Source organism: Mesitornis unicolor, unplaced genomic scaffold, assembly GCF_000695765.1.
Source record: "Mesitornis unicolor isolate BGI_N332 unplaced genomic scaffold, ASM69576v1 scaffold5391, whole genome shotgun sequence".
Classification (NCBI taxonomy): domain Eukaryota; kingdom Metazoa; phylum Chordata; class Aves; order Mesitornithiformes; family Mesitornithidae; genus Mesitornis; species Mesitornis unicolor.
In genome coordinates this window covers 1-65,974 of record NW_010165720.1, presented here as the reverse complement: position 1 = coordinate 65,974, position 65,974 = coordinate 1, and the positions used below count along the sequence as shown (strand labels likewise).

Genomic DNA, 65,974 nt, shown 5'->3' with positions numbered 1-65,974 from the left:
TGGCAGCGCCCGTCCCGTCCCTCGAGCGCCCGCCGGGGTCGTCCCGGACGACTTCTCTCCGCCGAGGAGATTGTCGAAACCAGCCCCGGGGCAGCAAGGTGCCCCAGAGGGGCGGCCTGTGCCTCTGCAGCCTTGGCAGGGCTGCGCCTACCTGGTGCAGGAGAAGAACCAACAGTCTTAGGAGAAACATGACTTTTTTTAAAGCGAGATAGGAATTTGCACTTCAGTGCCAGCAAGCACGAAGAGAGCAAAACTGTGGAAATCCTTGCAAAATGTTTTAGTGTGAGAAATTTCAGGCAGCCCAGCTGCTGTCAGTTTTCGCTGTCCAGGACTGGCAATTGCAGAGCTGAAAGCATTTAATTGAAAGGACAGCATTGTGCCCGATGTACCTCACTTATACAGTTTGCTCTTTTAACCTGAAAATAGATATTTAAAGCAGATCTTCCCCAGACGCACTGGATAATCAGACCTGTTTCATGTAGCGATACAGTACTTTCTTGCTTTTGCAAGTATTACTTCGCCTCTCACATGCAAGCTGCATGTACTGTAAATCCAAATCCAGCCCGAGCACCGTCGACACAAATTGTTTACTCAGATTTAATCCATTACAGCTGTGCAAATCCACGACCTTCAGGGGAGGCTTTGAATGCATCAGCCAGGGCGAGCAGCTTGTGCAGGTGTTTTGGGGAGCATCGTGCAGCCTGTCCCACCTTTGCTTGGGGCACTGTGGTGGTTTGAGTTGTGCGAGTACAGGTCAGGGTCAGCAAGAACATAAAATAAATTTTCTTTCAACGAGGCAGCTGAAACAAAGTTCTGTCTGAAGAAATGGGTGGTTTATGTATTTGGTTGCACACGGGTGTTCATACCCTAAATTCTAGGGGGTATTTTTGTAGGCAACAAAAGGGAAAGATTGTGTGGGAAAGTTTTCAGTATTTTTAAGTCTTGTTTAATGTAACAAGAAAAACACAAGGTTTTGTTCTGTCTGTCAAGTATTTCAAAATATACATTTTGATGTTGGTATATTTTGCTTATTGTGCGAAGTAAAAATAAAAATCAACATTTTATCCCAGAGTGATCATTTCCTTCATTATATTCCTTCCCAAATGAACTCTAGCACGGTGGACCTGATTTCACAAAGTATTTTCATTTTGCGCATATAAAGTGCAAAAGTTTATTGAGCAGCTGGACCACTAAGAAATAATATTTTAATTGCAGGGCTAAAAGAAGGTTAAAAATAGATGAAAAATGGTTTGGAAAAAAGCAACACGAAGATCTTTGCCATTCTGCCTACATGATTTGATCTTTGTGTGCACACAATGTTTTGCTTTGCTTTTTGGAAATAAGTTGAATCTTTATACAGTTGCTCGGTTTTTTCCTCTTACATTTCCTGGAATTAAATCCCAAGCCTTCACTCCAACTTCCTTCAATTAAATAGCCAGCTTTCACTCTTCCAGTACTCCAAAATCTTTACTGCTGTCTGCTGAACCTCATGTTTACATTAGAAATGTTTTCCTGTCCAGAGAGAGAATAATGCTTTCTTTCATAATAGGCATTATCACTACTAGACTTGTTAAGATCAGCCTGAGTAACTTAATGAGTCATTTCAATTGTCTAATAATGCCTTTGCTGTTACAGCTGAAACCTAGGGAAGTGTGGTGGTCATCTCACAGTGAGTTACTGGAGTCGTGTTTTACTGTGCCAGGAAGAGTTCTGTGGCTGATCTGAGTTTTCAAAAGAAATTGAGCTCAATCATTAATTCTGATTAGATTATTTGCTTGACTTGGGAGGGTATTTTGGCCCGGGATCCAGCAGCCTGCAGAGACCAGCAGCAGCTTTTGGAAGGACTTCACCAGCAGGCTCGTACCCAGAGCTCCTGACGTGCCCTTGTGGGTGGTGGCACAAGAAAGGTGCTGGAGGTGGCAAGGAGAGTGGCTGTACACGGTGTATACCATCTTACCCGATGGCCACTTGGGCTTTTACAGAGGCTGGCAGCCTTGACGCAGCAGGAAGAAATCAAAGGTGCAAATCAGAAAGAAATAAGAGCACAAAGTTCACTAGGCAAAGGTCCCTTCCCCCACACCCTGCTTTTTGAATGGCCCTAAAATCCTCATGGCAATTTCTGTTTAACAACAACATTATCTCAAAATTACATGATGCCTTATCAGGCCAGCACATCTTAGTGCACCAGCAATAACAACTGTTTAACTACAACTCTGGGAACTCTGTTAGGAGAGAGCTGGAGCTCACCAAGTGCTCACCTCCGTCTCCTTGCACAGGGGCAAGGGGAGGAAACGCAGATGCTTTGGAGCAGCCAGCGCAAAGCCCCAGCCTCGCCCTGTTTGACCAGAGGGGCTGTTCCTTCACAGAATCACGGAATCCCAGAACGTTAGGGATTGGAAGGGACCTCCAAAGCTCATCCAGTCCAATCCCCCTGCCGGAGCAGGAACACCCAGATGAGGTTACACAGGAAGGCGTCCAGGCGGGTTTTGAATGTCTGCAGAGAAGGAGACTCCACAACCTCTCTGGGCAGCCTGGTCCAGTGCTCTGTCACCCTCACTGAGAAGAAGTTTCTTCTCCAATTTCAGTGGAACCTCCTGTGTTCCAGCTTGTGTCCGTTACCCCTTGTCCTATCATTGTTTGTCACCGAGAAGAGCCTGGCTCCATCCTCGTGACACTCACCCTTTAAATATTTATAAACATGAATGAGGTCTCCCCTCAGTCTCCTCTTCTGCAAACTGAAGAGCCCCAGCTCCCTCAGCCGCTCCTCATAAGGGAGAATTCAGAGAGAATCCAGCTCCTACACTTGCTCTTTTGAAGAGGAGAGTGGAAGAGAGGACCTCATTTTGCATGGCCGGGGTAGTTTGGCATTGATTTAAATGGTAGCATTTAAATGGAGCCTGATGTCTTGTTGCCCTGACTTTCTAGCCCCTGTTTGAAGAGGAGAGTGGAAGAGAGGACCTCATTTTGCATGGCCGGGGTAGTTTGGCATTGATTTAAATGGCAGCAAGGATGAGCCTGATGTCTTGTTCCCCTGACTCTTTAGCCCCTGAAAAGCCTTCCTTTTCAAAACTGGTTTGCTAGCATCACATTCTGTAGAAAAAGCATTCTTTTACTTGCCACCTGGTAGGTGTACTTTCAGAATAAAGTCTCCAGAAGATAGATATATATGTGATGTGCTATTTTCTGGCCTGTTCATTGTCCTTCAGTTAGCTTCTTGCCTCATCTTCCAAGCCTCAAAGCTCTTTAAATAATGCAGCCAGTTGTTACTGATTCATTCTTCAAGTAAAATTTCATTACTGGGATTTGAGGTTGTTTTATAGTGTGTAGGGTTTGGCTTTTTTTAAAAATTTTGGCCTCTCTCCTTTTGCCACCTTGCTGTTGGTGCTGAGCACTGGGGGAGCAATGGTCCATTTTCCACAGCGGCCTTTCTCTGATCCATCACCTTGTCTGAGGGTCTGGTACAAAATTGCTCCTAATTACCTGACATTTATTCTTCAAACCTTAACTAATGCACTAATCTTTTTGTGATAAATGAGATCTTAAAATTAATCACTGACATTTAAAAAAAATTATGCACAACTGTAAAGAAAGAGTCCCAGCTAGTAAATATAATGTTATGTGAAGGAAAAAACCAGCACAAATTAAAGCCACCCTGTATTAATGGAAAACAGTAAGAGCAAAGACACAGTGAGATGTCACCTGATGAATAGGTTAATGTCTTCCTACAAGACATCCCCTTGACAGCAGGAAAACAGCACCGTAGGAGCCGTGTCACGTGCAGAATTTAATTTATCTTCTAATGTGTAATTGCTGGGAGTTCATGGGGCAGCAGAGGGTGGCCGGGGGCTGCCTTACTGAGCAGGTTCAGAGTTCACGGGGTTTGCCACAGAACGTTTACTCCTTGGAAAAAAGGAAGGCAGATTTCTACCGCTTGTTCAGTAAGCTAAGTTCACTTGTTCTGTCTAATGTAAAAGTCATCGTTAAGAAGTTGAAGACAGACTACCAAGCTTGCTAGTTAAAATTAATGTTTATATGGATGGCAGCTATTTGAACATAACATCAAGCCTATCACCAAACCCAGAATTACCAGCATTTTAGATAATCTTTCGCCCTTTGATGAGAGAATTGTCATTTGCGCTTGTCTTGTACACTGTTGTTGTTCATTATGACTGGTAAAGTCATTTTAAACACAACGCTGTACAAGCATAGAGGGAGACAGAATCCCTGCATCAAGTACAGCAGCTGCGAGCAACCTTTGTAAACCAGACATAACCAGTGTTTTACTGGGATCTGTGCTAGTCTGAAGATTGTGGTGGTAATTAATTTTCTTTTTCTTTCATCTACGAGTAAGCCAAGTAAGAGTTACTGGGAAGAATTGGTGTGTTGAATTTGATGGTCACTGCCAAAGAATGTGAGGTATGTGTAAGATATCCACCATACCTTCTGTTTTAAATCACAGCTACCACATTATAAACTCACGCTTGGCATCCTATCCTGATCAATAGGAACTGTGCTATATCCCATAATAACTTAGAGCAGTTTAGTACACAGTAGGTGATGCACATCAATGAAGTGAAAAATGGGCTTAACGTGGCTGCTTTTGGCTCTCTGGGTCATGAAAAAATATTTAACAGACATAGGTGCCATTGACAGCCTTTAGAGTTAGATTTTTTCCCTGGTTACACTCAAAGCAGATGCCACAAGATCTAAGGGGAAGCAGCGCAGGCGCACAATCTTAATTTCAAAACTCAACTAAAGCTGCTTGCTTAACATCTAAATGATTTGCTGTGTTTAGACTGATGATATGAAACGTTATGCCATTTTTTTAATGAAACTGGATTAAAGGAAAAAAAGCTCACTCTTGCCTATGCTTCCTGAGCAAAGTCCTTTCCAAAATAGTTCTTAAGGACTTTTGCATTATGATTCCCACTTTGTTGAATTTCAAAGACTTGTCCATGAATGCAATGAGAATTACATCAACAGCTACCATGGATAGGATATAGTGTATGTTATCTGTGGCTCTTGGCAAAATCTCGGATGTAATTGCCGTTAAAAAGAAAACCTGCACGTGACTCACTCTTCACAGGTAGCTTTTCCCATGCAGCAGATAAAAGCAGCAGCGCTTTCCCAGAACATTCACCTTTGCACCTCTCAGTAACTTCTCTGACGCTGCTGATGTGAGCGGTCTGGAGAGAGGAAAAGGCTGGGCTGGGCACCCCTGACGTACACCCCCTTTTCCTCTGAATTAGGTGGCTACTTTCAGCTTCTCTGACAGATATCCTGCTCTGTCTCTCATGTCAGAAACTACCTCTTTCTTATTTTCTTCCAAGCTTTCACCTTTACCTTATTATTTGTTTAATAAACATTGATGAGCTCCTCTAATACTTTCAGATTCAAATGTACAGGTACTTCCAGCACTACAGTTGTGGTGAGGAAGGACTGGTCTTCCTGACTCACGCATGTCTAAGGACGGAGGCTGGAAAAGCATTAGCAAATGACGTGTGCAATATGGAAAACGAAAATCCAGAGCTACCCAAATGTCTTTTATCATCACTATCACATAAATGGCAAGACTTGACTAAAACTAAGTGAGCCTTACCTTCTGTTGTGGTCAGAGCTTCCTGAGGCTGTGACCACGCCAACAAAGCACCCATCACCCGAATGCACACAGTGGATGGTGGTTGCTCAGTGTTTTGGGGGTTATGCTGACCCTCAGAGCTTTCCTCTCCCAACAGGTTCCAGGTGACATTTAGAGCGAGCAATATAAAAAAAGGTGAGTGACTAAACCATTTAAAACTGCAAAAGGGCACTTTTATTTGCAGCTGGTCTGAATATATTGTAACGCCAGACTTTTTATGAGCTTTCTTATTGCTCTTGTGCACGCTTACCAGCATATCCCATCAGCACAGACTTCTAATGCAGGACTGGGTGGTAATAAAATTATTAAAATATTAGGAAATTTCAGAATGGCTTGCACTTTTGCTCAGATGTAAGAGCTACATAGTCTAAGTCTCAATTTTAAGAGTTCTGCGTCTGAAACACAATATGGTTTTGATTGCTTGTTTTATTAAGTGAAATGAACAGGCTAATTAAAGAAATTCCAGGAAGTTTCTGCTTTCTGTCTCCTAGGGACAAGCCTCAAGTGTCAAAGGAGATAATACTGATGGCTATAAAACACCCAAGCGTGTTTATACTGGCTGTAAAATGCAGCTTAGAGCCTCTATTTAACTTTCATAGTATTTCCTTTTTATACCATGCTTAGAAATATATATTAAGGCATTAGTTGAAGTCGGGCTGGTATGTATTTGAAAAAAAAAATTAGTAATTGGATGTTAAAAAACAGCAGGCAAGCCATTGGCAAAATAGTCCTAGGAATAAACTGTTATGAGTATAATTTCATCTAGAAACACTAAAAACTAAGAGCAAGCCAGCCATCAAAAAAAAAAGAAATCTGCAAGATAGTTCGGGTCCTTACTTTCAAAGTGTCTCTAACCCTGAGCAGAGGATCTCCTGCTTGAGGCTGTAAGCTAAGCCACAGAATTGGCGGTGGTTCTTCATGCTCCCAGTTGAGACTTCGGGATCCACTGGATGGCTTTGAGGAATTGCTACAGCAATTAAACCATCTCATAAGCAACCCACACCTGCAATCCTGAAGTGCTACACAGAACCTCCTCGAAAGAGGTTGTTTTGTACTAGCTCTTTCATTTGCAGGTTGGATTTCCAATAGAAGCTGAAAAGTTGTGTTTACTCTTTAACTGCTTTAAGGCAACATTCTCAAGCTGCACGTTCTTCGTGCAATTATTTTATTTTCTAATACCAGAGTCAGATACTATACTCAGAGTGATTTATTCATTTTTAGAGAAGCCAAAGTGCATGTTACTGAAGCCATTCAAAAAGATTGTTTTTAATGAGGGTATTGGTTATCTTGTGCAATTTCTCAGGCACAGCTGCATCTTCTGGGATACTGAGGGTTCTTTGACAGAGAGTCCAAGTTTTAGAGCACATGAAACATCTAAGTGTACCTTAAAGCTCAGTAATGTGCTTTATATGAACATGAGTGTATTGGCCCTGGTAAGGCAAACTGCATCGAATCTGAAGCTGAATTTTATGTGACAGTTTAGAAAATAAACTATATGAATAAGAAGTGAACATTGGAAATGTTCTGAGAATTTCCTGCTGTATAGACATTTGCAATCTAGTTATCAAGTGCCTTTGTAGAATTAACTTTAATGAGCTGAAGATGCTTCTAAATCCAAGCCTGCAAGTGCTGAGATAGCAGAAGCACTGGATAACTAATTTGCAGTCCACCAGGAAGACTTTTGATGAGGAATATGAAACCTTCCAAACCAAGCAAACAAGCACATGCAGTAGTGGTACCTTTCTGTTTTACTGTACTTACCACAGCTAACTCCACAAGCAGGCAAGAAACGGCAGCAGGACATGAAAAGCAGCACAGAATAACATTGGAAATATCTTTCCAGACCAGCATTTGCTCTTCAGGATTGCAGAGAAGTGACATTACCAAAGCAACTTCAAAAAGCTGAAGGAGATTGAAGTTTTTCCTCTTAATGATTCTAAAGTGTTATTGAAGGGATCAATAGCTTTTCCTGTTAAACAAGCTGTTCAGATCAAGTATTCCTGGAGAGGAGATAAACCAATCCTGGAAGTAACAGTGGCATTTAATTAGGATTTGAGGTTTTCACCATTCATTATTTGATCTGCCAGTCTCACAACAGTTTCAGTGAACTGTAGGTGTACAATAAGATTCCGTATGAAAGGACAAAGCTGTCTGATCCCTTCTGAGCCCTTTTATCTGTGCCAAAAAGCATCATTTATTATATGGTCCCCACAGTGAGAAATTTCTCTTCTCTCTACCTGATGTCATTGTTTTTTCTGGGGGAGGAGAGGGGAAAGAGAGAGAAAAAAAAGTGTTATTTTCCCGTTCTTTAATAATAAAATAACCACATCCCATGGTTGTGCACATTTTGCTTATTGCTAACCAAGACACGTGGAAAGCCCCTCAACAAAGCAAAACTAAATTAGCAGATATCCAGGCCCTAAATTGGCAATGCCAGAAACAATTACCAAGACTTGGCAACTTTTCAGCTGTGCATGCAGCAGTTTTATTTTAAACAAAACCAGAGATCACGCAACTGCTCTTGCAGTCTGACTTGTACATCACTGCACCAACCTCAGCTCTGGAATCCAGCTTCACATGCTCAACTGTGAACTCATGCGATCCCAAATCAAACAGGAATATATAGGGAACTAAGTCCTGGTTTAGTCCTGCCAAGTCCCTAGTGGTTTTCTATGCATGGTAGAGACATCATGCCAATGCTTTCAGCCTGTGTAAATACAATGACTTAATTCAGAATTTATCTGCGGCAACAAGTCACTGACAAGGGGAGCGCTTTCCAAAGAGGTTTTGGTTGGTTTTTTGTTTTGTTTTGGTTTTCTTCCTTAAGCCCCAGCAAATCAAGGAAATATGTGTTGAAAAAGGTGCAACCAAGCACTACAGTAGTGCATGAGCAGGGGGACCCAGGCCCTCACCATTATGGTGTGGGTTGCAGCAAGGTTTTTTTCAGCCTGTATTAAAAACAGTGTGACCAGCGCGTCCAGGGAGGTGATCATCCCCCTGTACTCGGCACTGGTGAGGCCGCACCTCGAGTGCTGTGTTCAGTTCTGGGCCCCTCACTAGAAGAAGGATGTTGAGATTCTGGAGCGTGTTCAGAGAAGAGCCACAAGGATGGGGAGGGCTCTGGAGAACAAGCCTGGTGAGGAGCGGCTGAGGGAACTGGGCTTGTTTAGCCTGGAGAAGAGAAGGCTGAGGGGAGACCTCATCACCACCTAAACTGCCTCAAGGGAGGTTGTGGAGAGGTGGGTGCTGGTCTCTTCTCCCAGGTGATGGGGGATAGGACAAGGGGAAACGGCACCAAGCTGTGCCAAGGGAGGTTCAGGTTAGAGATAAGGAGGAAGTTCTTTACTGAGAGGGTCGTCAGAAGCTGGAACAGGCTGCCCAGAGAGGTGGTGGAGTCACCATCCCTGGATGTGTTTAAAGAGCGGGTAGACGAGGTACTTAGGGATATGGTTTAGGGGGTAGACAGGAGCGGTTGGACATGATGATCTCAGAGGGCTTTTCCAACCGAGCGATTCTGTGATTCTGTGAAGGTTTCAACTGCCAATTTGCTGCTTGTTCTTAGGAAACAGCTTCTTTGGGCTACCAAGGGAAAACTCTTAAATGGACATATTTTTAAGAAGACCCTGTCTTAAACTGTTTTAAGGGAACACAGGACAAAGAAATCCAATGAGTTTATTCTCTGAGAGTGCCAAAATTAAAAGCATTAATCCAGATTATCCTGTTATACAGCATTAAAATTAATTTAATCTTTATAGTATATAATCATTGCCCCTATAAGGACAAGAGAACAGTAAAAGTAACATTGCCTGTGCTGTGTCCTGTTCTTGCAAGGAATGGAAAACATTCTGTAGGCACTGTATACTGAGCCACTACCATTTGTATTTAGCTTGATAGCTTCAGAAGACATATATGCAAAGTTCAGATGCATCATTACTAATCAGATTGTTTTCATCATTCTTTCCCCTTTATTTCAAGGTTTAATTGCATGGCCATTTGCTCCTAAGATTTATTTTCTCTCCCATGTGCAGAGCAGAGCACCTTCCTTCTGCCTGTGAAGAATCATATCCTTTTCAAAGCATCCTGCTGCTCTGAAAACTGGAGAGTGAAGGGCAGATGCAGCCACCACGCCTGCAAGACCACAGGTGCTACTCAAAGAAAGCCACTATTCTAGCATTTAGAAATTGTCTCAGATCCAGTGATTTCCTTATGTATTTTGAGTTAGGATAAACAAGACAGATTTCTTGACACTTTTCAGGCTGCATTTGCCAGCACTCCCCAAACTCTTCCTGTCCTGCCTGCCTAAAGATGCTTCCATGACAATTGCCTCCCACCTAAACCAGTGCTGCTTTGGTCCCGGTCCTGCTCCCTCCTCTTTCTGCACAGCTGCACTGGCCATTGCCCAGCATCGTGGTCTGGGGAGGCAACCAGCAGCTTCCCAGAGGGCCAGATGGGTGCACGAGTGCCAGTGCTGGCACCACAGCAAGGGCAGGGAGCCCGCAGCAGCGTGGACTCTCAGCTGACCCCTTGGTGAGCTGTGCTGTGAGTGTCCTTGCTGATCAGACTCTTCAGTCTGCTGCAGTTCACTTCAAATACCATCGAAAACAGGAATAAAATTGAAGGATTTCTTTATCTGCCCACAAACCAATGTCACACCATCTTCATCGACTTCTACAATAACCCCGGCAAGACTGGTTAGATTTCTGCAGCAGCCTTCAGAACACCTTTCAGAGACCCTCAGTGATTACAGCCCCGACAACCGCTGCTGCCAGCATCTCGCCAGGGAACAGGGCAACAAGGACCAGTAGGTGGAGAAACTCAAATATTTCACTCATAAAGCAAACCCATCAACACCAACAACATAAACCCCCTGTCACAGTGGAGTGCAGAACCACAGAACGATGAAACACTGCAGAGCTCTCTCCAGTCAGCTTTGTTAATAAAGCCAGAGTATCTCCACCAGTGGGCTGAATTCACATGCAGGGTGTGACTGCTGCCTCCTATCCCCAGTTTACATTGATGAATGCATTTAAACATAGTTTCAGTGGGTTTTTTTGTGTTTTTTTTAAATCTTTGGTTTTGCTGTACCAGAAAAGTCTGTTATTCTGCCCTGGTGAGACCACATCTGGAATATTGCATCCAGTTCTGGGCCCCTCAGTTCAAGAAGGACAGGAACTGCTGGAGAGAGTCCAGCGTAGGGCTACAAAGATGATCAAGGGAGTGGAGCATCTCCCTTCTGAGGAGCGGCTGAGGGAGCTGGGGCTCTTTAGTTTGCAGAAGAGGAGACTGAGGGGAGACCTCATTCATGTTTATAAATATATAAAGGGTGAGTGTCACGAGGATGGAGCCAGGCTCTTCTCGGTGACAAACAATGATAGGACAAGGGGTAACGGACACAAACTGGAACACAGGAGGTTCCACTGAAATTGGAGAAGAAACTTCTTCTCAGTGAGGGTGACAGAGCCCTGGACCAGGCTGCCCAGAGAGGTTGTGGAGTCTCCTTCTCTGCAGACATTCAAAACCCGCCTGGACGCCTTCCTGTGCAACCTCATCTGGGTGTTCCTGCTCCGGCAGGGGGATTGGACTGGATGAGCTTTTGAGGTCCCTTCCAATCCCTAACGTTCTGGGATTCTGTGATTCAACTCTAGTAGCCAGTGTATGGCAGTTACTTTTTCCAAGAGTCTATTCTAGGGCCAACTTTTAATTTTGATATTTTTTAAAAGCTTATATTCTCCTCTAAGGAGTTGAGCAGGCAGATCGTGCTGTGAACAGGCTTACACCATTTCCTGATGGTTCATTAGAAGAGCAGAGGGAATGGCTTCCCCTTATGTCCTTGGAGAATGGCGAACCAGAGGGAGAAGCCTGCTAACAGAAGGGAGATGGATGAACAGCCAGTGAAGCAGAGGTGGCTTTCAGCTTTCCATACAGCACTGGCCAAATCCCCGGTTTTGTATTTTATTGTCAAGTAACGGTGAGGTGCAGCCTACCAGTGATGTCTGGGGACTACAGCTGGGAACTGGCAGTGGGAAACTGCTCCGTGCCCAAGGCTGGCAGCAGGGGCAGGGAGGGAGCTCCCAGGCGCTCGGCAGCGCGGCATCCCAGCCACGACAGGCACAGAGCTGGGACGCTGTGCCTGCCCCCAGCCTCTCTGTCTGCTTCTCTTGAGAGCTTAATGTGCTGTAAAATGTAGAATATCTGGGAAAAATACATGAAAACTTTATGTCGCTATAAAAACAAAAGAAGTATTTGCTCAAAATACTTAGCAGTTACCGCTAGATGGCATTTTGTTCCTGAGAAATTAGAAACTCCCAGCTTTTGAATTACTTGTTACAGACAGCAGGAAACAGTAGGAAATGGAATACTTAGACCTCATTCAGTTAATTTATTATTCATTGTCTTGTATAAGCAAGACATTGCTAACACAAGACGCTTTTAATTGCAAGTGTTTAAAATCTCCTTTATTTCACTATAGCTTGTGGCTCTTCAACCCTCTGCTCAGTAGGTAGGGGTTTGAGCTGTAGTCAGCACTCAGCAAAAGTCTTTTCCACATTTTAAAATGAAAGACAAATGTAGACCAGTTCACAGACTGTGTGTGCCATGGAAATCTGCCAGAAATGCTTTGCTCCAGTAACTGTACGCAGTATTTCCTGTGTTATTTTTGGACAAACCCTTAACACAGATTGCAGTACAGAAAATTATTCCTGATCAGGAATAGAGCCGTTACAATTTGATTATTATGACAAAATAGTTTCATAATATTCACTTAGGAATATTACACTCTGTGCTAGTTCATTTTAATTTGAACTTGTACAAGCTGTGCTGTACGAGATGACATTTCCATTCCTAATCTTTGCAGGGGACAATGTGTCGTACCCAGAGGTGCAGTGAAGTTCTGCTGGGCACATCTAGGGCGACGCATACATTAAATGCTCGTTTAATGTCCATAAACCTCTCAATGCCAGATTAAAACCAAGCAAGAAGACTTCCCTTACTCTGCAGCAGAAGGGAAGACTGAGAAGTGAACTATTAACCTTTTCCTTAAAAGTGCTTAGAGTACAGTTCTACTTACAGAAAGTCAAAATACCTTCAATCCATGTACCTAATTTATCAACTCCGCATGTATGCAAATATACATAACATTATGAGGATTTATTTTTCCCGTCAGATCATCATAAGTACAGCTGCTCTGGGCATAGAGCAGCTTGTTTAACAGTTCAACACGGCAAAACACAGCAACCGGAATATTTGCATAACTTCATTTCCTACTGAAATTCTGAAAGGAAAACCACAGAAAAGAACCCAGTAGCTATTCCAGATATGCTCTTTGAAAAAACAACCAAGTTTTTTGCGTAGTATAAAACTGCATACCAACATGCTTCAGCAATGAATCACTTTCAAGTATTTGTAAGTATACACTCAATGTACGTTGAGTAGAGGTCTCCCACCAAGGTCTCTCGCTGTTACCAGCTCTTCAGCTCCACGGGCAATGGCAGTGGTACCTGCTGCTGGGTGCAGACAAGGGGCTGAATGGCTGTCGGTAGCTCAGACAAATTACTAAAATCTTTCAGGGCGGAGGCTTCTGTCAGCATTCAGATAACCCACAAACACTGCTACTAGACATTTCTGAGCACTTGAGTAAAATTGAGGAGATACTCAGGAAAAAAAATATTCCCTGCTTAGACCAAGCTACTGTAAGGCTCTAGATATGACAGTGACTTCTCAGGAGTAACTTTGGGACTTGGAAAGAAATGCAATATGGAGTTAGAAGGAAAACAAAGAGATAATTGCTGGATTACAATGTACAGAAAGTCTGTGTATCGCTCAAATTTCCTCTGTCTAAATGATGTTTACTGCCAGAAGCATTGCCGGTGATCAGCAGCTGGCTAAATCAGATCCTGCTCTCATAACTGCTTGGGAGAGCCTCATTACTGAAGGCATCTAACTTCACTAGGGTGAAATTCCTCATCACCTCTTCGTAAGACAGGCACAAGTTGCTCTGAAATTGTCATTGTAGGAAAGCTGCTTTGGTTTAAGTAAAATATTTTTTTTTAAATGGTGTACTGCAAAATTTTATGTGGCTTTGTATTGGTTTAGCAAGTATACACGTGCACTTTTTTTGTTTAAAATGTAGCCTAGTACTGTTCTCCAGCAACACAAGCTGGGCTGAAATAAATCAACAGACAGATGAGAACAAAACTTCGCACTCTCTACAAGTTTGTGTTTGTAAGAATCCAACTCTGCCAAAGGGGTAACATTTTTTCAGGTAGACAAGATCCACGGATTTTATGCACCCTCACGAACACGTCTGTGTGCCTGGCACTTAACTTATGTTAAATGGGGGTGCGGGCCCTTATAGGTGAAAAGAACAACGAAAATGTAAACTAGATGTGAAATTACAACAGCAGGTGAAGATCAGACATTTTTTTTTCCCTTGAAACAAAATGACTTTGCCAGACCTTTGGATCAAGCAAAAGGCCAGAGTTCATAAAAAAGCTGGTACTTACGACTTCAAGAGACCGTAAAGGGAAGCATCCAAATCATGTGTTTCCATCCTGAGGAAGCCAACGCTGTGCCGCATGATGTGCAGAAATGACAAACACAACTATGCTGACAACTCAGAGACAGGATTCCAGTTGTGTATTGACTGAAAACAGCACTCAAAGATCTATGGCCAGCAACCTTCTCACACAGCGTGCAACAAAGAGCTGCGTACTCTATAGAAGGAAATGAGAGCTATGTCCTATAAGAGCTCTGAAATCATTGTGTAAACTGTTAAGAGACGGCATAAAGAAATCTTTTATATATTCACACATATGTATAAGTCATAAATTGTAAACTTACTAGCTTAAGATTCATTGAATATTCCAAATTATCAAGTGTTCAAAATGTTCCTCTCACCCAGTGAAATACACAGCATCTGTTCGTCGTTTACCAAGGATTATCTATTTTTTCAGCAAAAATCATTAGCCCTTTAAAGCAACTCTGCTGAAAGGGAGGACAGAAAACAAGCAAACTGAAATATTAGCCTTTTACTTATCTAGAAATCATAACCATGCTGACTATAAAGTTCGTTGGCATTTTATAGACACCTGGAATGACTGTACTGTACATTGTATCGCCTTTAAGAGTATCTTCCTCAACACACGGTCATGAATAACAGGATGCTTATACCACTTACCTCGAGTGAGATCAAAACATTTCTAACATCACTGTAAACAATCTGAAGAAATAGATCACCACAGAATGCATCTCCGTGTCGGAGACAGCGCCAGAGAGAAAGGCTGGCGTCACCGAGACACGACCCAAAGCACCGTCCTGTTCAGAGGGAAGGGTGGGTGAATAGCATGGAGGTTTTCTTTAATCTCCATTTCATTTTCTCAGTTTATTCAGAAAGGCAATTGATTTTGCTTGCTACGAAAGCAGAGGGCTTGTTCTCTCTTTGCTTGTCTCCCTATCCTCTGATTAGTAACCTAGATACAGGACATGGATGTAATTTGCCGTTTTATTTTTAAACGGAAACAAATTAGTAGACTTTTTGAAACAATTCAGTTTCTAAAATGTATCATTCCAGTGATGTATTAAGGACAGTACTCTTGCCTTCTGTAATGGTCCAGAACAAGTGATTCAGCTAAAGGGAGGGAAACACTATTTATGTACCATGCCAGTAGTAGCTCACGGCAAAAAACCAGCAGAGACTTTTTAGGCAGCGGAGGAAAAAAAAAAAGCAAGATATTAACTTTTGTCTTACGGGTAGCTCAACACTCTCATCAGACTTGCATGCATTGCATTCAGTGCACCTGGGGACAGACAGCATTAAATGGAATTGTAATGGCTCATGTTTGTACTTTGATGTATTAAGGCAGCTGTAGGCGGGAGTTAGGCGAGGAAAACCTGGTTACCTGCAGATCCGTTCCTCCGAAGGCATCCGTCTGACAGCGCACTCGTTCCTGGAGCTCATCTTCTGTCTAGCACCGACAGATCTCCCTACACCAGAGTGCTCTCCTTTAAGCTCATTAATTGTAAGCTGGAGTATCACCAGGCCCTGCTGTCCAAAGTGGTTACAATTTCTGCCCACTCGCTGCTCCGTGTCTGCTAGCGGTATTAAAACCAAACCACGTTCCTAGAAGCACGAAGCCTTTTTCTCTGCTGCAAGCTGCTTGGTACTTGTATGCTTGTTACAATTTCCATTCCATTTATGCAGCTCAAGATACCATTTCTTTAACTAGGGATTAAAAATAATCAATGTACCTGCATAGTCTGCAAAGTGGTGTGAAGTGATCAAGTACTCATTCCCACATTAAGTTCTGTTATAGGTTGTTCATTTAAAAATTTAAGAACCTTCTCTCCCCTCCCTCCTCTTCCCCAACAACAAATAGGAAAAAAGTGGTTGGAACAGCTTACATCATCATTATAAAAATGGTAATAGAAGAGGGATAGATACTTTAAGCAAGGCTTAAAATAAAATAACACCACAAATTGGATTGTTTGTGTCGTGTTCTTGTATGGACAGCCATGTAATTAGATGATAAATCCACACCTAGGAAGTCAGAAGCTCTTTTTGAAGACAGTTGCGTTTTGCAGAACTACGAAGCCGTGAGCATTCACCCTGCGCCCAGCAGTTGTGCAGAGCATCTGTAATTTTGTTTGCAACACCGACAGTTCCATATACACACGAGATTCAGGACACCCTTCTAGCCCTAAATATGTATTTTGTAATATATCTTGTTCTAGGGAGATGTCAATGTCAAGGTTTCATGAGCTTCTCATTCTATTTTAGCTGAAGAAAACAAGATATACAGTGTGCAGAAATTCCTTTCCTGACTACTGACTTCCTGAAATGGAAGTTTGCTATAGAGACCTAAAACAACCAAGAAGGAAGCAATATGCAGAAAGAAGAGATTCCACACTAAATACGTGAACACTGCCAGGGGCTCATCACACACAGGTTTTGAAGAGGAAGAAAGTGAAGGATAAGAATGGTCATGATCTTAAGTTCCAGTAAAAACCAAACCAAACCCCAAAGTTGTATTAAAACATAACATTAGAAGGCCAGGATACTTACTATTAAAGAATAGTGACTGAAGAATAGAAATTTAAAAAGCCAGATTACTTTAGGGTCGTGTCATCTGGACCTACCCTCCACAATGTTATGTGAGACTTAGGTTAAATAACCGATCCCTGTATGACTGTTGATACAATGGTTAAAAATGAACGCAGAGGAAAGCACTACTGTAAGCCCATCTTACACTCGCTGCTCTGCAATGTAAATGAGCGCAGTTCCAATTATTTCTCTACTGAGGGAAGCAACAGGCAGCACATAAACGCAAACAACCTTCATTAGCCGCATTGTCATGAGTAGATTAATCATGTCAAGAAGCATTGCTGAAGTTTCCTTCAGTGTAATTTAACATACCTTACTTTATTAGGATGCACTTAATTTCACTGTGTTGTCTCCTCATTATCATTTATGATGACCAATTAAAGTGTTTGTGTCTGACTCTAAGCAAATTGCTTCTGTAGTTGTGGTAGCTGAAATCACCACTCATCCAACACTTGTCATCTCCTTCCATCTTTCTCTGCTCAGCCCCTATTAGCATTTTAAAGAGAAAAAGCTCACTTGGATGGGATAGTTAGGTATAAAACCAGGTCTTTTTACAGTGCTGGCAATAAGAAGTGGGTTGGTGTGCCCCCCCTGCCCAGTTGCCCTATTACATAGCCTTCATGTTTTTTTCCCCTTCAAGTGACAAGCATAATTCACATAGTCAGAAAAAAGAACATAATGAAACAAGAGAGGCCTTGGGCATTATTCTCATATTGGACCCAAAGTTGCGTGCAGTTTAAATTTCATTTCCTTTGGCCAACATAGGCAATAAATGCAAGTACACTGCAACTCTGCCTTTTCTTTCTTCCCCTCCAGAGCCTCCATCAAGAGATCTCTCAAGAGCTTTTCAAATGATGATACATGGAGTCACACATCATGCTTCCAACATTCATAAATAAGTCCAAACCACTTTTAACCTTTTAAAAACCAAATGTGAGGGCATGCTGTTTTCTCAGCCTTTCACAACAGAATTGTGTTCATCTGACTACATCGGTTATTTCTTAGCTTCACGTGTATTAAGGTAAGATAAAGACACCTGGAAGTTGGCTGGAAATTCTGATTACACACAATACTTCTGCTGTGCAACTCAAGAATGACCAGAAATGGCTGAGCAACCTCTGCTATCACCAAGCAATGCTTGTGAGCTCTGCGATCTGCACATTACCTCGGGCTGCTGGAACGCAGGACGCAAGGCTGATTCCTCAGAAGCTGCTGGAACTCAACTGCAGAGCAATGGAATCTGGCTTCTTTTCCAAGGAAACAGATGTGTCCTTGTTTAGGTAACAGCATTTTGACATTACAGTAACAACTTCCAGAAAAATGCTGGTAATTGCAAGGATGAAAAAAATAAGTCTGAAGACAGCGCTGCCGTTTAGAACAATTATAATTTCATTAAAATAAGAACATAACTTAAAGATAGATTTTATTCTCTTTGATGATTTACTCATGCAAACTGCACATAAAAGAAAACAGTACAGTTTGTGAAACATGTCAAATGTAAAGACCCAAAATGCTAAGTACAGAAGTAGTGTGACATACGTCTCAAAACGGAATCCATGGTAGTACAACTAATAACTTTTCTCTATTTGCTGAACACAGATTTTAATGGTTCTTTTTCCAGCCTCACTGTGAAATTCATTAACTGTTTACACATCTCCTATACATGTATGTAGACTTATTTTACAAGCGCGACAGTTTGGTTATAAAAAAAAAACCTCCACTGATATAAATATGATTTAAAAGCCTTTGTGTTTAGGAGAGCAAATTATAGTATAATCAATGAGGCCTCATCTAGTCCACCAAAACGACAACGAAAAGTGACTGTATAGCTTTCTTGCAGAATTCACATTTTGTGCCTTTGCAATTAATTTCCTTCTCGTAAGAGGTCCATTGTATTTCACCATCCTGGAAACGGTCAATAGCTGTAACAGCTTTTTCTCTTGAAACTGGGAAAGTAAGACTTTTAAACACATGAGGTTACCAACTCAGCTTTCTTAGCTTTAAAATACAAAATATTTAGAATCCCTATTATTTTCATGCTTAAAGCCCTGCAATGATACACATATGACTTAGGTACTTCTTTGTCCAGTTTTCATTATAGCATGGTTGTATATATATTGTAGAAATCATGATTTTCCTCTGGATCAATTACATCTTTAGATTTAAAACTGAATCAAATAGAAACTTGATGGCACTTACACTTAAAAACACACAGCATAGTGTGGAGAAGGAAGAGCAAATGAACTACACAACCCATTATAAATGCATTAAATCTTTGTTATATACATAATGGAATCCTGCTTTACTGCCAGTTGCTACTATGCATCTGTTTTTGCTATTATACAAAGGTTTCCGACCTGAAAGCACACATCTACTTTTTTTAAACAACTTAATCTATTGTAAAATATTGTACTGTATTTTGAACATGAATACAGAATCAAAATAGATAATGGCACATTTAAAAAAACTCAATATCCTACAGATGACTGGATAATGAGAGAAAAAGTGTACCTACAATCATCTCATCAGAAACAAACTACATCATGGAATGTTAGTTATCCAAGTTCGCACAGTAAATAACATTTTAAAACTGCAATCACCTATCAGCCAGCATCACATTGAAGGCATCTTTAAACATTCAAGCAAAAGACTGCTGGCATTAACTACTGAACCATTCTCACGCACACACCACACACACCACATTATAATTACATTGTTTCCAAGATACGGTAGATACTGATTATTATTTTTTTTTTTCCACAAGAAAGGTATCAAAATTTTTGCTACTAAAAGATGACAGTGCTTACACAAGAGTTAAGTACAAGTTAGCTTGCAAATACAAGACAATGACAAAAAAAAGTCTTGAGTTGTCTGAAGAAGGATTTTAGGCTTTTCTGGCATCCAAAAACCATGGTAAACTCCTTAGTCTGTGACTCAAAAATCCACAAAATATCCACCTACTTTGGAATACTAAGTATTCCATATTTGATAACCCTGTATTTTACAATATGCTTACTGGTTTCAGCCTAGCAACAAAGGGTAGTTATAGACACCTATTCTGACTGGAGAAATAAAGCTCTCCTCCCCCCAGAATGGAAGTATTGGAGGGAGGGAAAAAAACCACCTGACATCAATTGGAAATTAAAAAAAAGTCAAATCTCTTTAGTACTGATCCTCATCTGGATAGGTATGTGCATAAGAGTACTGTATCTCATATACTGTACTGGCCCTATTGAACAAATTAAAAACCCCAACAGTTAAAAAGCCAACCAAAATGCAATACATAAAACAACCCAAACGTTTTCCTCCCAATGTTCTTCCTCTCATTATGTGCAAAACAACAAAAAGGCAAAAAGACTAAAAGCAAATTGACTGTTACTGTCTTTCTCTTGCCTAGTGCTTTATGACCTTGCTAATGTTACAAAGTCAATAGGGACTATGCAGAACTTTGGTATAAAAATGTCACATAATATTACTATCACAGTCTTGGGGATGACCTTTAGTAATTCACCCCAATGTTTGCTGAAATCATACCAAATTAAAAATGAAATAAACCACATTGTACTGTACACACACTTTACACATTAAGCACAAAAAAAAAAATAACTAGTAAAACTAATACTTAAAAAGAAAGAAGTCTTTTGCAGAGAAACTAGAACTGGTGTTCTGTCTCATCTTTACCTGCCAATCATTAAAGCCAAATTTAAGTTGGATTTTTAAAAATGAATAATTTTAAGCTACAATTTCTCCTAGATGGAGACTGGTCTGTTGTCGATTTCCCTTTAAAGTCACAAATGTGTATCTAAAACGGATGCAACGCAAGTTTTTAATCAACTTCCTGAAGGCTGGGACTGGGAGGGAGGCGCCATGACGATCTGGGAAAGCACAGGCTCTGTGCTCTGGTCTGCCATCTGGGTCAGAACTGAGGTGGCCACCGCTTCTGCCTTGGAGGTGGAGCTTACACCGTTGGATGTGCTGACAGAACTGTGCTGGATGGCCTCCGTGTGTGGACTGCTTGGCACTGATATGTCCTCTGAACTGTCATCTTTATCTGCAGCTGAAGAAAAAGCATTCATTTATTTTCTCCCCAGAACGCACACCATCACGTCCCAGGTAACAGCAATCATCCCCTAAATAATTAAAAGTCAGTTTAACACAGCACAGATTGCAAAACAAGCTTGTTTTCATGTTTTGAAGAAAATACTACTTTGTAAACAAAAAATACAGACGGCAAACAGATTAAAGAATAATAATTCTCATTGTGCAAAACTTTAATTTACAAAATGAGCATGATCTAGAATGTCTTTCTTGCTCAGACATCCTCGTCATGCTGAAATCATTCTTTTTTTCCAGAGTTGCAAAAGTTAGCCAAGGCATTACGGAAACACTGTCACGTGAAAGGCTGAGTTAAAGACCAAAAAACAAACCAAAAAGGCAAATAAGCCTACTCAAAATTAAAGCATGAACACCACATTTTTCCTACTGCTCTGTGCTACTCAGTATTTTCAAGTATTTTTCCCACAAAAGTTTTATACACTGACTTAAACCCAGCATGCACATGGAACACTGGAAGTTCCTTTTAAAACACTACTGCCTATTGTAAAACATAACAATACAGAAAGACACACACAAATAGCCAGAAGCGGCATGAACTACTGCTTGTGACATAGCAATGGAACAAAGTCTGATTTTCTCTAGCCTTGCCTTTGCAATCCCTTTCACATTTGCTTGAGACTGGCCTACAGTTGCAAAAGTTACCCAGGGGAAGAGAAGGAATGGGAAGGGATGGCACTGACACTAAAGGACTGTGATTATCATAGGCTCATTTCCACAGAAAACCAGGCTAAGAGCAGCAACTAAATGGAGTATTAAGCATGAACGAGCAATGATGAAATGAAGCTTATGATCTACTGAGATGTACATGACGTACTAGCTACGGGTAAGAAAATCCACTAAATTAGCAAGTCAAGTCTCCAACATAAAAGATCTTTGAAGCTACCCCATGCATACTAAGAACACACTCCTCTGAAGAGCCTGAAAATAGTTCCACTATCGACAGTTTCTAGAAAAGAACAGTAAGGTCAAAAGTTATGGGTAAACAAGTAAAACTGCTGAATTTCTAAGAAATACTGCCTATGAGAGCAAAGCAACCATTTCTCTTATATCTCTACAAGAACATGGTCATAATTGTTTGAAAGTATCATAGTGTTCTTATCCACAAGGCCAACTATTTTACAGATACTACATTTTTTTTTCAATAAAGGATCTTTCAAGCATTAAAGGAGACGGAGACAGATGGTATTGGCCGAGGTATGCTGACAATTACCACATATGCTAGGGCTACATGGTAACTGTGTACAGCAAGAGGAAGAAAACTAAAATACTTCTGAAAGATGCTTGTGATCCTTAGTGGGATTCACCCATTCAGGAACAGAAAGGACATGAACAAGTGCCAACTCAGTTAACACCAGTCAACAGTATTTTATCTTTGCTACACCTCTGTCAAGACCTACAAGGTCTTGTGTGAAAACAAGGAAGGAACATATGCAAAGTTTGTTAAAAAAAAAAATCTATACTTACTAATTACTAACTATGAGACTAATAACACTACTCCTCCCCTCAGACAGATGAAATGGCAGCAAGAAGGATGATGTGGATTGAGTGCCATCTCCATGCTGTAACACCTGCTCCTCCTCCTCAGAGCTGTTACTCTCCTATGGATCTTAATCTTCCTATTATGCTCCTTTTGCTGATCCCCAATGTCCTCGTTGGCCAAGTCCTCTCTATCCTCTAGAAAAATGGTTAGTTTTAAATGCTACAAGCCAGAGACAGAGAGGAAGTAAGTAGGTGATTATCTTCCAGCCAGAGAAGGAAGGTCTTCCATTGTTTCGTATCCCTTAACGTACATGTTGTTCACTCTGAAGCAATGTCTGTGCTAATAACACAGCGGTAAAGAACAGGAGAAAGGCTTGGTTTTCTGACACTGACGGGCTTGGGAAGACCATATTCGCAATGGAAGAAACACTTACGAGAACAATTATCATCACCAGCGTGCAACAGAAGTTTTGTATCCTTGAGCAGATGAACAAACAATGTGCTTAACAGACAAAAGCACATGATTCAGGTGTTTCCAGATGCCAGGGGCTAGAGGGAAGCAGAAGGTTACAGCAGACAGGTGATTATAAGACACAGACCTAACATCAGTTTATGGTCATAAATTTGACTAGAAGCACAAATCCTTGCAATGACTATGAAGTAATATTGAGCAGTTAGGTGCCACCCTGAAGAAGAGCTGTTTAGATTTCCTTCAATATCCTTTCTTACGTGGCCTTAACGTTACAGGAGTAGCGGCCAAAAACTGAATAAAGTTTGACATTTGAAATCTACTCAGTGAATACAGAAGAGACTTAAAGTCATCTCACTGACTTGTTTTCTTAAGCCTGAAGACTGGGAATAAAGAGCAGAGGCTTTTAGAAGAACACATTTAAATTCTGAAAGATGTGTTTATTTTTTTCAAAGAGGACCAGAAAATTGCCAGGAACAGGACTGGAGTTTGAGGAGTGTAACTGGCACACAGCAAAATCATAATGTAGCTAACACTGTAGGAAAAAGCCTAGGTGTTTTAACTTTTTAATGGCTTTCCCAGCTTTGCCTCAAACCAAGGAAAATGAGAAATGAATCTACAGAAGGAACATATGCTGTACATTAGAAGGTTGAGAATTTACTGATCTACATCACGTGAACTTTCCTGAAGGCTACATAGATCCTAGGCAGGCTGCGTCATGAGTGAGCCATTTTGGCGATGAACACAACACGGGCTAGACTGAGCTATAGAAAAGATTTTTAAAATACCAAAGCACAGAGGAGGCTTTTGAGGATGTACTAAAAATACCTTTTTACCATAGCCAAATATTGCTGCTATTTGCTTCTCAGCATTGCTTACCAATAGCTTTCAGTAAGGTAAGCAAACAAAGAGGGATCTCAGTCCACAGCAGGACAATACTGACCAAAACAGGAGTGAGAATGCAAGAACTGCCACGAGATCCAGGGCTCCCTTTGGTCCCCTGATAATCAGAAAGGAGCCTCATGGCAATTCTCATCAGGGCATCCACGGGCTATAGAGGGACTCAGGCTAGAAACGCTCATTTCCAGGGAGTTGGCCGTTGTGACTGACCCTTGTGGTCACTGAAGGGCTGTCACCTGTCCAGAGCAGGCTGTAGGAACATAAGGGTTTGAGTGGTTCCCATTGTTTAAGGTCTGAAACTGGTTAGCCACCTTCTACCATTTCTTTAAAATCAACTAGAGAAAGAACACCAAAAAAATCACATTTAATACCACCTATATTACAGACTCTATTTATCTTCCTTTGTATTTATTTTTGTACAAATATTCTTGAATATCACGTTGTCTTTTTGAAAAACATCTAAACCACCCCTTTTACCACCTTTTTTAAACCTTTTTTTTAACCACCTTTTTTAAACCACCTTTTTTTTTTTTAAACTCGAATTTTCACAATTTTTCTTCAAGTTTTCACCTTTTTCCTGCTCCAAGACCAGAAAAAGACTGAGAAAATTTATATGAGTATTACAGAAGGCTTCTAGAAATAATCTGGTACAGAAGAGCTAAAATGAAGAATAAATGAACAGCATTTTGATTTCTCCTGTACACTGCACATTTCCCACCTCCCTGACCCCCCAGCATTCAGAGATGCATTCAGAACCAGCAGCATACTTCGTTGGTAAATATAAAAATATTAAATGGCTGAAAATTCAAACGTTGCAACAGGAATTCATCCATCCTGCCTCAAAGTGCAATAACCATTTTTCTGGTTACTCTGTCTTGGTAACACCTCTGTTTGAATAAGACACAAGATTTTTTAAATAAAGAAAATACGATCCCAAGAACAATCTGAGAAGAAGAAAGGGGTATGTGCATTGTTGTACTTTACACTTGGCCAGAGACAAAAACGTGCCTGGGAAATCCAAAAGATCGTAAAAATGTGTAAGTAGGTGCCAAAAACACCCTGAAAAGCAATAGATCATTTGTGCCTATTTAAGTGCATCATACATGAAAACCCATTAAATTGTGGGCTTAGCTGTTAAAACACAGTCTGCATGGTATAAACTAGCACTGTCTCAGCAGTGCACAATATTCAGCACTGCAGGAGCTCTGTAATCTGGTGTCTTCAATTTCTTCCACAGAGACGGACTGTGAAACCTTTCGATGCATTTTCGAAGCAATTCGACTTAGATCACTAATGAACATAATATGTTTATTTAAAAATACTTTCTATGAATACCCCCTTTCATGAACGTATTAACTGACACGGTTTTTTCTTCTCATAAATTGTACTGCCTTTAAGTAACCTAGCCAATATGCTTTCCTAACAATATTCATTCAAGGAGGGAACACGACAAAATCCTTTCCAAGGGGTGGCATTACAAATACCAGTCATGTTGAACTTTGACTTTCAAGAGACTTTTCAAGGAACTAGGTGAGCTATGCTTCCAATCTCCTTGCTTACTATTTTTTTTCCCCCTAAAATGTAGGTTTTTTCCACTGATTAGTATTTTAGTCCTTATTAATTTTGCACTCTTTAGTAAATTAGGAACATTACAGTCCTTCTCCGAGGGCAAAAAATAAGGATTACTAAGCAGGCCGTTCATTAATTCTTTAGCAGAGAAATCCTTAGCATGTCATTAGTTTGCTAGTTCAGGGCTTATGTTTAAATATTTTTCATGTCAGTTCAGGAACATGCATCCTCAAGACATCAAAATTCAAGAAACACACAGTTTTCTGGGCTTTTTTTTTTTTTAAACCTTGCATGCATAATGTTATCCTCTAGTAGCTTCCGTATGAAATTATGTTTTCTGTCAGATGGGAGCCATAATGGCCTCATCCCTGCAGCAATCATTGTCAATATAAATCCCAAACATATTTCTATACTGTTCCAATTTACTCCAAGATGCTACTTCTCGTCTTGTCAAAATGACTGGAGATCAAAGGACCAAAATTTATAAGCTCAAAACTGACAAAATCAGTATTCTAAATATATACGGCAACAGAGAGTTTCTAAAGCTCCTGAATCTTTTAAATTAAAAAATATTGCCCGTTCTGATGAAATTGCTCACAATGACTACAAGTAAAGATGGTGGCCATTAAGTTTTATCGCAAGCACCTGAGGATCTGTTTGCATGCAATACAAAATGTTCCTTTATTCTCCTGAATTACTGACACTGGCAAATTAAAATGAAGTGGCTACATATGGCAGAAACAATCTTCACATTTACAAATATCCTGAAATATCACTAAATCATAAAAACGAAAGCTGTGGGTTATATATTATGAATGTTGCCTAATGCATTCCCAGCTCAGTTATTTGTAACAAATTTGTGTACAATGGACAAAATTGGCCATTTATTCTGCAGTAGCAGCAGCTGGTTCTGGCACTGCGTAGCATACCCAAAACTGAAGTTACAAGTCAGGAAAGCATAATTAACCTCTAAAATGCTGGAAGGATGAAAATCAAACGAGCACCTTTAAGTCAAAATATGTATTAGGAAAAAAAAATGCTACTGAAACTCTCAGTATTCCCTTCAGTATTAGAACTGGTTTTTAAAATACCTTGTTTATAGAAAAGGAATAATGTGGAAATCAAAACAATCTAGAAGACATTGTACAGTAGAAGCCATGAACCTGCATCTGATTATTTTAATGGCTTGACTGATCCTGGATGTTATGGTAAATGAGGACAGCTGTTATATTACCTCCACTGAAATCTCATTACGATGAAGAAAAAAAACCCACAAGGACCTTTCTCTGTACTAGGCTAAGATAAAGTATAAAAAATGGTTTATCATGTGCTCTTAATACTTTAATTATATTTTCCAAAGCAGGTGTAGTAACTGGTAGTCCTTAAACGCTAATCATCATATGCATTTATTAAACCAACATAAAACCTTCAACGTTACGCAACGCTTCAAGTGAAAGGACTTAAAAATATATCTCCATGTATCACATATTCATTGCTGTCTTCCAATAACCTTCAAGATTTTTTAAAAAAATCTTTAATGCAATATTAGAACTGCACTTCTCAATTTTAATGTTCATTCAGCTCACTCTGGCAGTATTTCATTGATGCAGCCTAGGGCTATAGGTAATGGAACATTACTCACTATGATAGCCAGATTTCTTCTGCATGGCGGTTACAGGGCAATCTTTATGAGCCAGAAGAAGCTGTTTCAGCTGTGCCACTTCGTTTCTCAGCAGGGTGACTTCATTCTAAAGGAGAAGAAAGTTATGTACTTTACCAGGCTCAAAACTACACACATTTTGCAGGTAAGTATTAAGTTTTATAGGATTATCAGTTGTTCATTTAGAGGTAGAAATAATACAAGAAGTTTCCATTTCATATATATTACAAAAATGCATACATTCCTTTTCTCTCAGAGTATGTAAAGATTAGGTGAAACTTGGCTAACTTTATTTTATGGTTTTCTTTAACTAGGAAATGCATTTTTGCAAAATACAACATAGGTTTTTCAGTTTGCAGATGCAGAGTCTACACAGAGTCTCATTCCCATGATCCAGCTACTCTAAGACTCTTCTGCAAGGTTTGTGATGAATTCTACTCAGAGTAAACCTACATTTAACCACCCACATTTTAACGGATGCCGCAGCCAATATAAAAAAAAAAATAATTTAAAAAATCAGCCAACGCAGAATGGTTTTTGGTGACTATATTTGTACTTGGAGTTCAAAAAAGAAAACCTCACATACTGGAAAATAGCTTACACATTTTTTGTTGATTTCCGTATTAAATTTTATTTCTGGCAACAATAGATAAACACAGGGTACGAAGGAATCATTGATAATAATGGCAAAACCCTGAAACGTCCGTTTATGTCAATAAAGCCGAGTGTAACCTAGGAGACAGCACTTGCAGAATCCAGTGACTGGGTTCATTTCCAGGCTGTGCCTTTCCATTATTGGGTGACCTTGAGTAAGGTCATTTTACTATTTTGTGCTTCAATTTCCCCATTTGTAAAGTGGAGGACAGCGACACTTACCTTCCCTGTAAAGCAGTTTGATATCTAGAGATGAGAAGCAATACATAACCGCGTTATACGTGACAGTCCACATTAAGAATGGTATGGCATTTTGATAGGCCCATTTTCACTTTAAATAGTAGAAAAATGTTTATGTATCTACAGAATCAAGTTATCTGCAATGCTTTGTGATCCCCATACCTTGTCACAATATATGCTTTTCATGAGTTATTTTATTTGAAATATAAATCCTTTGATACTTGAAGTTACCTTAACTGCAAGAACCCTTACACATTAGCTTAATATACCACACACGACATAACTGTTTGGTAAATGCAAGTGTTCATAAATCTGGGGGCAAGTTAAAGAAAAAAAATCAAACATAGGAGAATTGGATTGCAACTAAAAATATCTGGGGGAAAAAAAACCCAGAGAAAGTCAACCTATTTACTTGCAAGCTAGAAAGAAGGCAATGCAGTCGGAGAAGAGGTGAATTACAACAACTCAAAGGATTCCAAAGGAAGGAAAACAATTTTTATGAACAGAATTTATTAGTTTTAAGTACACTAAGACAGATTATAAATAATGTAAACTAAAATACCAGATTCCTTAAAGAAAAGTTCATTTTTGTGTCGTGTCCTCTCCATTTAGGAGACAAAAAATATCAAGCCTTTTTACTACCAAAATCCTCTTGAACTATTAACAGCTACTTTTCTGTTCAGGTATTTTATGGTGTCAAATATGCCTTTTAGAAACTTCATATTTCAAACAAAAGCAAGAGCTGAAAGAAACAAAAATCTGCCTTCGCAGTCATTTCTAATGAAAGAAAACAAAAAAGGCTGCAATGAAGAAAGCCCAATGAAAAATGCCACAAAAATCACTATGAGCTGGTATTACACGTTCTGAAACCTTGGGCTGTTCAGAAAGCACACTACTGCCTCCAGCACTCGGTCTCCTCTAAGTTGACCACATTATTTACTGAGAAGTCACAAACCTGGATGCCAAGCAGGCAGCTGCACAGAACTGACATAACTGGGGAAAAAAAATCAAAAGTGCTGACGTAGTTTTGAGACCCTTCTTGCTAACCTACAGAAGCAGCAATGTCCAAGAACATGAAAAATACCTCTATTAATTTAGAGGAATGATGGCGGAGTAAGTGATTAAATCCTGAAAAGGTTTTCAGGAATTGTCTACCTTCATCTCCCACATTTTAAGGAAAAAATTTATTCACAAACAGCACACAGAAGAGTGAAGTCACTGTTTAACAGTGTAAGTAAAACAAATGTTTATGAAAAATTTTTGCAAAGGCAGTTTATAGATTAATGTCAATTGTAACGGACGCAAACTGGAACACAGGAGGTTCCACTTCAATTGGAGAAGAAACTTCTTCTCAGTGAGGGTGACAGAGCCCTGGCCCAGGCTGCCCAGAGAGGTTGTGGAGTCTCCTTCTCTGCAGACATTCAAAACCCGCCTGGACGCCTTCCTGTGTAACCTCATCTGGGTGTTCCTGCTCCGGCAGGGGGATTGGACTGGATGAGCTTTGGAGGTCCCTTCCAATCCCTAACGTTCTGGGATTCTGTATTACAAATACTGAGAATCTTGCTAACAGAAGTAGAAAAGGCAAACCTCTTACTTTCAAGCAGATTTGAAAAAAAAGAACAGCATTTCTATATTAAAAAAAAAGTTGAGGTGGTCTCATTGAATACACAGCTAGCACATACACAGTTAACACAAACACTGTGAGCCAGCAGTGCTATATGCACTGGACAAGAAATTTCTGAAAGTAGAACAGAGAATGTCTGCTAGACACATGGTGTGTGGAATGTCGCTGAAGGGCAGTCCATGGTTGTCACTTACACGAGACAGCAAGAACCATGTCTGCTGGGTAATAAAGGGGAATTGTTAGAACCAACCCCTATATCCACTGTAGTTCCTCATCGTTCTCATCCATCTCATCCAAAACACGTTAACGTGTGATCATTTAACGCGTGGTTAACATGTTGAAAATGGGCTAACAAGAAATACAGAATAAAAACTCCAACAGTTGGCATGAAGAAAGATCATTGCGAGGTTTTGCACTGGAAACATTCTCCTAATGAATGAGATATCAAGTCAAGCGTAGGCATCAACATTTCTTTAAATAAGCATGAAATATACCTCACATGCTGTCTAGAGGAATTTTTACATTCCAACATTTAAAAATGTGCTAACGTGAGAAAGATTTCTGGAGGAAGGCATATGTACTTTGACCTGCACTCCATTTTTCAAAAGATACTTTTACTTCTGTATTCTTACAAGGCATACCACACAGGGTACAATATGTTCTTATATATCTGCCTATTGTTCCCTGGATCCAAAATATGTATGTAAGAGTGGGACCAGATTAATCCTCACTCAGCAAAGCATGGGATAATATTTGTCAGGTGTATTTACCAAAACTATCATTACAGACAGGTAGATGTGACTTACGGGGATAGAGGACTGGCTGGAGCTCTTCCCACAATCCCAGAACGTTAGGGATTGGAAGGGACCTCAAAAGCTCATCCAGTCCAATCCCCCTGCCGGAGCAGGAACACCCAGATGAGGTTACACAGGAAGGCGTCCAGGCGGGTTTTGAATGTCTGCAGAGAAGGAGACTCCACAACCTCTCTGGGCAGCCTGGTCCAGGGCTCTGTCACCCTCACTGAGAAGTTTCTTCTCCAATTTCAGTGGAACCTCCTGTGTTCCAGCTTGTGTCCGTTACCCCTTGTCCTATCATTGTTTGTCACCGAGAAGAGCCTGGCTCCATCCTCGTGACACTCACCCTTTAAATATTTATAAACATGACTGAGGTCTCCCCTCAGTCTCCTCTTCTGCAAACTAAAGAGACCCAGCTCCCTCAGCCTTTCCACATAAGGGAGATGCTCCACTCCCTTGATCATCTTTGTAGCCCTACGCTGGACTCTCTCCAGCAGTTCCTGTCCTTGAACTGAGGGGCCCAGAACTGGACACAATATTCCAGATGGGGTCTCACCAGGGCAGAGTAGAGGGGGAGGAGAACCTCTCTGCCCTACAACCACCCCCCTCCTGATACACCCCAGGATGGCATTGGCCTTCTTGGCCACAAGGGCACAGTGCTGGCTCATGGTTCCAGTTTCTTTTTGGGCAACTTCAACAAGATACCCTTGTACGGGAAAGGACCTTTACTGATGGGCATTTCTTTCATAATTTAGCCTTCCTACAGCAGCTTCTGCAGCAGTAGTACAAACCACCACTTCATTGCTGATCCTTTAAAACTTACAATGACCTCACAAGGAAGACAGGCCATTCTTATACCAATACTTTGCCTCTAAAGTTATTAAGCAACAGAGACCAAATACAGACAGTACAGTGAATTTCAGCATCTGATTCTGCAATAGGATTAAATGGCCACTGGGGACACACCGTCAATACTTCCTTAATATGTTATACAGCACACCACACCCTCCTGTATTGTGCAAGACGCAGAGGCAACACAATGTGGTATATAAAATTTAAGGTAAATAAAGAAGACAACACATTAGTACAAAATACAGTCCACTAATAGCAAACAGTAAATAAACTTTAAAAGGTTGGACGCATGAAAAAAAACTTTCATAGCAAAGCCTGTAGTAAAGACAGCCAACCTAACCTAAACGTGTTACTGGTGTGATGCAACTAATGGAAATTTTCCCTTAAGCAAAAATCTGAAAAATAATGCTTAAAAAGGAAAATACATTCAAACGTTTAAAAGAAGAAAGTGGGAAGAAGTTAATCTACAGAAAGCAGAAAACTACAGAATAAAATATATACATCAACCAAGTAAAACTCTTCAAAATCTGTACGTACTGTTATAGAGCTTCCAGCCGTGGAAATACTGAGCTTTACGTTAGAAGCTTTGACACAGACATTACAAGAAAGCTACTTTGCTGTGTTGAAAGGAATCAGAATTGTTACGTGAAGTAACGCAATGCAGTCATTTTGGTATTAACCTACTTTTGGAAACGTGACATCTCAGTAAATTCAGCCGAGCAGCTCATTTCGATATTAAACAAAATATGAACCACTAAACCCTAACTCTCAGTCTATAAAACTGTACTAAGAAAAACTCTAAACTTATTAAATGTACTGTTAAATATAAAGTAAGTAATCATGGGTCATTACTGCCCAGTGTGCTGATCAGCTGTGTTAGCCTGTCAAGTGAAGAATTATTATGGAAACATAGGATTGATTAATGTTTTCACATAAAGCACAGTTTAATTCTTTCTCTGACATTCAATTTTCTTTACAAGTCATTCTGTTCTTCACAGTTAACGGTTTGGGGTTTGGCAGACTGTATGAAAATTTTTTCTTGAATTCACCATTACTGAGTTAACTCTTGGAAATCTGGAAATATTTTGGTTATGGTACTTAGACCCTTTTTGGTTATAACAATTGGTATGTGTAAGTTAAAGGCAGCTCACATAATACCAAAAGTTACTTTCACTAAGAAAACTGAAATATTATTTGCTTTTCTTCCTATAGATCTATCTTCACTTGTTTCTCAGATTATTTACGCTATGGTGCTACATAACATTTTGTAATTAATTGATTTACAGCGACGACTGTGACTGCATTAAAGGAACACATCTACAGATTGAGAACAGGTATGAGAAGACTGTATCTTTGCAAGGAATTTACCTAATGCTGGTGCATAATGTCATGATTCTTGGAACGCAGGAAACAATTTCACATTGTGCACTTGGGTATTATTTTTTAACATTTTACAGGCTGGGATGCTGAATACTTTTAAAGACATGAAACTGAAGATGACCGATGCTGTCATTTCGATTACACGATTAAAAAGTAATCTCAACATGCCCCACTTCCCTATTGGGCAAAGTAGGGCATTTTCTATACCAAACAGTGTGAAAGAGAAGTTTTAATAAGAAGGAAAAGATCTGTGAGTCTGACTCAGTGGAACAGCTCTGAGGAAAGAACAAGCAGCATAACTTTAATATCAAAATACTTCCCACTGCATTTTCTAAATGAATGCTTCATTTAGGAAATGACATAATTTTTCCTTTCTGTAATTCTCAAAATAAAGCTTTCAGACTTTGTTTTAAAAAAATACGTTGTGCCATTTCTCATATGCTGCTGGAAAACATTAAGAAACTATGCTTGAACATTTAACAGTAGTTTAAACAAAAGGGTCACGGATTGTTCTACAGGGGTAAAAGTGCGTCCACATGACAACTTTACAACAACTGGCGACCTCAGATGAGGTGGAAAAATGATCGGCAATACAGGCTAGACTACCCTCTTACAGTATACTTCCCTTACTATAGGATTTATGCACACTGGGAGGGCAGCGTGGTGAAATTTGCACTGCCACTGCCTGTGCTGTACCTGTTCTGTGGACAAAAGAGGCCTTCAGTTTCCAGTGATGTCAATCTGGCACCTTTCACGAGCACTACATTCACTTTAAAGGAAAAAAAGTGAAGTTAAAAAGAACCAAAGGAAATCAAACCAAATCTTATTTAAATAACTCAGGCTGTGATACAAATTAAGAGCAAGATGTTTTAAGGTAAGGGTGCTACTTTGCTAATAAGCCTTTACTCCAACACATCTTGTCCCCCTTGTTTAGTATCACAGTCTGAAAGTTATTTAAAATGGAACAAAGGACAAAAGGGCGTGATCCTAAAATTTACACATCTTGAAATCTGAGTATTCTCTTATTTTACTGCTATATGCAATTAAAGCTGAATTTTCAATTCTGACCTGAGCCACCAGTTATAAAACCATCTACATTTCAGATTTCACGCAAAGTTTAAGTTCCATTGATCCAGGATCACTGCCTAACAATTGAAAAACTTACATATTTTTACTCGAAATAAAAAGGATACCTGTAACTGGCCATTTAGCGAGCTCAGGTCCTCAGCTTTTTTCTCCAACGACTGCACCCAGACTTTCCGTTTCTGTCGGCATCTGGAAGCAGCAGCCCGGTTTCTCTCCAGGAACTTTCTTCTTTTCTCGTCAGGGTCTTCATTGGCAGCTCTTCTTCGACGACCACCTGTATTTGGTGTTTGTGGCGTAGGCTGAGCTGGTGATGCCTGAAAACAGTAAGAAGTATTAAAGTTATCAGTATAAAATTATTCATGAGTGAAGCTACAGTACAGGTATAAATACGTCTTGAGAAGAGCATTCACAACATTTCTAAATACACCTGGGTTACACGCATCTCTTTTGTGGAAAGCTACGTCATTTAACTCCACAGCTATGTTTTAAAATCTTTTACTGTATTTACACTTCTTAGCACGTTGCATTAACGTGTAACGTTTTAATCACGGCTCTAGCTTTGCTTTAAAATTGCACTAAAAGAAGTGACTCGCTTCAAAGAGTTGAAATTATATTACATTTACACTTGGCAACTGAATCAAGCCTGGAAGCACTACTTCTTTAGATAGTCTCTCAGACACTAACAGTTCTGATGGCACAAGTATTTACAAAACAAACTTCAAAAAACTTTTACCCCAAATGGCTTTTTTAAAGTTACATTTAGCAGGAAATAAATTTTCTACTTCTGACCCTTTCCACAAACCTAGTCACAACTGTACCGTTACACAACTGTTTATGCCCAATATAGAAAACATTTTGACAAATGCAGTCAGTGCCGAGTCACTGATTCCTGAATCTCCAGGTAACGATTTCTGACTTGTTGATGGGTTCCCCACCACTGCGTACCAACTTCTGTTATATCCACCCACATATGATGACAGGATCAAAACATGTCAGTATTTAAAGTTATACATTATACTCCTTCCACAGCTGTAGACAGACCCTAGGCAAAGATCTAATGAATTATAATGACAATATAATGATCTCAACATCCTTTCAAGTGGTAGGACAGACAGAATACAACTGTCTCCATGACACATTCACCAGTGCACCTGCACATGCAGTCTAGCACAGTAAGAAAGTTTTATTTTAAGTTAAAAACTGCAAACACGTATCAGTTGGCATACAGATTTGGTATAAATTGATAGTTAATAGTAGAAAAAAATACCTGGGAACTCAAATCAGCTTTTTAGAAATGAAACACTGGCAGGGCTTTGTTGTGTGTGTGTGTGTTAGGATTTACTTATTTTTTAAAATAAATCCTAATTATAAAGTAACCACAAAATAACCAAACATCGAGGTTTAAATCTTGAAAATTGACTACTGAACTACTGACTCCAAGAGGAGTCTGTAGCTCATGTTAACCTCTATTTTACAAAACAAAAGTAAAGAAAAAAAGGGGGTTTTGCTTAACAATGAAGGGGCAGAAGTTCACTCTGTTGCCATACCGGTGTTTCAGTTGTTGAAGTTGCAGGTTGTTGTAGTGACTGTGGTCGTGGCTCCTCTGACTGAGTCCTAACCAACCCACTTGGATGGCCCTTGGCAGTATCTCCATTTGTTACCTGAGGGTGCTGCTGGGTCAAGGCTGCTTTCAACCTCTGCAAGCAGGAAAAAAACAAAAAACAAACAGAAAAAAGAGAGAGAAAAAAAAGAATATTCTATCATGCTAACTTGAGAACTTATTAATGCTTTATATTAGTAGCTAGTTTCATTTTGGAAACAGGAACTCCAACTCTGAAATAGCCAATTCTTTTTACAGGCTTTCAACAGGGATCTAGACATATACCTACTAATAGGTAACAATTTTTTGCGAGCATGGCAATAGCAGTAAGGCTTTACATAGGATCTCAGAAAGAGGAGGATGGTAAGCTGTATGCAGAAGCATACAGAAAGCCTCCTTTGTGATGAACTGTGCCCACAAAGAGATGACTTTAAGACTATGAACAAAGTTGCTAAGGAAAACGCAGATCAGAAACAAAACCACACATAAGGCAAAACAGCTGCAAAGCAGAACACAAACTTCTCTCCGTTTTAAAAATTCCAGTGTTCTCTATCTAGTTTTAAATAGTTTGTTATGTCTCCACTTTTTCATGGTCTACACAAATACACAACTCTACAAACCTTCCTGTGAGTAATTATTCTATGAAAGCCAAGGTCTTTGCTGAAACATCTCAGTAATGCACAAAACAATAACAGGCTTCAAGTTGTGTGTGAAGATTAGCTTTTATTTACGTAGAAATGTGCAAGGTAACTGTTACGGCATGCTATTATACACTGGAAAATTGCTGAAATATTTGAAGTTCTTCCTTTATTGCACACAGCCATCATGGACAACAGTAATTTAAAATTTCAGTTGTAAATAATATATTCAGGAGTTACTGACAACTTGATAGAGTATTTTAAAGCATTTTCTTAGCTACCCTTTAAAAATTATTTCACTCAACTTTTTGGTGGAATCCATTAAAACTGTAACAGATAAGATTAAGAATTTGTTTCAAGTAGAATATATTAAGTGACAAAAGGTCATGCCAACTTTCACTAGATACAACTGCTTGCAATTCCACATTTTTTCTTATTTCTTTAATATTGTATAATTTATAATGAAATTTTCTGTGTTACTCAAGAATTTGCCTTACCAGACAAATGGTATTAAAGAATGTTTTTCTAATGAGCACTGAATTTTTTAAAAAATCTAATACAAGCCTCAGGAAAAATATTAATTACTTAATACATGACAGTTTATGAAAACTCTGATAACTTGTATGACCATATTTTGGAATATAAACCAGGTACTGCCAAAGTACTAATATTAACAGAATATCTTAAAAACGCTGGAGCTAGGCTGCCTTTGGCCAGTTCAAAATAAGCGTAAGACCTCGCACCTACGTATGCAGGTGTTCTCTATAAACTGTAGTGTTCAATGTCTCTCAATATTTAAGTTTTTGGAATATAGGGACAGCTCTCTCCTACCTTGCACGATGACAGGTTTTCCTGCATCCTGTTTTAAAATTAGAACAACAGACTGCAGATGACCTCTGTCAGAATTGCAAAAAGTCTTCAGGTCTGTAATGCAGCAAGTCACATCAACTATCAAATCCACAGAGTTGGCGGCAGCATCTAACCACCAGCAGCAGATATCCCATCCGAGGGCTAGAAAGAGAACTGAGAAACCCCAACATTCCTCTACTGGCTTGCTCTGACATAATATTTAGCCAGTGACTTCTGTAGTCTCTTCCATAGTGACTGCTCTAGACTGAAGTTAATGCACAGGTGACCCCAAACAGGGACTGTTAAAGCGTACATCAGAATTCAGTGTTAATGAAATGATGTTCCACTTCTCATTTTTCTACCAGTTTTGTAAGTTTCCCAGAATGAAGAAGATGCTTTCAGAGAAGCACACAACTTACAGTAACTTCCCCAGTGCTCACTCCAAGAAGAAGAATTTAGGAGAGCTGCAGGTATGAGGGCAGGATGACACACATTTTTAATATGCCTGTAATTTGTTGTATATGTACAGTACTCTGAAAATCCTAAGCCCTTTAGTAGTTACATCTTTCTTTACAGCATTCAAATAAATTGAAGAATCAACTTGTACCTTCCATTAGGAAGGTTTTTCACCTTGGCAAAACAAGCCAACAAAAAAATTTCAATCCCTGTCTCCAGCTAAACAAGCACAGAAAGACCCAAGCATTTTCTAACTGTCTAACTAAAGTTATGAAAACCTAGCTCTAGGATCCAAATACAATTGTAATGTTGATAAGATGACTCCTCCTTTACATTCTAACTAATCCTGGTCATTACATGGTAAAATTTTCTAAGCTACCACCAGGACTACCAGAGAGACACATCACTTCCAAAGAGCTTTTTAAAAAGTATTTTTAAATGAAAGTAGCAAGTATTTAGTATTAATATGACAGTTTTCTCCAATATCCTTTCCATACGTTATTAAGATCTGATTTTTCACAATGCATTTTCATTTATTATCTGAATTATTTTAGACGTATTCTGGTCTCATAACTTGCTGTTTAGAGGGATGTGACAAACTTCCAAGAGTCAAAATCACGACAGCAGTGACAGAACAAATGAGTAGTAACTATGTAGTTACAACGCGTCTATTTTAACTTCTACTGAGGTTTTAAAGGGTAAGCTCTCATATCAAGTCATCATACCAAGAGATTTCTAAAAGTTAGTCTCAAAAATTACTCAACCAAGACACAGCAACTTAGCACATCTATACTCCTCTTCCAGAGCCATGAGAAGTAAAAATCAGACTTCATCCAACTCAAGTGTCTGAATATCTAAGTTCAGTGGTAACAACTTAACTTCTAATTTTCATGGCAGTAGTGCATAAACATTTAAACAGTCAGTATCTGATCTACTCTGCTTGTGACTGCATAAGCAAACCATGATGTAAGTATCCTCCACAAAAATACTCCGAAACTAGAGTCTACAAACTCCTAGAAATGCTTTGTTAAACATGATGAAGTTTAATAGCTACAATTAAAATTATCCACAAATGCAGAAATGTGAGGAATATCTACAGAGTTTCACCAGGAGATACCCAGCTCATGCACTCAAAAGGTTTCATATTTTAGAAGGTGATGCTGGAGTAAAATACTGTATGGGTGTTGTACTTCCTGCGAGTACTGAGATAGCTACCCCAGATAGAGGAAGAATCTCCGCTTCAAAAAACGAGTTTATTGAAACAAATACTAGAATAAATCTACATGAGCATTATTATGTGGGGAAACCTGATGACAACCAAGGTTTGTTTGGTATTATTTGGTTATCAGAGGCAAACTAAAAGTGATATTTCCAAATAGCTTAATAGCTTTTAAAGTCTTTATTAGCAAGGTTTTATTTTTCACGTCTATCCTTGAAAACAAATCCTCACCACATCTGTCAAAATTTGGTAGGACTAGATCATCATCAAGAGCTCCCAGAAACAAGATAATATTCTCCAGAAACAATTTGTGAAAAACTCAGATTCATATTTCATATCTGCCACAAAAGCTCATCAGAGTAATAACCCTCCTTCTCCTGGGTGTTATCCCACCATCTGCTGCTCTATTACTTATCTTTATTTTGCAACTAATTAACAGCATAATCTTCTAAATTCAGCAAGTTAATTATCATTATTGTGGTCTTTGCAGCATCATCAGTCCTTATGAAGTCTTGTCTCTCCACCCCCAGAGAACATATGAAAATGAAGTAGGTTGTGAGAGGGTCTGTTTCTTTAGAGCAGGCTCATTAGGTGTTTGCTGATTAGCTCGGCATGCAGAGAGACAGGTCAGAAGAATTCTGCTGAACACAAGGTCCCATGCCGGGCTCCAGCAAGTTAATGTCGGCTTCTGAGCATTTGCCAAGCTGCCCTCTGTCACTCCTCTGTACAAACCTCCAGCAGAAAGCCTACTGGTTGCCCACTGCACGCCAGGTATTTCTCAGACTGTGACAAGAGGGTCTATGCGGGCAGGAGGAGATGGAGGGAAACATTCGGTGTTTTTAAGCAGTTTTTAAGTTCTTTGGGAACTTCTGCAATCCATGCAGAAGGGTCTGAACATTAGGTTTGCATCCACAAGCTGTACGGTCAAAAAAGGGATGTTTTACAGCTAGAAGCAGCTTATGGCTCACATTTCATATACAGAAACCATACAACTGCAGATCTTCTCACAGAGAGATCAGGAGCAATTCTGCAATATTTAGAATCACGCATCCTTATCACCATAGCTCCTTGAAACACGATGCAAGAAATGAACTGAAGAAACAGCCTCTGTAAGAAAGGCACAAAGTACAAATGAAGGGAAGTGCCTGGTTCCTGCCTTGGTTTGTGCCAGCTATTTCATCGATAACATGAGGAGTGGTGCCTTCCATGCAGGACACATCTATGTCTGCTAACGATTTGGCAATTTCAGGATAATGCATCTTCAAGTGACAAAGTTACTGCAAGCAGTTTTTCAAGAATTTCACTCAACCTCTGAAGTAGGTAGATCTATGTCAATTAAGAATACCTTGAAATAGTCTTGTCATACAGATGACAGCAGAAAACACAGAATACCGTATTAGGAAAGTATGGTCTTTGAATAAGAGAGATTCAAACAACAGCGGCCAGAAGCACGAGACAAAACCTTTTTGAGATACGAAAAAGCAAACTTTCTAGATATTGCATCCCACTACCAAAAGTACTTCAATATCTGAGGAATAGTTGCAACGTTAGGAAACTAAATGAGCTTTTTTTTTTTTTAATATTTGCTACTTATTCTATTTCTACATTTTAAAATGCAGTACGAAAAATTCTGTAAGACTGCAAGGTCTGTCTATAAAGAACAACAAAAATTTCACCAAATAATAAACAGACAAAGCAACAGCCAAGAAAATTCAAGAGATGTATAAAAATCCCGACTCCTGGGCCTTGGCTGCTAGGAAGGGAACATCACAGCTTCGCCTCTTCATCCAGCCTTCTGTCCAAAAGACACTAAGAATATGAGGGTGATAGACTCGACCCCAACATGAAGCAGAAGTGAGGCTATGGTAAGGACACAGGAAGTGTTCCCAGTGTTCTGCTAACTCCAACATGCTAATAAATCCACAAATTGCAGTATACTGTTACTAGACAAAACATACACTGCGATGAAACACACTGCTCACTTATTAAATTTCAGTGGAATAGCTTCTATTTCAACTTTAAATGTGAACTATTCATGAAATTAAAAGCAAACAAGTAGCTGTAAAATTAAATATTAATTCTTCTGTTGGCTCAACCAGGAGCACAAGTGAAAAATAAACCTGTTTACCATACCCTTTGCAGAATTTAGCATGCAGCAAGGAAAATTATTTTCAAGAGGTACATGAAAAAGAAAAGAATTGGCATCGCAGAGACTTAAATTTTAGAACTTAAATGGAACTTTACAGTTAATAAACCATCACAGATCTGCCAACAATGCACCACATGAGTTAGTCTGCCTGTTTTCTACATAAACATTATGTTTCTCATTAAGTTGCATTTACTTTTGGAGTGATAAGAAATTAGGTTTTTTATTTTTGTGAATAGGCACTATATAAAAGTAAATGAGTATAAGAAGCATACACAATTCTGACACTCTTGAATTTTGCTCATGTTTTATATTAAGTGACAAGAAAGGAGAAAAAGGAAATACCGCAAATACCCTTTTTACAATCTCACTTAAAAAAAAAAAGATAAGCAATCACTGAAGTGCATATATTAGCTAAATTCTAATGAGAACACTAATGAGACGGTTAAATTTTAAGTCTAATGATCTTTGTTTTTCTTTGCATCTGAGTGATTGCTTCTTCCATCGCGAGATCAAAATCTTTACCACGTACATGCATTTCCTTCCCCCTTTTAAAGCTCTGTAAGAGCAAATCACTCAGTAGTATGCTTAAAAATCCTAGTTTCTTGCTCATTTCAGAACTTACTTGGAACCAGTTCCTCCTGATTTCACAAAACGCAATGCAGTGCATGAGCCTCCTGACTCTAAGCAATGTGCAATTTCGGAGAAAACATTTCTTGTTTTCCCTTTCTTACGCTCTTCTCTCCTGCATTCGAGATGCATTTATCTCATCAGAGCTGGTTACACTTAAGTATTTACTGGAGTATTAAAAGATTCCTTTTTCCATTCCTGGGGCGAAAAGGATGTACAGAAACAGACCTTGTTCCTTTCTGTCCCTCCCTCCACTGTTTTAGAAATGGTTCGGTGTGACCACTCCACTGGAATCCCATTACTCCAGACAGAAGAATATTTAATATTACCAGGCTCACTGTTTTTCATATTGTGGCTTGAGGAGAGAAAATGGGTAAGGAAAGAGAGCCCACAGGCTTAGGTGCAGAGAAATGAGATATCAAAGGATGTTAAGGGCATCCTCCCACTTTTCAATAATGATGTACAAAACTGTATTTTATCTAGCACGTGTTCCCGATTCTTTTTTGGCACAAAGCAAGAGTCACAACAGGAACACTACTTCACAGGACAGATACTGTTAACAGAGGCATTTTGTCAATACACAAACGGGTTAATTATTGCTTAATATACATTTTCTATCGCTTTAGGACAGTTAAAAACAAACAAACAAGACAGCAAAAACAGAGAAGCAACTACTTCATGTTGCAGAAAATTTCTCAAGAAACTGATTGATTCGAATTACCACCATAACTATTATTAAAAAAATAATAATGAACTTAATTCTGCTTGTTTTACTCATGAAGTTCCCAAAACATCCCCAAACCTCCAAAAGTTTCCTAACACAAGAAACAACCTCCACACAAAACAATTCCTAAGTATGTCAGTAATACACGCACGCCTAATTACAAAAATCTTGTCAAATGGACTATTATTGAGGTGAGAGTCTGAAAACATTGTTAAAAAAACCACTTTTTCCTAGGCTTTTTTCTTTTTAAAGAAATATATCCCTTGGTAGGAAGCACAGACTGCTTCTCTGAAGGTGATGTTAACTGTTAACATGTGACTAATCTTGTTTTTCTTCCAATTAACACTTCCTATCCTCCAGTACAAGGAGCAAGAAGGAGTTTAGTTAAAAATCTCACTCATTTAAAAGAATGACTGAAAATAAGATCAAAAGGACCATTAACAGCAGAACTAACACACGCTGGAATCTGACATAACTGTAAAAGAAATGCAGCTGTTGATTTTCTTTTTTTAGTAAATTTGTTCTTGCAGAATTTAGACTAACAAAAGAAAACTAAAACTGTTTTAAAAAGCAACAGAATTTAAATTCATTTCTCAAGCTGTTATTCTTGAGGAATAATGGAGTTTTTCACTTACCAATTTAGCCTCAGACTGCACTGGCTGTGGGGAGGAAGGCCCTGGGATTCCTGGGATACTAGGCACCATGGTGACAGGTCTAACAAGCTGACCAGATAAAGTATAAAAATGAAGAAAACCTGAGTATGTTATCATAATAGAGAGCATACGACAGCACTACCCTCTGAAGCCAAAACAGCTTAAACTGCTTAGAACCACGTTCTATGCTGCACTTATGCAAATCTGCTCCATTTTCAAATTAATATAGCATCATGCTTACTTACTGGAACTGCAGCAGGGACATGCACATTAGAATTTGTGATAGATGCAGGAATAGCAACAGGCATGGTTTGTCCATTAGGAAGATGTAACAGCAGAGGAAAAGGACCTGGAACTGGACTGAAAAAGGAATGAACTATATAAAAGAAAACTTATCCAGAGAAGAGAACAAGTTTACACAGTATTTTAAATTTGTTTGCTTCTTTACAGTTGTAATGTAGTATTTATTCGGAGATCAAAAATATGGACTTAGTGATGTGGAGAACATGGAATTATATTTCACATGTAGTGGAAGTTGTATGTGTCTTATGTAGTGAAGCACCACATTACACCAAAGCATCTCAAGTTTGTACATTAACTGCAGAAACAGTAACTGAAAGTAAAAATATCTTTAAATTCTGTAAGAGAACAGTTTACTAAGATTTATGCAACTTACACTATTGGTCTGTTAGAGGATGGAGCCTGGGTAATAACAGTACTAGATGTTGGTGATGGTATTGCCTGCTGAATAATAACACTGGAGTCAGAGCTCGTAAGTAGTACGTTAGGAACCTGTAGCGACGCTGGACGAACTATTGTTGATGTAGGCTGTGCGGTCTGCTGCAGTGACACTTCCTGAAGAAAAACAAAGAATAACCAGTTTGGAAAATACTATTATAGCCCATTAATTGCAACTGCTAAATGAACGTAGTTGGATGGAACAAATCAGAATTCCTATAACATTATGAAAATAGAATCGGTTATACAATTCAAAACATTTTAAAAAACCCCTCTGGATGAATCATTTAACCCAAAGCTAAACTGTTCCAACACCAGTGATTTTAGTTGTATGACAAATGCTGGCTCAATTTATGACAAGGCCACTATTACACTTACAATTCAGGATTAAGGATTTTATGCCAAGAAACGCAGTGCTATCAGCACCATCATGTCTACCAACACTCTGAATAAGGAAAACATTTCATGGTATCCTTACGTATGTTTCAGTTTCAATCCACTGTTCTGGATTTAAACAAGAGAAACAAAAGAGTTTTACGGTTCAGTAAAAGGGAAAAAAATTGCCTCTTTTTTAAGGCTTTACCTCTTACCTATGTACTTCTCTTGAGTGCTACTAAGTTAAAAATACTCAGTGTTACATTCATAGCTTTGTATAATATATGCATATCCTCATGAAGAAATAATTATTTCAGCACAGAATTAAATTAAGTTTCCTCAGTTGCAACTAAACAGTAGAAAGTTCTTAGCTTAGCAATTATGTAAAGTACATTAACCATTAGGATGTAGCATCTGCATTTGATATTTCTGAAAGCCTCATTGCAACCAATGCCTTCCTTCTCAGGAAACCCTTGATATTGTCGGAATTCAGATTTACCTTCAGACAGGTTTCTTCCATGTTATTTATTCTTTTGACACCAGCTACTGCAATCAGTGGCACATAAAACTACACTCTGAAGACCAACAGACTTTAGCTGCTCCACTGTTAAACTCCTCAAAGAGACCATCTCATACCTGTGTCATATAGGCTACAATGACCACCACTTGCTCTTAATTAAGCCCAAGTTTTAAAAATTCAACAACAAAGCTTTAAGTAGTAAGGTCTTACAGATCTGCCTTACAGATTCTTTTTCTTTTTACACACCCATTGCAAAATGTGTGCGCTCCTCTGAGCACTTCATAAAAGTGGGCTGTCAAACTGTGGGCTTTAAAAAAAGAAAGGACTTTACTTGAGATTACAAAGTTTTCTCTCCTCAGAAGCTCAGGGGCTAGATTTGTCATCAGGGTTCATTAGTTCATTCAGGTTTTTCCCCAAGGGACCTAAAAGACCACCTACTGTGAATGAGAGTTTCTGGAGAATAACAGTGCACTATATTGCGGAAGGCAGGAGTTTCTTCTTTAGTGTCAATCTGGTGTATTTATAAAATGTTATCATATTTAAACACAGTACCTAGAATTACAGATGAGCGTTCAGTCAAAAGAAGACACCCAGTATGGAATCACAGAAACGGAAAAAAATGGGAAGGGTTGACTAATGCACATTCTTAGAACAGGATTAAACATTCCTTGGCAAACAAGCAATTTGGTGTAACAGCTCTGCAGACCTTATTCAGTGAGAAGAGCCACAAGGAAAACAAAGGAGACTGAAACTGCTTGACTGTGGGACATTAAGAAGGCATAAAGGGAGTATGCTTGCCCTGACAGTCGTTTGGCAACGGTTAATTCAGAAATTAATACTGTATCATTCTTCACTGGCTTCAGCTTCACCCCTTCCTGTGTGCCGTTTGCTGCTATAATCTGTTTTGTTACTGTAAGCAAGGAGCAGCTACAAAGTCCATTCCCATTGTATGGATATGGCACAGGAACACCCATGTTTGCTCCTGACAGAAAACAAGTGTAAGAGCTCTTACTTCTACTTTCACCTGAAACATCTTCATACATGGCAAGCACATAGATTAAAAAAGTATATGTATAAATTTAGATGTATGAACACCACAGACTAAATAGCTATGGCAAAGTAATTCTCATTTCCATAAAAAGAGGGGAAAAAAGACAGCTGGGTAACAGCAGCCATGGAGTCATGCATAAAGCTTTAATACAAAAGTTTAAACTAACCAGATATTCACGCATTCTCAACAACAGTAATGACATAACAGCCCTTTCTGTACAGGCCTGTGCAAGTGGCTTGTGTGCGTGGACGAGGAAATGGCTACCAAAATACAGAAGGCCAAGACGAGAAGTGCTGAGAGACAGCGTGTGAAAGTCTCCCAAAAAAAGGTAAGCTCCAGAGAGAACCAGCCCTGTTGAATTTGCAACAGCTCAAACTCAGAACACCAGCTGAATCTCTATACAACGCCACTAGCATGAACACATTCACTAGCATGAACATGCCGTACAATTCAGACAGCATCCAAAACCACGGTGGTTGCTACATGTGAACAAAGACTACAGGATTATATGTACACTTGATGAAAGAATGGACCCCTTGAAGGACTTTCCTAGAATCACAGAAGGGTTTAGGTTGGAAGAAGATCATCTAGCCCAACCCTCCTGCCATGGACAGGGACATCTTTCACTAGATCAGGTTGCTCAGAGTCCCAGTCAAGTTGACCCTGAACACTTTCTGAACACCTACCGAGAAGTCACTGGAGTGCCAGTCCTACCTTCCACCTCTGAGCAAGCAGCTGGGATTGGCCTTCCCACTGCTGCTGCAACCAGGTAACTATGTGAGCAAGTAAGTTATGGCAGTCTGTGAATACCTATTGGCTGTTAATGACAACAGCTTAATTAATGGGTGCTCTAATAAATACTGACTGGGTCTCTCCGTGGCTTGATCCCCTACTAGGAAAAAGGTGATTTGCAACTTTAGGACAAAGCGCTCAATGGAAACCAGATGTCAGCAACGGTAAGAAGATGAATGTATAAAATGCTGAAATAAATCTATAAAATTCTAAAAACAGAAACCTCACATGCACATAATTATGTCCGCACGTTATTAAAGACAGCGTTTGTTCTTTAGAAGATCAGAAATGATCCTCAACCATTAAAGGAATAACACATCCCTTTAATGACAAACATGATGAGTATGTTTATACAGTTGAAAACAAAGTACGTTCAGCTTTGTCCTTCTTACACTAATTTGCTCCATGCTATACTCTGAAACATGTACGCATATGGTAGTTACTGCAACAATGTGGTGATAACACAAGCTGCAGACATAAGAAGCATGGATCTAAGGGAAACTGGCGTTTTAATAGCATATAAAAACAAAACCATAGGCACACTGGTCTGAAAGAAGATACAAATTGCTCGTTAAAGCACTGCACTGATGAAGTATAAATTTTGTCTGAAATAAAAGTTTGTAAATACATTCTGCTAAGAAAAGAAGAACAGAGCTGAATTTGTAATCGTGAGATTAAGCCAAAACGATCTTACCTTTACAAGAAAGAAGTTTAAGTCTAATCAAAGGTATTAGAGACTTACTGAAAGGACCTCGCCAACCCTTTTATTTTTGAAACTAAAACCCACCGAATTAGAAAATATTTTATAGACGAGGACAGTTACTTCATTTAAGAAGCGTTTTCAGCAATGCATATTTGCAGGTATTTTCGTATCTAAAAGCAAACATAATGCAGTAACTTCCTAATGCTATCAATGAATACCTAAATTCTTTAAACAAAAATGTAGCTGGCCAGCACTAATACTGTAACTGATTGTTATTCTAAGAAAACAAACGGTTTTAAAATAATTAAGTGAGGCAATTAACTATCTGACAACAACTAAGCAACTGGTGAAACTGTTGAGGGTCACCCTACTGTTAATAAGAAACTATAATAAGTTTGAAAGCTCTGAAACAATAATTAGGCTTCATGTATTCATTATTTTAAGGCTAAAAGTCTTTATATACTTCTAATGATTTCTTGTTCTATTCAAAGGAGATATCAACTCTTATTGAAGCCTTACAGAACTTGGGGAATTCTTGGAAAACTAAGAAAACAATTATTTTTAAGAACCTCTAAAATTCCTTTGGCAACTATAAGGAAATTACAGAACTGTCTTGCACATACATTAAGAGGCTGTACTCATTTAAGGCTAATAAAATCTAGTCAGCCAATGAAATTGTTGCAGTGCTATGTAGATCTTAAAACCAGCTGCGCCCTGAAAAGAACCAAAATATCCTTCTCTCCTCAAGACACCTAGAGGAGAACACAAAAATCTAACTGAAAAACCAGCAACGCTCTGCTCACATTTCTCAACTTCTGCAGGCCACGTTCAGCAGCAGCAGCACCCTCATCCTTGCTCAGCTTGTCTCTACAATCAGACATCAAAACAGCTTTGAGCAGCAGCAGTTTTTCACTTTAGCACCTTTGTAGTGACAACACTGAAATTACATCACGAATGAGACAAGTTTAGAAGTACTGCCAAGCACTGAGATACAATTTTCACTTGCAAGGATGCTAATGACATACTGAACCACTAGCGTATAAAGATATTAGTATTATCTCCTGCCAAAATTAGAGTACTTCGAATAAATATTTGCAGCAAAACAACAAACTAACCTCTGAAATAAAGAAGAAATGAAATAAAGACGACTTAAGATTTGGACTACGATTTGCTTAATCTAATCAGTTCTTCACATGTGTTCCTTTAAACTGCTCTTACTATTTTGACTAATGATTGCCTTTATTACCTGTGATTACTCACCCTTGCTAACTAATAAAACTCAGCAAAACTTTGTAAAGACAAATCTGAACTGAAACTCTTCAATTTCTGTCACACGCTTGAGGCTCTTCTCACACTGGTGCCTGGTGGCAGCATAAGAGAAGGGGGAAAGTTGAAACCAGAGAGGTTCAAACTGGATCCAAAGAAAATCACTTACACCACAAGGACAGCCTAGCATAGGAACAGTTTGCACTCGGAGGTTTTAAGTCCAGTCTGTGTTAAACCCTGAGTAGCTTGGTCTAATCTCCAAGCTAATCTCTGCTTTGAGGAGGAAGCTGGAACAGGAACTTCCTGCGGTCCCTTCCAACCTGAATCACCCTGTGATCCTAAGAAGTCCTGCTAATTTTCAGGCATAAGGTAGCTAAGTCCCCCAAATGCAGACTGCCTACTGAAGATGCACACAGAAAACAGGCTGACTAGAGCAACCATACTGCTTTACTATGTTCTGTTCCTAACAATTTTACTTTTTGAAGTAGGAACAAATTATTAATTCATTTAATTTTGCCTCATTTTGTGTTCTTCAAGAGAACTCCACATGACGAAAACACTGCAAGTCACATCTCAGTTATCATTACTATTAAATCATTCATTTCTTCTTTAGAGAAACAGTTCCATAACTGATTTGACTGCAACATTCTCTAGTGACTGAAAATACCTCTATGAGTATTTACTTCTATGAGTATTCAAGTAAACACTAAACCTGAAAATGCAGGATCTCCACTTTTAAACTCACTGCTATAGCCTAAGGAGTAATTTGGAACGAAATTATCTGGTGCTTAGGTTTGAAAGGCAGCCCATTCACCCCTGTACACTTTTGAAGACCATCCCCTGCTGTTCAACAAAACAATTCATGGTAAAACATAAAATAAACAAGGAATATGGCCAACAAGAATTCCTTTCCTTTCAGTCAGCTAAGCAGTGTGGCTATCATAATGTACAACACACTTACAGATCATCAGAAGATTTGAAAAATTAATTCCAAAGCAGAAAAAAAAGGAGTTCTGACCTTTTCATCATTGGTTGTAGACTCTGGATGAGGTAAAGGACTATCTTGATGAGTTGTCTCTACAACGGAAGGTTCTTCTATTTTATTTCTTATAATTGGTGTTGCAAGAGGAGACAGATCTAGAGGCATCTAAGAGCAATTTGTAAAACAATTACTCAATCTCTAAAAAAAATTCAAATATGCAAGAAAATGTAAGCAACTAAAGAGAAAAATCAGCATTATAACAACAGGGGGGTCCTGATGTTTGGAAGTTGTTGATGCAGGTGCATTACCAATCAAGCCAGTTTTCCAGCACCTGAACAAATACCCATCTTTAGTAACTGTCTTTCAATACCAATGTCACACTAAGTATTTTCTTCTTAAGAATTAAAAACCACTCAAACTTTTCCTTCCCCAAGCATCACAGGAAAACTATATCTGAGGAAGGACTGAGCTACCCTTAAAAATTAAAGGAAGTTATTATCCTCCTATAAATTATTGTATCACATGTCACAAAACACAAAATCCTAACTACATTTCCAAATTAACAGAGCTACTGTGGACATTACAATTTCAAACTTACTGCAGAAAGTAATTATTGAAAAAGTAAGTTTTATATTACTACACGGGTATAACCACCAGGACATCTGAAATACCATCAAGAAGTTAAGCTACAAAAATACCTAAAGCAATACTAGAGATTCCAGAGCTTAGACTTCTGTCCAGCCTGCTATCTAAAAACTTTTTGAAGAAACTTCCCCCAGAGTTCATCTTCTGTGTATGTTCTTCCAGATGCCTTTTGTCAATTCGATTGCCAGTTTTCCTATGGAATATATTACTAATGGACAGGGAAGACTGCTAAAAGTGGAATTCCTTTTCATACCACATCTGAATATGAAACACTACAGAAAAAACCCCAAACTATCAACACCCTAGAAAGTGTGCTATTATGGTAAATTTTTCTACCCCTTGCTATGATATTAACCAACCAGAGATATGGCAGGACCGTGTTTCTTCTCATGACACAGCAGGCAGCTTAGAAAATTAGTATCAGTTAAATTGTTAAAACATTTAAATATTTTGCAATACCTGTAACCTCCTCCAAGGTAGTGGTGAATTACACAGAAAATACAATATTAGTAACTAGAGATATGGCAGGACCGTGTTTCTTCTCATTACACAGCAGGTAGCTTGGAATATTAGTATCAGTTAAAGAAATTGTTAAAACATTTAAATATTTTGCAGTACCTGTAACCTCCTCCAAGGTAGTGGTGAGTTACACAGAAAATACAATATTAGTAAATCCACAACCAGTATTACCATATGTAGTGTTATAAGAACACTTAGCATACAAGAATTAATAAAAAAATAAAAGCCAACACTGTGGTCTAGTTGTGGTAACAAAGCAAGGGTGAGGCTTTGTCAGGAATGGGACATAATCCATCCAGCTCACAAGTTCCTATTAAAATCTTTACTGAAACAAAGAAAATGCAGACACCGATTCTGCAAATTTTTTTATCACTGCCTATGGTAATCAACCAAAGGTAAAATTATTCAAAGGGGACAATGAACAAAATCTTTTCATTTGCAGAAGTGTTTAAATGTTTGGGCCCCTAAGCAGTTATGACTGGGAAGTACTAAAATAAGTAGAAGAAACCACACGTAAATGTAAAGGAAGTTCCTCTTAAAAACAAGAAGTTGTTAAACAACTACAGTTCAATTTTTTCCTATATTTCAATTTGCATGTTAAAAAGCGTAGATGTTTAGATTGTCAGCAGTATTTTCTAGGCAAAAGTGATTTCAACACAGTGATTATTATTATAACCAAATTAATGACATGTCATTATATTTAGTCCGTATGTAACATCACCGTTACTACCGAATCTTAGAATAATATTGGTATTTAGAAACGAATCAAAACAATCAACGTTCACATACTATTCTTTTCATAGACACTTCTTGCAAATTTTTTTCTTTCTGCAAAAATTCCACTTTTCAGACTTGGGTTTTGCTTACTCAGGGCTTAACGAAATTTCAAATCAAAGCTAAAAGATGAACTTCAACATGTACAGACTGGATACTTCAAGAATTAAGACAAAGTCAATTGTCCATGCTAACTATGGAGAATTAATCAGATAAACTCATCTTCACAAGAGCAATCTTAGATTTGCATTCTCTCCATACAACATATATAAGCAGCTGGCAAATGATTACTGGGATAGTTTAGAAGGCAATATATAAATCCAAAGTTTGCCTTTTTAATGGCATTTCTGATATGAGAAAGTAGAAGCTCTGAGAAGAAAAAGGTTTTGAACATACTTTCTTAATGTCATCTTCAGAAGCCTTTTTAAACTCATTTTCAAAAGGACTTGCTAATTCATTGAATAAGCCCACTTCTTCACAGTTCTTCAAGAATCGAGTTGGTGTCGGTGTCTGATCTGAAATGAAGTGTATAAAAACCCCACAGTTTTATTTTTAAAAGACCATTTACAAAGTTATAGTAAATATTTCAGAATAAAAGCAAGCAGAAAGAGACAACGTGGTTAAGAACTCTCTTAAGCCTTGCAAGCAGACTCCTTTCTGACTTGCAGGGAGGCCAACCAGAAGGTTTACTCCACCTGCTGGAGACAAGGAACTGAAGCTTGCAAACCAGTAAAACCCTTGCAGTGTTGGGAGAGCACCAAAGCATTCCCCTTGTGTCCAGAAACCAGAGGGAGCTATTCTCAAGTGCCCAGTCTAGCACAGCAGATCACTTCAGTGAGCAAGCAGACTACTTTCAAATAAAGATAAGGCCTACATGAAGGCTTTAATTAAAAACCAACCAACCAAACAAACAAAAAAGGTGGGGGGAGGGGAAGTGCACAGCTCAGTTTGTCTCTTTCTCCTCGTCCTGTGAAAACAGCAGTGATTACTTTCAAGTGCAAGGAACTTCTAAAAGGCAGTGAAATGTGATACTGTGCATAAGATCATATTGACTCCTACAATGCCTGCATAGTCAAGCTGGAATCATAAGACTTCTGGTATCTGGCTGACTACTGCATAAAGCAGTTTTAAGTAACTCTTTCTATGAAGTTTTCGGTACTATGTAAATTCCCCTTATTTCACTAGCACTACCAGGTCAAAATTAACCACGTTTGCCACAAAGCTACCTGCATTTAAAATACTGTAAAGTGGTATTCTGTGCAGCTTGCTAACATAAGCTGGCATTTACGACTAACGGTTCATCAACTGGAATGCGGCTGCAAAGAGACAAATGCTGCCATGGTTTCATTCTCAAACACCTGAGTATTTGGCAGGTCCCCTTTCTTACGGTATAACTGCTGAGGATCACATTTAGAAGCTTGAAATTGTAACTGCTTGTTTAAGAGTAACAGTTCTTCTTGTCTGCTTGTCCTAACAAATTAGCCATTTATAAGGAAGAAGTTCTGAAAGTGTCTGAAAGCCTTCACAAAGTTCATTTAGGCTGTTCTACCGCTGAAAAAACAGCCTGACTGTAACTTCAGAAAAATTAGCATCTGCTATCTTCAAGAACTTTAGCATTTATACTGCAGTCAATCATCTGGTGGTGATTACTTCTGAGCCTGCACAAACAACAAAATTAGGGTGTGCCATCAATCCAGAAGTGGAAATACAGTAAAAGCATCTTGAATTTCAGCTTAAAATACCTCAAACAACTAAAACAAACAAATCTTTCTTCTACTATCCCGTTTAAAGAATAATAATTGCTAATTCCTTCTTCTAATGTCACCACAGCATGTAAAAAACACTACGTATTTTAAAACTTGAGAGACAAGTAATATCAATGACTAATTAAAACTTAAATACAGTTTAATCTAGTGACAGATCCTGCTAGGCATAGCCCTTATTACTGTGTGCTCTTACTGAATGCTTCCTACATAATTTAATCAATTATGAAAAGTACTGATAATAGAACAATACTTAATTATAGATCAGATCCAAACGAAAGTTACTTATGGAGAATATTGGCTTCAAATTCTGACAAAAAAAAATTACGTATGAAAACATTGCCTAAGCCCACATTGCAGATAAATATAGTGAAGAAAATGTTTCATATTCTCTTAACAGGAGTCTATGCATTGTGTACAGAAAATATAGAAAATGTATGCCCATTCCAGCAGAAAAGTGAATAAACTAGTTATAAAAGTATATACTAACCAGCCACAATGACACTATCATTACGAGCCGGACCAAATTTCAGTGTCATCTCATGTTTATGTTTATGGACAGCCAAATGATCCTCATTGGTAAAACGCTGCAGCAGAAAGTTTTAAGAAACAGCTGTAATTCTGAGTGTGAACAAAGCAAACGTAGTTCTACAGAAAGCAATTTTTACAACATGTAAAACGGTTACGACGTTAACAGGTCAATCCTCTTAGGCAGATACATCTTGCTCCTTGGTTAATAGTACCACGCAGAAATATTATAATACTCAAATGATGTTCACAGTAACCAAGTAGTAATGATATCATGGAAATGGTCGTGTAAGTACCTGCATTCATCAAGAGTCCAAGATAAAACTTCAGAGTGCTGCAGACTTCATCAGCCGTTAGCAAACGGCCACTTGCTATACTAATGAACCCTGACAATGCTTAGTAACGGATGACTACTATGGGATTTCTGTATTGTGTGTACTATCACAACAATGAGAACTGAGCTGTAATCACAAACACAGACTGTATCTAAGAGCGTACAGAGAAACTAAGGTATAGCTCCTGCTGCTGACCATTTGCTATATCAAAAAAAAAGGCAGATAGAATGGCAAACACTGGAACATCAGATAACTGAAAAGCTGTGAATGAACTGAACTTATCAGCATTTTAAAAACCTCTCAAGTTTTCAGAAGTATGCCAGTTTTGCACATAGTCCCCCCTACATTCTATTAAAAAAAAGCAGTAAGCAAACAAACCAGGTGGTGTAAAATATTCTTACTTTTACTAACTTGAAGTTTGCTATGCATCTGTAATTGTGGGTAAAGTTAGTGTTTCGATTGAGGTACTCTAAGAAAACGCTTCCCAAGATGCAGGTTTCCTAAAAACCACATTTTACAATATTCGAATTCTTAACTTGGGACTCAAACGTTCACAAAGAGAAGTATGTTTCTGACTACTCCTCAGTAATTTAAGTCACTCCACACATATCTTGTGGCAGATAACACACCAAGTATAATCTCTCAGAAAACAATATAGAAAACTTAGTTGACCTCTGAGTACAGCCACCTGGAGTATTTCTGTGAGAAAGAACATGTATGTTCAAGGGAAATCAGAAGTGCAGGATCACTGAAAGGCTGGGTGATACAGGCCAGGCATTTGTTTGTAGTTGTTACAACACTTGTCAAGTGTTCCAAATGCCTGGCTGTCCATAGCTCCTGTGCCTTATATCTAAATACAGCGTAAGCCAGAAACTTTGGTGTTTTATCACACTAAGAGACTTAAGTGCATCTTCCTGTCCCCACTACGTGATGGGGAGGCTTCTCCAGAGGGAACAGGATCTCCAGATCCTGACTCTCTCTCTCTATTCTACTGTATGAGCTGGCATCTGGAGAAGCCTTGCTTATTTTCAGGGACACAAACTTCTCTCTTCTCCTTCACTGGAATGAAGCATTGCTGCATTTGTATGATGAGGCATCTTTCACGAGATTTAGTTGCCAAAAACACTTCTGACATCAAAACGAGACTCAAATAGGATGGGAACAAACATGCTGCTTAGGGGCAGGCAGTCCTCTTCTGTTACTTTTGATGGCTCTGAATGTATCAGACATAAGAAGTCTTAGTCCTTTCCCACTTTAAATACAGAAGGCTCTGTTAATATAACAGCAATGCTGTCATTTATCACAAAAACTAAGTTTTCAGAGCAAAAATGAAAATACCTTTAATTCAAAATCCAAGTAAATCCAAGTGCATTAATATAATGAAAAAATACAGCTTAAGAAATCAATTCTATATAAAGGCAGCAGAGAATATAATGAAAAAACCAGCTTAAAAAATTAATCCTATATAAAGGACGTATGGATGTCAATCACACAGTAGATAATGCAAATTCATTTGTTTTCAGGTTACTAAATTAGTGTTAAGACAGCTTCCTTTTAAGCAACCGTCTGATAGAACACTCAGTGTTTTTACTTCACATTCAGCTCTCTATTAATGCTACTTAATAGAATACATTAAAACTACAGTAGGACTTGAAACACATTGTGGCATGCCTACTGTTAGCATCTTCCTATATATAAAAACATATGTAAATAAAATTATGCCGTAATATATTTGCAGTCACCACAGTTGTGAAAATTAGTGATAAGCAATGATCTTCCTACTAATATTGAAATATTCTGAAAAAGACAGGCTACCTGATACAAATCAGGATGTTTCTTGATTTTTCTTTTCAAATGAAAGCAAAGCAGGGCTAACAAATGAAAGTGTTTTCAGCTCAGAAAGGGTAATTACTTGTTTTCTTCTATGGACAGCATTTTCTGAATAAACATACAAGATGCTAGAAATTCTTGCTGTCACCTGTTTTTCAGAAAAACATAGGTATTTTCTACCAATTATCAAAAATTCCCTTTTCAGTGATCCTTAGAAATACATCTCACTGTTTTACTGATTTTATCAATGTCAATAACTTCAAGTCAGACCATTACCTGGCCACATCCAGGGGCAGTGCATAAAAAGGGTTTGTCATCACTCATATTCCACAGGTCGTTGTGCTACCTTTATTAAAATGAGAATAGAACACATTTTACAAACATTGCAACAAACGATCAATACATCCACAGGACGTTTTAACATTCCATGGGCAAGAATTTCTGCCTTCCGAGTACACTAAGAATCTAAATACCCAGGATTCAAGTAGAGCTTGGATTCCAAGCTGTCAGGAAAGTACACAAAACTCAATAGTTCTGAACAATTCTGAACACACATCTCAAGCGGAAAGGCAAGGATCTGTATGCAACATGACTAACTGCAAAAATATATCTGAAAACACAGTAAGACAACTTATTACTGAAATAAAAACACATTGTAATAGTGACCCAATTCCCACAGTTAAAAAAGAACAAAGCAGCAGACAATACTGAGTAGTCACAGAATCACAGACCGTTAGGGATTGGAAGGGACCTCAAAAGCTCATCCAGTCCAATCCCCCTGCCGGAGCAGGAACACCCAGATGAGGTTACACAGGAAGGCGTCCAGGCGGGTTTTGAATGTCTGCAGAGAAGGAGACTCCACAACCTCTCTGGGCAGCCTGGGCCAGTGCTCTGTCACCCTCACTGAGAAGAAGTTTCTTCTCCAATTTCAGTGGAACCTCCTGTGTTCCAGTTTGTGTCCGTTACCCCTTGTCCTGTCATTGTTTGTCACCGAGAAGAGCCTGGCTCCATCCTCGTGACACTCACCCTTTAAATATTTATAAACATGAATGAGGTCTCCCCTCAGTCTCCTCTTCTGCAAACTAAAGAGCCCCAGCTCCCTCAGCCACTCCTGATCCTGAGGTCAAGGATACAGTACCAACAGATGAGAAAAAGTGGTTGATTCCTTTGTCTTTTCATATTCTTTAGAGCTCATCTTTAAAGGTAAGTTAACAGCTAGCCCTTTACTTAAACTGCTACAAATTTAACTACAAAAACATGTGCTTTAGTAATGTCTCTGCTATACAGCTAAATTACCAACAGGCTACAAAATATTTAAGAAAGCAGTAATAGATCATCATCATTTGTGCTGTTATGCATACTCACCACACACATTAATACACATACCTGCCAGATTTCACATATAAACCAGTTTCATAGGGCAAACTATCATATCCTCCTTTTCATGGCAAGGAACTGTAATTTAAAAGATATTAATTATGATGCATGTTAAACATGTAATAGTCTGTGAATTTGTCAAGATAAATGATACAATGCTTCCTATTCACCCATGAAACAATTTTTCAAAGCCATAGTTTACTTCAATACATCCTGTATTTAGTCAGGCCTTCTCAGACAGAGAGAGATGCTGTTTCTCTCTCATCCTGCAAGCACAGAACAAACACTGCAAGGTAGCATCACTGCTTTGAGAAGAGAAAGAGTGACACAGTTGGGATGGGGTCAGTCTGTGCTGGACAACGCATAAAACTGGTACACAAATAACAAAAATAATAAAGTTCTGGTACACTGAACATCTAAAATAAAGATATTGTTGTCACATCACTAAACCAAGTAGTGATGAGTAATCTCTACACTAAGGTTATCTCCTCTTAACGCCGAGTAACAGGGTGGGACAGGGCCTGAACACACCAAGTTAGCCAGGAGGTGACAAGTACTTCTAACCCATCTGTGGCTTTACGCTGGAGGAAATGCATTCATCTTCAAATAGGAGTGTTTGTATGGAGAACTAACAGTGTCAGGTCTGAACACTACTTGGCTTGATGAAGGAAATAAAGATGAATAAATATGTGTCTTTATGATGAAAGATCATAAGCAGAATAAATCCCCAACAGATTGGTTGTGAAAAGTTGCAAGGTTTCTGAAACTGTCTACCCATCCTAAGCATCTGCACCTCTGGTACACCATTTAGTACTAGACACAAGACAGATCGAGTGAGTGGAAGCAAACAGCTTAAGACTTAATACCTCAAAAATCTGTAAGGAACACAGTACCTGATCCCTTTGCCTGCATCTGTACAGTAAAAGCCCTACTGTATAGACTTTCTGGATATCATTTCAAAGAGAAGGAAATTCCAGTGTCCTTGGTCATGGGCACCAAAGAGCTAAGAAGCAAAACATGGAGTGTGGGAGATTCTAAAGTGTCACTTCCAGATATACACCTTCAACAGAATGAGGATACTGAGCTGAGATCACAAGCCAAGAAGAGATAAACGGCTGCCAGAAACTTTAGTGCATTTGGCACCAACAGCTCAGGGAAACATTTACGTCCCAAAGAAAGGACGCCAAAGCAAATCAGGGATGGAGACTGTTCTGCTGTGCTTTGCAAAGAGTTCATAACCTGTCTCAAGTTTCTGGAGTGATTAAACATTTCATTAAGTGATCAAAATATGAACTTGGTACTGTCACCAATAAAGACTATTAACAAGGTTATGGACAGGTCTGAATACTCCTAACTAAGGCCTCAGGGTAAAAAATAAGGCACTAACCAATGAAGCTTTAGGATTACATCCTTGTATTATCTGGAACTTTAACTTAAAAGCTACCCCATGAGCTTAATATTCTTGTTCAGCAAGCACAAGTTGGATTTTTTTAAATGCAGGTTCAAAACTAACAGAAACATTATCCTTTAGATCTCAAAAGGAATTTGCTTTGTTAAATCTTGGTCATGGGGCACCATATATGGTGGCTACAACATATATATATATATATATATGGCCACAATATGCACATATAAGTATACACTATGAGCAGAAGAGTTATATCCATATCAGAAATATCTGAAGGTACAAGAAACAACTGTGTTGTCTGTGGCTTTTTTTTATCCAAAGGATAAAGATTTTGATTAACAGAAGTGGATGCAGGGCATTTTTTTCCCCACTCTGTTACCAGTTTGTTGGTCTTTAATAAGTGCATACTGCCAGGCATAAAATCTACTCGATCCATGCCATTAGTATCTGTCTTGGGCTATAAGTTGTAACGCTCAATTTTTCAAGTCTGCTCCTTTACTGTTTTAAAAGAGTATTACCAACACACATTTGCATACGAAGACATTACATGGTTCTGTGTTTTTGTTTATGAAGCCTGTGAATTTTGAATGTCTCATTTATAAACTAAAAATCAATCCTTGTGAAAAAGAAAGTATCCTCCTGGCAAACGTGCTGGGAAAAAAGTAGGAGATAGATTAAATTTCCTGATCTTTGTAATATTATTTCGCTGCAGGCCACAAGGAATTTTGTGAGATAATGCCTTGTAAAAGGATTCCAGCTAACATCTGAGGGAAAAAAATGTGTTGAAACACTGAAATTTCTGCACTGAGAAAAGAAGTTCACTTATGCATTCCAGCAAGACCTTGGACATTATAAATCAAAACAGAAATCGGATTTGACAGGATGGGAAAGCAAAGGGCTCATATTTGTTAGTGTAGCCAAATTGTTAAGGATCATATTTGCCTATTACAAAGGCAAATGCAAAGCTTGCACCTAGAACTAAGTAACTCCATGCAGCAGTGCAGGCAGAGGGCCAAGTGTCTGTCAAGCAGCTTTAGGGCAGAACTTGTAACTCCTGGCAGACAGACTGAAGACAATTCAGCATCATGATGCTTGCAGTATTGAAAGCTAACAGCTTACTGGCCTAAATTGGCAAGAGCAGAGCAATCAGATGAAGGGAAGTGATTATACTCCTCTATCTGGCACTCACAAAGCTACACCTGGACTGCTGTGTCCAATTTTGAAACCCTCAAGACAGACGACAAACTGGAGAGAAACCAGCAGGGGCCCTACCAAAATACCTAGGAGGCTGGACTACTACATACATGAGGAATATCGGGAAGCAAAGTTTGTTCAGCATGGAAAAGGAAGGATCTACTTGCTGTCTTACACTACCTAATGCATTGGTACAGAGAAAACAGATCCAGACTCTGGGTAGTGTACAACAAAAGGATGAGATGCAACATTCACTGACAAAGTTAAGAGCAAGTATAAGGTGTGCGTGTGTGATAAAATAGCACATCGAGTGCAGATGAACACTGGAATAGGTTTCCCGGTGGGGCTGTGGATTCTTCATCCTTGGTGATATTCAAAATTTGAGTGGGTGAAGTTCTGAGCAACCCAAAAGAATTATGAAATTTGAAGTATACCATAAAAACATCACAGCTAGAAACAGAGGTGAACAACAGCAAAAGATAATCCAAACCTGGCTAATGTTCTGACAGCTCTGGAAGATTTAGCATGGTTAACTTTACAGCCCAACTAAAACTGTTGCTGCTGAGGAAAACAAACCAACCTCATCCTTTGCCTACTCTTTTCCTTCTGGATTATTTGCTGCCTGACAGGAATAATAAGGCTAACACACAGAAAGCAAATTTTCAGAAAAGAAGTTTGTGATTGCCATTCTGATTTCAAAAGGCTACTGAGGACTGACTGCTCTAAGAGAGAGTATCACAGAAAGAAGGAAGAACTTAGAAAATATACTTCCGCTGAAAACCAAAATAGCAACTTAAACACCGTCTTGACAAAGACGCTACTCACCCTGCCAAAGAAGAAACAAAGCATGTAAACTGCTACCTCAATTGCTAGAGATGGATTACAGCCACCTTGGATTGTTACCTGAGCAACAGCAAACACCTTGTCCCATGGAAAAAAAGATGGTTCCTGAAGCAATCCAATCTGAATGTGAAACTCCAGCCTTACTCTTCAGGTAAGCTGAACAGTTCAGTGAAATGATTCTTGCTACAGTCCACTGAACGACAGCTTTCTTCTGTAAGCCTTCCAGCCCTAAATTCCTTTCAGTAGCATAAAGAAACCCATACACAGAATTCTTTTGAGTTACACTGAGAAACAGGATCAGAGCTGAACATGGGAAAACCAAGAAATAATCTTAGCAGTATAACCAACTTTGGTACTTAAATCAGAAAATCTCAGGTTTTACTTTCAATGCAGAGGTAAGATACTTTCACATCACTCCTATTTTATAGGTCATAAGCCTCTTTCATCACTTTCAGAAAGCAAGCAGTACAGTAAAAGATACAAGTATATATACATGTTCAAAATATATACAATACAGAGGAATAAAAACAGGCTTGCAAGCAATTGGCTGATATTTAGGAGAGTGTGCTTATTTAAAAAAGTGTTCCTATAAAACATCACTAATGTTTATCTAAATGTGCTATAAAAATGGCTTCAACAATTATTTGTTTCTTTTTATAAGATTTTAATTAAACATCTTAGGTATACCTTCCAGAATGTATTACTACATACTCTGAAGCTTGCTTCTCAAATACCTTCCTGTAGGTGATTTGTAAAAGCAACAACCATACACTGACTTCAGCAATGTCTTGTTTTGCTTTTGTTTTACTGGTAAAGGTTCTCCTGGTTTCTCTTTACTCCCTACACACAGGAACATAGAAAGCACAACTGATAACCGTTCTATTTCTATTAAACATTTAAATAACTGTTTAAAAATATATACATATATATTACTTATATACATATTAGTACATGTATACATATATATGTATATATTACATGTATATACATTATTGTGTATACAATCCTTGCAAAACACCTCTCCCCATTTGCTGAGAGAAAGAAAAAAAAACCCATTCTTCACACATACCTAGTAAAGATTTGTCAGACTTGTAGCTAAAGCCTCTGAACACTCTACCTGTAAAAAGCAAGCACTACGCCAAAACACCTCTATGGACTCTGCTGCTCACGGGCTGTGCACTCTTACTCTGTAATTACTTATTCTAAGCACCACAGCAATACAAAGACTGCCCGCCTGTAATTTCGGCCTGACACAAACAGCACTGAAAACAGCCTCAAGAAACATCTGCACATTCTGGTTTGAAAAAACCAAGAAAGTTGGTCAAAACTGTGTTAGGCCATTGAGACAAACTGGAATCATCGTAGTCCATCAGCACATAGCATTCCCTTGGGTCTGTACATTAAAAAGTGCTTAAGTACAGCACCAGCGATGCATTTTCCAGCAGATGTTTCCATTTCCTCAAGACCAATCTCCATCCAACATTTCCTTTTATTCTTTACATTTAATTCGGGATTGTGCCCCTTTTTACTGCAAGATAAACTCTCACCGTATACAGAATTATTAACTCTCTGTAAGCTTTTCTGTAGATATCCCAGCGTGTAATTGCTTTGTTTTAGGCAGCATAATATCTTTAAGATTTTACTTTAAAGCTTAATTTTACAATAGGAAACTGAAACATAAAAGGGCAAGGTCAAAACTTTTCAATGTCTCTATCAATTTTAAGAGGTCTCCTTGAGGTGCGTACTGTTTCAAAGTCAAGTGGACTGAACATATTTGCCACAGTAAAGAACAACATTCTCTTAATGGTTACCTGAAGAGCTGAATTTTGTGTTTTGCTTGGCTCCATGCAAAAGCTTTAATAGACATGCTTCCTTAGATAAGAAAAAAAAAAAGTATTCCTTTTAATTTGGAACTGTTTAAATCTGGAAAACAAGAGATGGCTTTCTCATGTAAACAAATCAAAGCAAAATGAACAGGGAACCTTTTATACATTTAATACTTCTATACAGCATTACGCAGCATAAATTTCAATAATTTCCCACATTTGAGCCTATCTTTATTTCCACAACTTCCTATAGAGGCCAACTCGCAAGTCTTGCTTTCATTAAACATCAGAAGTTAGTATGAGGAATACACCACTTGCTAAGAAGAAACGTGAATAAAAGAAGAACTTGTATCTTAAAGGAAAACAAGCATTGCTCCGCTTACCTGGAGGGACTGGAACACCTATTTTTTCCGTTTCCTATAAAGCAAAAAGAAGAAAGGTGAAGCAAAAGTTGTGTAATTAATACTTGACCATTAAAGTGCCCTGACTGTATTTGTGCAATGCCATAGAATTTAGCACGCCTAAAAAATAAAACTGAACAATTAAGACAATGGAGGAGAAAAAGCTTGAAAAATGCAAACATTCCTTCTTCTAAAGGAAGGGTGATCACAAGAAAGCAGCTCAGCAGATCCTGCAACAAAACTGTAAGCCATAGCCCAGAATATTTAAAGGCTGTAAACTTCAAAACTAGCAAACAGGAAAACGAGAGCTCCTTCTTCACACCTCACTGCTTAATAGAGTGGTTGTGCCATTTCCTAGAAGACACATGATCTGTTTCAGAGAGTTCTGGGGAAGACTGAGGAACAACATAATGCCTGCACCATAACGCTCCGATTTTGTCTTTAAAGAAGTCAAATGCTGGGCACTTTTTGTTGATGTTATTGGACAACTGCTCGTAACTGATGTCTCAAGTTAATTCCTCAGTTTGTCTAAGATTCTAGAAATAAAGGGGAGAGCATCTGGACAAGAGAAAAAGAGATGCGAGAAGTGAGCATGACCGACTTAATTTCAAATGAGAAGAAAAGAGGCAGCTGGACAGAGTCACACGTACAGAAACAAAGCAATTCCGTTACTTGAGCCTTGCTGAAGGAGCAGGCTTTTCCCACATGAAGGTACATTTCTGGTAAACGGAGAGCACTAATGGAATAAAGGAAGGTCCTTAGGCCTAACACTTCCTGTTGGCTGAATTTGAGAGCTCCTAAGTTAGCCCCCAGCTTAAGTGTTTTTCAGAGGCGCCTTGATCTTTCTTTGACTTACTGAAAATTCATGCTGTGTGAACACAGCTCTTGCAGAGAAGTGATGAATCTCAGAGAAGAAATACACAGAGGTTAATATTCCACCGATCTTTTCACAACTTGCTTAGAGAGATAATAGGACTTAACTTCCCCTGCTCATTTATCCAGACTCAACCTAACAAACATTAGAAATCCAATCTCCTTTTAACTTTTTTTCAGATTGCATCCACGAAGTATAAAATTGAATATAATAATCATTTAATTAAAAAAAATCTTTAAAAATATCATTAATATCCCACCACAGGACTCCCACCGCTCATTAAAACAGAACGGTCTTTTCCTTTCCTGTAAGCAAGGACATAAACAACCACTGGCATTTACCTAGAAAGGGAAACACAGCAGTGCTTGAAACACCTTAGTGAAGGGAGGCTCCTGTCTGAACTCAAGCTGATGGAAATGTTCTCAGGCTGAACTGAACCTGATGCAGAACAAAGCTGGAGATACTATGGCATAAACTTGAAAGAAAAATTGCACAGTTTTTAAAGATGGACTCATTCCTATCACCAACCATATCCAACAGCTACCCAGAGAGCGCATTCATTTGAAACAAAAGTGGCTACGTTTTGCAGGACAGCGATAACTTGAAATCTGTTCATTATTCCAAAAGAGAAGTTAATAGTATTGAATCACGTCTGCCCATTCAAAAACAGGTAATGCATTATTTTCACAGAGAAATTCACAACTGCTTTAAGAAGCCATCAAACAAGTTGAGATTAGAAATAACACAAACTTTTAAAGCTGGTAAAGCTCATCAGAGATATAAATGCGCATTTGTAAGTTAAAACTAATTAATAGTGGAAGGAAAGAAAAGAACAACTGATGACAGAAAGAAAATTTTAGACAGTAAATACACCCCAAAATAATAAATTTAGATAATACATAAACCCAAAATTTAAATAAACAAGATTCAAGAGAATACCGTATTTCAGGCTGCACAACACTTGGTCACAAAACAGAATTTGCGTGAAAACAAAAACTATTTCTACAATCATGAATGATCAGATTTAAGACCTGAAAGCATCTTATGTTAGACACTGCACAGTCTAGAAGTTTCTGGAAAAAGACATACCAAACATTTCCACCTTTCTAGAATTAAACTCAGGAGAGAAATATCAACTGCGCTGTGAAGAACAAACACCAAAGGCTCGACTAGTGGATTGAGTATCAGCGTGCAATATCAATATTACAAGAGACTCATAATGGGTTTTTAAAAAAGCTGCTTCACTCCATGCACACATTAAAGGGTGTTTAAAAATTGTTATTTCACGTTTCTTTTGATGCACTGTATAACAAGCAGTCCCTGACAAAGCGATTGTTTTTTAATAAGACAACTTTCCAGTTTTGATTCTGGGACGCAGAATTATAAACACTAAGCAGATACAAGTGAATGCCTAACTTGACTAGAGTTTGTCCCTCTGAAATTAGATCTGCAACTGGATGTCCATTAATCAACGGTAACTTCTATTTCAGCTGATGGCTGAAGAAATCACTTTGAGAACACTTATGGACATCTAACTTAGTAACTAACATAGACCCAGCAGTATTGTGACCTTAACTTTAGGAACATTTGTTTTTATTAACTCCATCTGTCTTTACACTCACCAAGACCTTGGGACATGACATTCACTGCCATGAGTAGAATATGACAAGAAGAAAACAAAAATGCTATTATAAAAGGCAGAAAAGAAAATACACTTCAGCCATACTCAGGGTCACTATTTAGAAAGCAGCAGATAACTCGGAGTTTTCAGCTTCATTAGAATTTCTCATTCTAGCGCAATGAAACAGGTGACAGTATCACTATTTGAAGAAAAACATCTCTGGCAGAAAGCAACGTAATGAAAAGCAAACAGGCGACACAGAGTGCATGGGAGACATGGAAACACAGCAATGGATCCCACTCCTTGAACAGGGATGCAAAAACACTGTAGAATGAACAAGACTGCAGAGGCAACATGGCAGCACACACATACCCTAACTCCAAACATCAAGATGCCCTGTGGCATAAAACATTTGTGCCGAAAATATCACAGAGCCATTATTGCTTGAGGGCCTGTAACGTGTTTTTTCACGTGAAAGCTTCAGAGACCTTTCATTTAGGCGACTCGAGATGCACAACACACAGTAACAGGCAAAGCCAACGGGGCAGCTGGTCCAGAAGGTCCACGGCCATGGCCAAATCCCAGGCAGGCCAACACCTCCCTCTGGTGCAGAAAAGCTGTGCTCACCCTCTCTCTCCAGACCCCACATACACTGTGCTGTGCCCCATCACGGCACCTCCGCACCAGCACCGGTGCCAAACCAATATCTCCCTTGAGCGCAGAAGATGGATGCAGGGAGAGGCCTCCTTGGAATCGAGCTGAGGCGGAAAAGCCGGGCCTGGCTCTCCCGCCAACACCTCCCTCTGGTGCAGAAAAGCTGTGCTCACCCTCTCTCTCCAGACCCCACATACACTGTGCTGTGCCCCATCACGGCACCTCCGCACCAGCACCGGTGCCAAACCAATATCTCCCTTGAGCGCAGAAGATGGATGCAGGGAGAGGCCTCCTTGGAATCGAGCTGAGGCGGAAAAGCCGGGCCTAGCTCTCCCTTCCTTCCCTCTGCCTTTCCCCCCCCACCTCCGCCGCGGGCCAGGCCCGGGGCAAGTACCGAGGCAGGCACCAGGGATGCCCCAGAGGCACAGCCCGCTTCCGGATGCGGGGCGCTGCAGCCCTTCACTCACTCGTCTTCCCGCCC

General features: G+C 39.1%; 1 protein-coding gene across 2 annotated transcripts; it reads right to left on the bottom strand.

Moving 5' to 3' along the window:
- Window positions 1-19,494: 19,494 nt before the first annotated feature.
- On the bottom strand, window positions 19,495-62,355 carry ATF2 (activating transcription factor 2). 2 transcript variants are annotated; one of them, XM_010194726.1, is made up of 13 exons: window positions 62,327-62,355; window positions 56,682-56,750; window positions 55,572-55,641; window positions 53,093-53,189; window positions 51,236-51,354; window positions 48,938-49,066; window positions 43,151-43,329; window positions 42,720-42,834; window positions 42,457-42,543; window positions 35,107-35,256; window positions 33,667-33,873; window positions 26,912-27,017; window positions 19,495-20,793 (listed from the first exon to the last, which is right to left on the bottom strand). In XM_010194726.1, the coding sequence occupies exons 3-13, from the start codon at window positions 55,617-55,619 to the stop codon at window positions 20,567-20,569; spliced, it is 1,464 nt and encodes a 487-aa protein (XP_010193028.1). In that variant the 5' UTR covers window positions 55,620-55,641; window positions 56,682-56,750; window positions 62,327-62,355; the 3' UTR covers window positions 19,495-20,566. The 2 variants fall into 2 exon arrangements, with proteins under 2 accessions (XP_010193028.1, XP_010193029.1); XM_010194727.1 differs by lacking the exons at window positions 53,093-53,189; window positions 56,682-56,750; window positions 62,327-62,355 and having other exon boundaries at window positions 55,572-55,596.
- Window positions 62,356-65,974: the final 3,619 nt, after the last annotated feature.

What these genes read in the sequence shown, in the direction of transcription:
- ATF2 (XM_010194726.1), bottom strand. Translation starts at nt 55,619, where the DNA reads ATGAGTGATGACAAACCCTTTTTATGCACTGCCCCTGGATGTGGCCAG. An exon ending in CTGAAGATGACATTAAGAAA is followed by an intron (nt 49,067 to 51,235) that starts GTATGTTCAAAA and finishes AATTGCTCTTAG; the next exon opens with ATGCCTCTAGATCTGTCTCC. An exon ending in TCCTCTAACAGACCAATAGT is followed by an intron (nt 42,835 to 43,150) that starts GTAAGTTGCATA and finishes TTCCTTTTTCAG; the next exon opens with TCCAGTTCCAGGTCCTTTTC.